Source organism: Pelobates fuscus, chromosome 12, assembly GCF_036172605.1.
Source record: "Pelobates fuscus isolate aPelFus1 chromosome 12, aPelFus1.pri, whole genome shotgun sequence".
Classification (NCBI taxonomy): domain Eukaryota; kingdom Metazoa; phylum Chordata; class Amphibia; order Anura; family Pelobatidae; genus Pelobates; species Pelobates fuscus.
In genome coordinates this window covers 5,094,446-5,155,393 of record NC_086328.1, presented here as the reverse complement: position 1 = coordinate 5,155,393, position 60,948 = coordinate 5,094,446, and the positions used below count along the sequence as shown (strand labels likewise).

At 46.0% G+C, this 60,948-nt stretch overlaps 4 protein-coding genes across 8 annotated transcripts in view; 3 read left to right on the top strand and 1 right to left on the bottom strand.

Moving 5' to 3' along the window:
• Positions 1–2,162: 2,162 nt before the first annotated feature.
• Positions 2,163–5,435, top strand: LOC134578755 (cadherin-1-like). Of its 2 annotated transcripts, none has more exons than XM_063437788.1 (4): positions 2,163–2,365; positions 2,943–3,054; positions 4,721–4,923; positions 5,344–5,435. In XM_063437788.1, exons 1-4 carry the CDS (start codon positions 2,321–2,323, stop codon positions 5,353–5,355), a joined length of 372 nt encoding a protein of 123 aa, XP_063293858.1. In that variant the 5' UTR covers positions 2,163–2,320; the 3' UTR covers positions 5,356–5,435. The 2 variants fall into 2 exon arrangements, with proteins under 2 accessions (XP_063293858.1, XP_063293857.1); XM_063437787.1 differs by having other exon boundaries at positions 2,164–2,365; positions 5,341–5,435.
• A 5,721-nt stretch (positions 5,436–11,156) lies between these two features.
• Positions 11,157–19,508, top strand: LOC134579247 (5-hydroxyisourate hydrolase-like). Of its 3 annotated transcripts, none has more exons than XM_063438465.1 (4): positions 11,157–11,451; positions 16,896–17,020; positions 18,939–19,074; positions 19,223–19,508. In XM_063438465.1, exons 1-4 carry the CDS (start codon positions 11,401–11,403, stop codon positions 19,310–19,312), a joined length of 402 nt encoding a protein of 133 aa, XP_063294535.1. In that variant the 5' UTR covers positions 11,157–11,400; the 3' UTR covers positions 19,313–19,508. The 3 variants fall into 3 exon arrangements, with proteins under 3 accessions (XP_063294535.1, XP_063294536.1, XP_063294537.1); XM_063438466.1 differs by lacking the exon at positions 11,157–11,451 and adding an exon at positions 11,490–11,692; XM_063438467.1 differs by lacking the exon at positions 11,157–11,451 and adding an exon at positions 15,169–15,229.
• A 764-nt stretch (positions 19,509–20,272) lies between these two features.
• GAS8 (growth arrest specific 8) lies at positions 20,273–34,607 on the bottom strand. The gene is made up of 11 exons (XM_063438360.1): positions 34,527–34,607; positions 33,106–33,210; positions 32,399–32,596; positions 27,619–27,825; positions 26,731–26,785; positions 26,302–26,507; positions 26,003–26,170; positions 24,833–24,919; positions 23,848–24,057; positions 21,943–22,008; positions 20,273–20,646 (listed from the first exon to the last, which is right to left on the bottom strand). Exons 1-11 carry the CDS (start codon positions 34,527–34,529, stop codon positions 20,497–20,499), a joined length of 1,455 nt encoding a protein of 484 aa, XP_063294430.1. The 5' UTR covers positions 34,530–34,607; the 3' UTR covers positions 20,273–20,496.
• Positions 34,608–60,160: 25,553 nt separating this feature from the next.
• Positions 60,161–60,948, top strand: part of DBNDD1 (dysbindin domain containing 1) — a 6,893-nt gene continuing 6,105 nt past the window's right edge. For both annotated transcript variants that reach the window (XM_063438362.1, XM_063438361.1), the window contains exon 1: positions 60,161–60,344. In XM_063438362.1, the coding sequence (XP_063294432.1) occupies positions 60,290–60,344 (55 nt within the window). In that variant the 5' untranslated portion in view covers positions 60,161–60,289. The remainder of the gene's footprint in view (positions 60,345–60,948) is intronic.

The window sequence follows — 60,948 nt, the reverse complement described above, 5'->3', positions numbered from 1 at the left end:
AATAGAAAAGTTGAGTTATTGGATGAGGGCTTTACCTGTAAACCGCTCCACCTTATGCCTCCTGTACCCAGTGGCCATGGCCCCCCTACATCATGCTGTGCCCTCCCAAACGCCGGCTACTTGCTGGACATGTGCTTAAATTATATTCCCTCAGACTGTGTGTGACAGCTCGGGGGAGGGAATGCAGGGCAGAGGGGCTCAGCTGGAACGGTGCTGGGGGCTGTCCGTGGCCGGAGGGAGCACTGACCGGCTCCCCGGTGCAGGACCCGCCCCCAAACCAAGCACCGCCTCCAGCACATAAGCCCCACCCCCGCCGTTAAGCAGTGGACCTTGCTGCTGCTGGAAGGGCCCAGCAGCAGCAAGTGTGTGTGTGTGTGTATGGACTCAGCAGTGTGTGTGTGTGTGTGTATGGACTGAGCAGTGTGAGTGTGTGTGTGTGTATGGATACAGTGCCAACTATGGCACTGTATCAATAGAATTTTTTTTTTTTTTAATAATCCCTGGTGGAAAATAATGAATCCTTCACCAGGGATTATAAAAAAAAGAAACAAAACACATTGTGTCGGGGGTGGGGCTTAACATGCGGCAGGGGTGGGGTCAAACTGCGGGGAGGGCGTGATTAAATGTGCCCCCGTACTTTTGTCCCTGGCCCACCATGTACCCCACCTAAAAATGAATCCTAGAGACACCACTGCCTGTACCTGGTAATATGTGGATAGCAGTTGTGAATCAATAGCTCTGCACGCTGAGTGCGTGACGCGCTGTATAGCTCTGCACGCTGAGTGCGTGACGCGCTGTATAGCTCTGCACGCTGAGTGCGTGACGCGCTGTATAGCTCTGCACGCTGAGTGCGTGACGCGCTGTATAGCTCTGCACGCTGGGTGGGTGACGCGCTGTATAGCTCTGCACGCTGAGTGCGTGACGCGCTGTATAGCTCTGCACGCTGAGTGCGTGACGCGTTGTATAGCTCTGCACGCTGGGTGGGTGACGCGCTGTATAGCTCTGCACGCTGGGTGCGTGACGCGCTGTATAGCTCTGCTAAGCTCCTCTCTCTTATTTCATAGTATGATCGCTGCATTTGAGGGGTGAGACCATCCCAGTCAGGTCACGATCAATGCTGCCAGTGAATTGCGCAGGTAGAAGGTAGGTAGTCTTCTTCCAGCCGGCTATATGTTAACCGTTCATTATTAGGGATGCGATAACGTTTACCGACCGCTGAATACAACAATAATCAAATTATATATATATATATACACATAATTAGGTGACCGCTAGATACACTGCTATAGTGCTCGCTTTGTAATCATGAGATGTTGTGATGGTGCTTAGTGACCCTCTAAGAGGAGTCATTTTATAATATTGTATCACGATAGAAGAGTAAAACTCTATGGAAATAGTGAACACATGAAAAACTAATACCAGGTTTCTTGGAGATAATATAAAATCAATTCCATGTGAATACCGTGACACCGTTAACTTGATAATTAATAGATCAAATGAATAAAGATTGTCTGAATAGGTCCAGTATAAATAATAATTGTTGTAATAAAGACATCATTTCAGATGGTGAGTCGACTTCATGTGATTGCAATATGCTGCTGTCTCTGTGTATTGTGACTGGGCCATGCTTTCCGGGTGGTCCGATCTGTGTTGGTGTGTAGAGTGTCCCTTTAACCCAATCAGAATCCCGCAAACAAGGTATTTATTTACTAAACAGCGAATGGTATAATTGAGGCCAGGCTGGGGCTGGAGCAGTGTTGGAAGTATTTAAAATCCGCCGTTGTTGCCCCTTCATGTCACTCATCCAGGACATTCTTTAGTTTCAATGAAAACAATCTTTATTTGGCTCTGTTTCCAGCTCGGCCAAATGTTTCTACAATTTGTGATTCTTTCACCACAGTTTCCAGTTTAGTGAAAAACCATAATTTTTTTTATTTTTTTTTTACATTTATTGTAACTTTTCTTCATAAACGTGATCCTTTTATTCACTTTCTGTTATGTCCACGATTTTGCCCCTGTCCCCCTATGTGACATGTCATGATTCCCTTTTATTCCAGAAGTTTGGTCCCTAAGGGGTTAATGTTGGATTGTGAGACTTGGCTGCAATGTATAGAGTAAGCCGTTTCGGAGACCCTCCCTCTGCTGCAATGTACATTCTCCAAACCTTGCTAACACAGCTCGGATAGGCTGTGCTGCACATCTGCCCCTGTCCCAACAGCTGGAACTAATATCTCCCACTTCCTGTCCCTGGACCATCAGAAGGGGGGGATCGTCAGAACCTCACTCCGCACCCAGAAAGTGTTTGGGATCTCTGCAAAACATGATGTTCTCCTGTCACCTGGCTCTCTTTCTGTTTGTCATAAAGGTAACGTACACGAGTGGGGTCTGTTTTAATAAGTTAAACAATATTTATTGGTAGCTTTTCCATGCAAAGTATTTATAAAAAATAAATAAAATAATGGATGGTGTCTATTTTCAATCCCCTCATATCCCTGTAGCCACAGAGCTGACACTTCACAGAGCGGGTTCGTTAACTCTCTCAGACTGTTTGTACACTGAGTGAGAATTCTTTGGATACATTTTATTATGTTCGTTAATCTATTCCATGCTTCCAAGACTCCTCTGCGGCCCTGGCCTCTGGGAAATCTGTTTTTATAGGGGGCCATATAGTGTACACACTGCATATTGCCAGCGTGGTATTCTGCGTCGTATGAAGCTTATACGTGGCTTTGTGGAAATTTACATGATTTATTTCTGTATTGAGATAAACTATTGTGTAAAGTTATGACTTGCCATTTATAAAGCCACCCGCGATACAGACTCCTTATACAGGGCATCCTCTCCTATTGAAACAGATAGCAAAGTAAGACCTGCTACAGCAGAGCCTCCAGACTCCTGGGAATATTGTAATATGTAACCTGGTGCTCTGTCTGTGTTTACAGGTAGCCAATGGACTCCCTGAGGACGCACCCTGCGAGCCGGGATTCAAGGAGGAGCGCTATGCTTTCTCTGTGACTCGTAAGGTCCTGGAGAGAGGGAGAGTTCTGGGGAAAGGTGAGTGATGGAAGTTACCACTCTGCAATGCATGGTACAGTCTGTAATCAACCAGAAAATGGTGTTATAACCATCAATCTCCAAGCACATTAATGCTATATACACCTTACACAGAGCCTGTAATCCCTACTGACTCCAAACAGTTGCAACTTATTATTTTTTAAATGAAAAGGCTCCATTAAAGTCTCAAGATTAAAAGGGACACTATAGTCACCAGAACAACTACAACTTAATGTATTTGTTCTGGTGATTATAATCATTACTTCAGGCTTTTTGCAGTAAACACTGTTTTCAGAGAAAATGCAGTGTTTACATTGCAGCCTAGGGATACCTCCACTGGCCACTCCTCCTAGAGGTGCTTCTTGGGGCAGTGCTGCGCAGTGTGACTGACATTCAGTGTCTCCACGCTCTGCAGGCAGACACTGAACTTTCCTCATAGAGATGCATTGACTCAATGACTCTCTATGAGGAGATGCTGATTGGAGCAGCACTTTGCTGCACCTGCTCAATAGCCTCACATTGGGTTGGTTGCGATCGTCAAATCGGATTATCTCAGCCATGGAGGTGGGGCCAGCTGTGGAGAGACTGGTGCGGTGAATAGGGGCCGGTGATCTAAGCAGTCATTTTAGCACTATTGTCAGTAATATGTTCCTGTTCCTGACACTATAGTGTTCCTTTAAGGCCAATATAAAAACAAAACTGACTTGAAAAACTTTTCCAGCTCGGCTACTTTGGCCTTAAATTTTAAATTCCTGACAGTTCTCACGTTGGTAAATAACTCTGACAAACTTTGCCTCCAGCCTGTAATGTGTGCGAGTCGGACTCCCAGCCTGAGGGCCCCATCCGTTCCCAGCCACACGTTCCAAAACAATCTCACAGGAATTCACGGATTGCAGACCGCTGCAGCGGTGTTACTGGTAACATGGCGTAATAAAGGCAGGACTCTCTATCACTATGCCCCCATTTCATGTTTGGCTCTTATGTTGTACAATGCTACAGACTGTGTTTGCGCTTCACATACTAAAATAAACCAATAAAGAATAGTGAGAAGGATTGAGGGTGGTGTCTGTACCGTGTCCTAAAAATGGCAATATTCACACGGTATCTACACCAATCCGGTGTGATGGCCATCGCTTTCTTCTGTCCTTTCTGTCCTCCCTTCTCCTCCCTCTTTCTTTCCGTTCACCAGAAATCCATGGGACACTTCTTCTACCCAGAGAGTTGATTCTTCATCTTGTGAAGTCCGCTCGAGGCGTTCTGTCCCAGCTCGCTATGGGCCGGCCTTTTCACATTTTTCTTTTTTCCACATCATGCGCTGTGCCTCAAGCTGTCACAACAGACTCTGGATCATTCACTAAACTGAGAATTCAAAGTGAACTACAAATTTAAGGCCAGTGTAGCTAGACTGAAAGCATGGATGAAGAGTTGTTTTTCAGTTTGGCTGCTCTGGCCTTAATCTTGATGTTCACTTTGAATCCAGGCTGCAAGCTGTCCTTAAAATAGTTTTTTGTTTTTAAAGCCTGTCTTTTGGTCACAAAGCCTTTTGTTTGCCAATACTGACTGTTCATATGATTGCTGAATAAATAAAACACAGACCGTCACCAGCAGCATTTTGTTTGTTTTTTGCTTTTTATTTAATTTTTGTTTTCCTCTTCTCTCATTTTAGTGAGTTTCGAACCCTGCGCCAGTCGTTCCCGCGCCCTCTATTCCCCACAAGACCGCCGTTTCCAGGTGTCATCCGACGGGACAATGACGGTGAAAAGACAAGTCACCTTGCATGATTCCTCCGTCCAGTTTGGGCTGAGTGCGTGGGATGGAGCGGGCAAAAAACACTCCGTGCCCGTGTTTATATGGAATGAGCAAGAACAGGTAAAAGCAAGCCTCACCAATTTCTATTGTAGGTTTTTTTTTTGTTTTTACAACTGTAAATGTGCAGCAATTTATTTTTAATTTTACACATTTCCATAAAATTATCAGTGGTTATGGTGCTTGGATTGTTCCTTTTAAACAGAATGTCGAAAACCTGCATCGAAAATCTACATGAATACATTGAAAGCCAATAAAAAAAGACACACAATGAAAACAGCCAGCACAGTACACTGTGATTAGCAGATTAAAAAAAAAAAAAAAAATCCATTTTCTTTATGTATTTATTGCTGTTGTCTACTTAGTCCAGGATCCATTAAAGACGGATATCACCCAGTCTCTCTTAATTCTAAATCTGTGATTATTCAGGGATGTAATATTTGTTGATTAATTGATTTTTAATATTCTGTTTTAATTCAGCAGATAGCCGGCTGACCGTTTCCCAAGGAGGACGCAAACTGTTCCTGAATTGTCTTTCCATCTAGAACAATCAAAATAAATACATTGTATTCATATTACTGTCTCCAGCAAAACTATTTGTTTCATGAAATATAAACACTTTATAATAGTTTGGGAAGCACTAGTCTTCCCTAAGTAGGTTAAAGAAAAGTTAAAGGGACACTCCACTGCCCAAATACAAAATAAAATCACGTTTAGTCGATATAACTCCAATGACAACATATCTAAAAACCGCTTGTAAAAGCTACAGTTCTCTTGTCTGCAGCCTTTGTAAGCCCTCCCCCTCCAACCCCACCCAGCCTTTCTGTAGTTGTCCAATCAGCTCAATGAGAAGTCTTTGCAAGGCAGGTGCTCTGGGCAATTGCTGCCTCTTAAGTTTATCTCCACTGAGCTAACCAAACCAGCACGGACAGGGGACAATCTCTGACATCACAAAACAACACTCTGCAAATAATGCCATGCACCGAGCCAAGTCCCGCCGTACAGCGGGCATTAAGTCCACCGTCCTTACCCTCCCTAGGTCATTACGCTCCGCATGGATTACAGTGATAGCCGACCCAGACACAAACCTGCTGAGAGAAACGCACTCCGGGTAGATTTGGCACCATGACAGACCCCGGATACCCCTCCAACGAACCCTTGCTAACTTGGCTGGGATCCCCAAATTTCGACCATAAGAACGTGACTCTGCCCGTCGAGCTGCCCAATAGATGAGAGTGTCAATCCAAACATACCGGGAAGAACACCCTAAAACAGAGGACAAGTTACAGTAAATGAGGCCGCACGTACAGCTGATACCCACGAGATTACCATCTACCCAAGCGCTGCACCTGTGACCCCGAATATCCCAAAACACTAGCCTGAGTGGCTGCTCCGATCCTAAATGAATGAGGAGAGAAACCGGTTGGATCCCGACCACAATACTACAACTCCTTACCCAGCATCGATGCAAACTGAAAACACGTCACCGGAGACCCATCCGCATGAACCAGCAAAGCCACAGACGAATAGCGAATAGACAGATACTGACCAAACAGCCGAACCGGGCACAACACCCCACCAGTACACCCCACCCGCAACCACATGCCGCTCGCTGACTGATCCGTTTTAGACCTACAAATATGCAAGTCCACAAACATATCAGACAGCAGTAAAGGGGGAATTGCCCGCCGGGAAGGGGCCACCAGTTCCACTCCATACCATTAAGTCCGCCCGCAACTTTGCCGTGACTCTGATGTAATAGTGCGGCTCCCTGATTCCAACCGTCGCCAACGACCAGCGTTGACAGAAAGCCCGACCCATAGGTAGTACACGACAAGCGAACGCTAGATGACCAAGCAACACCTGTAACGTTCTGAGAGGACCTTCCTAGCCCCTTTTACCAGGTCTACCATCCTCAACAAAACTACGAATTTTTCGTCGGGCAGGCGAAAAATCATGCGAATCAAGTTGATTTCTATACCAAGAAACAACAATCTGGTAAGCGGCCCTTCTGTCTTCTGCTCCGCCACCGGCACTCCAAACATGTGCGCCACTGTACGGAACGCCGACAATAACTGGGAACACTCAACCCCCTCCCGAGGACCCACAAACAGAAAATCATTGAGATAATGTGTAACTGAAGCAATACCTGAGAACTGCACAACTACCCATTCCAAAAACGAAACATTTCAAAATAGGAACAGGAAATGGCACAACCCATGGGAAGGCACATGTCGTAAAAATATGACTGTAACGGATCACCTGGCACCCCGACTGGGTACCACCGTTGAAGGATGCTCCTAGCGCTTCCTGAGGACTCCAAGCACTGCAGCAGACACCACAACCACCGAACCGGAGAAGCATATGAATGCTCTCAAGCATATAAATGCTGCAAACAGCTGAACAGGAAAAGCATACAATCAGCTTACACTCCTGGCAATCAGCATACAATCCAATTCCCCCAATAACGAGACGACACTTCGTTTTGAGGTTAAGCAGAACTAACTGTACTGGCACAGCCTCTTTTATTCACAATCTACACACATAGTACTGCCCACAGGGTTTTACAGAGCAACCAATAACACACGCACATTACAGAAAACACTCCCAGCAATTTCACACAAAATCCTCCCCTCTGCCTGTGATCTAATTATGGTACTCAATGGGTTAACATAATTATCACAAGCAGGAAAAATACAGTTTTTATATATGTACTATAACTTTAAAAACATACATCCAATCTTCATAAAATTACATATTATTAATCAGCGTACTTAATATATATAAACATACTCAAAAATCATACAAATCCTTCCATTAGTTCAAAAGTTAGCTGGAAGTCCTTTGTGACCGACTGCAGGCACATTTTCCTGCCCAAAACAGTTCCATAGATTTGGGCCGTGCGGTCGGTCAATTTCACACTGAAAAAATGACTACGTCCCATACGAATGCACGAACGGGGCCGTTCGTGCATTTATCTTAGTACAGCAGTGAGTTCAAACTGCTGAACGGGACTTAGTCTCTGCAGCTGAAAACTGAGTGTAGGAGAAGGTAAGGGTCAGTGGTGTTCGTTGAAATGTGTAGCCGATTTCAGATCCATGGATTGGCTACACATACCGCTGACCTTGTTTGAATGAACAAAGATGGCCGCCGCCACGTGTTCCTTTGTCGAATGGCGGCCACTTCGACTACTTCGGCTGCATCCGAAGTGCCAATTTAAAGCTGCAGAACTGCTCCAATACAATTTTTAAAGGGGCAGCAAGTCTTTTAAAATCCAATCTGCTAAAATATTCTTTAACAGGCAATATCTTCCAGGGGCCATAGTCTTAAAGGGGCATTGATCCCAAAAGCCACAGTATGTCCCCAGATGGTTCTTAAAGGGTCAGCAGCAGCATAATAAAATACAATATGCCCAAATACTGTATTTAAAGGGTCAAAGCTCCACAGTAATAATACTCCCAGTAATGTGTCTGAGTGTATAACAGAGCCCCACAGCAACAATACTCCCAGTAATGTGTCTGCGTGTATAACAGAGCCCCACAGTAATAATACTCCCAGTAATGTGTCTGTGTGTATAACAGAGCTCCACAGCAATAATTCTCCCAGTAATGTCTGTGTATAACAGAGCTCCACAGCGATAATACTCCCAGTAATGTGTCTGAGTGTATAACAGAGCTCCACAGCAATAATATTCCCAGTAATGTGTCTAAGTGTATAACAGAGATCCACAGCAATAATACTCCCAGTAATGTGTCTAAATGTATAACAGAGCTCCACAGCAATAATACTCCCAGTAATGTGTCTGTGTATAACAGAGCCCCACAGCAATAATACTCCCAGTAATGTGTCTGAGTGTATAACAGAGCTCCACAGCAATAATACTCCCAGTAATGTGTCTAAATGTATAACAGAGCTCCACAACAATAATACTCCCAGTAATGTGTCTGAGTGTATAACAGAGCTCCACAGCAATAATACTCCCAGTAATGTGTCTAAATGTATAACAGAGCTCCACAGCAATAATACTCCCAGTAATGTGTCTGAGTGTATAACAGAGCCCCACAGCAATAATACTCCCAGTAATGTGTCTAAATGTATAACAGAGCTCCACAGCAATAATACTCCCAGTAATGTGTCTGAGTGTATAACAGAGCCCCACAGCAATAATACTCCCAGTAATGTGTCTAAATGTATAACAGAGCTCCACAGCAATAATACTCCCAGTAATGTGTCTCAGTGTATAACAGAGCTCCACAGCAATAATACTCCCAGTAATGTGTCTGAGTGTATAACAGAGCCCCACAGCAATAATACTCCCAGTAATGTGTCTAAATGTATAACAGAGCCCCACAGCAATAATACTCCCAGTAATGTGTCTGAGTGTATAACAGAGCCCCACAGCAATAATACTCCCAGTAATGTGTCTAAATGTATAACAGAGCCCCACAGCAATAATACTCCCAGTAATGTGTCTCAGTGTATAACAGAGCTCCACAGCAATAATACTCCCAGTAATGTGTCTGAGTGTATAACAGAGCTCCACAGCAATAATACTCCCAGTAATGTGTCTGAGTGTATAACAGAGCTCCACAGCAATAATACTCCCATTAATGTGTCTGAGTGTATAACAGAGCTCCACAGCAATAATACTCCCAGTAATGTGTCTGAGTGTATAACAGAGCTCCACAGCAATAATACTCCCAGTAATGTGTCTGAGTGTATAACAGAGCTCCACATCAATAATACTCCCAGTAATGTGTCTGAGTGTATAACAGAGCTCCACAGCAATAATACTCCCAGTAATGTGTCTGAGTGTATAACAGAGCTCCACAGTAATAATACTCCCAGTAATGTGTCTAAGTGTATAACAGAGCTCCACAGCAAAAAACTCCCAGTAATGTGTCTGAGTGTATAACAGAGCTCCACAGCAATAATACTCCCAGTAATGTGTCTGAGTGTATAACAGAGCTCCACAGTAATAATACTCCCAGTAATGTGTCTGAGTGTATAACAGAGCCCCACAGCAATAATACTCCCAGTAATGTGTCTGAGTGTATAACAGCGCTCCGCAGTAATAATACTCCAAGTAATGTGTCTTTAACCTACAATAAATGTGTTTAGTAATCAGTGTGTGGAAATAAGATACATTGTTCTTTTAAACTACATTTTAGCTGTATTTCTCAGAACAGCCCCGCCTCTGACCACATCCCCACTCACACCCTTAAAATGAAAGTGTCCTCTTTCTCTATTTTAAAATGTGGGGAGGTGTGATAGCAGTGTGATAAAAGCGTGATGGGGGCATTATACAGGTATTGTACAGGTGGGATAAAGGTATAATGTGTGATACAGGTATATTACAGGTATTATACAGGTGTGATCCAGGTATTATAAGGGTATATTACAGGTATTATAAGGGTGTGATACAGGTATATACAGGTGTGATCCATGTATTATACAGGTATTATACAGGTGTGATCCAGGTATTATACAGGTATTATACAGGTGTGATCCAGGTATTATACAGGTATTATACAGGTGTGATCCAGGTATTATACAGGTATATACAGGTGTGATCCATGTATTATACAGGTATATACAGGTGTGATCCAGGTATTATACAGGTATTATACAGGTGTGATCCAGGTATTATACAGGTATTATACAGGTGTGATCCAGGTATTATACAGGTATTATAAAGGTGTGATCCAGGTATTATACAGGTATGTTACAGGTGTGATCCAGGTATTATAAGGGTATATTACAGGTATTATAAGGGTGTGATACAGGTATATACAGGTGTGATACAGGTATATACAGGTGTGATCCATGTATTATACAGGTATTATAAAGGTGTGATCCAGGTATTATACAAGTATGTTACAGGTGTGATACAGGTATTATAAGGGTGTGATACAGGTATATACAGGTGTGATCCAGGTATTATAAGGGTGTGATACAGGTATTATAAGGGTGTGATACAGGTATATACAGGTGTGATCCAGGTATTATAAGGGTATATTACAGGTATTATAAGGGTGTGATACAGGTATTATACAGGTATTATAAAGGTGTGATCCAGGTATTATACAAGTATGTTACAGGTATGATACAGGTATTATAAGGGTGTGATACAGGTATATACAGGTGTGATCCAGGTATTATAAGGGTATATTACAAGTATTATAAGGGTGTGATCCAGGTATTATAAGGGTATATTACAGGTATTATAAGGGTGTGATACAGATATTATACAGGTGTGATACAGGTATTATGTGGGTATATTACAGGTATTATAAGGGTGTGATACAGCTCTCCTGTACCTGCCTGTGGCCCCCAGACTGGGTGTTACATTATAGCTGAGGCAGATTTGCAGTTTGTGTCACAGTTGCTGGGTTTTTGCCCTTTGTGTCAATGTCCTGACAGAGGGGGGGAGGACAGTCAGCCTACAGTCACAGAGCACTAAGGGTTAATCCAGCCCCCAGGGGCCACGTGAGCTGCAGAGAGTTAAAGTCCAGCCGGGGGATCTGCTCAGTTCCTGCAATGCTGGTCGGTCGGCTTCAGATTTTACAGCAGCATCTGCAGGGGCCACAGGTAAGGGCCACAGCATGTTAAAGGGCCAGTCCTGTTAATTAAACCTGCATGGTTTATTACAGCCCTGCAATGTGTGTTTATTATCAGTGTTCCATGATACATGCTGGATTTCATAGCACTGTTACAGCAGCAGCCCTGCTCTGGCTGAGATTGATGGGTGCCTGTGTATTCCTGCCCCCACAGTGACCCCTGCTGGTAGCGCTGTGTATAACAGGAAGTAATGCTGGACTCCTGGATGTTGGTGGGTGCTGTCAGGCCTGCAATAGGAACCATCGAGACAGAGCAGGAACAGCAGAGCTAACACAGAGCAGGAACAGCAGAGCTAACACAGAGCAGGAACAGCAGAGCTAACACAGAGCAGGAACAGCAGAGAAAACACAGAGCAGTAACAGCAGAGCAAGCACAGAGCAGGAACAGGAGAGCAAACACAGAGCTAACACAGAGCAAGCACAGAGCAGGAACAGGAGAGCAAACACAGAGCTAACACAGAGCAGGAACAGCAGAGCAAACACAGAGCAGGAACAGCAGAGCAAACACAGAGCAGGAAAAGCAGAGCTAACACAGAGCAGGAACAGCAGAGCAAACACAGAGCAGGAACAGCAGAGCTAACACAGAGCAGGAACAGCAGAGCAAACACAGAGCAGTAACAGCAGAGCAAGCACAGAGCAGGAACAGGAGAGCAAACACAGAGCTAACACAGAGCGGGAACAGCAGAGCAAGCACAGAGCAGGAACAGCAGAGCAAGCACAGAGCAGGAACAGCAGAGCAAGCACAGAGCAAGAACAGCAGAGCAAGCACAGAGCAGAAACAGCAGAGCAAGCACAGAGCAGGAACAGCAGAGCAAGCACAGAGCAGGAACAGCAGAGCAAGCACAGAGCAAGAACAGCAGAGCAAGCACAGAGCAGAAACAGCAGAGCAAGCACAGAGCAGGAACAGCAGAGCAAGCACAGAGCAGGGACAGCAGAGCAAACACAGAGCAGGAACAGGAGAGCAAACACAGAGCTAACACAGAGCAGGAACAGCAGAGCAAACACAGAGCAGGAACAGCAGAGCTAACACAGAGCAGGAACAGCAGAGCAAACACAGAGCAGTAACAGCAGAGCAAGCACAGAGCAGGAACAGGAGAGCAAACACAGAGCTAACACAGAGCGGGAACAGCAGAGCAAGCACAGAGCAGGAACAGCAGAGCAAGCACAGAGCAGGAACAGCAGAGCAAGCACAGAGCAAGAACAGCAGAGCAAGCACAGAGCAGAAACAGCAGAGCAAGCACAGAGCAGGAACAGCAGAGCAAGCACAGAGCAGGAACAGCAGAGCAAGCACAGAGCAAGAACAGCAGAGCAAGCACAGAGCAGAAACAGCAGAGCAAGCACAGAGCAGGAACAGCAGAGCAAGCACAGAGCAGGGACAGCAGAGCAAGCACAGAGCAGAAACAGCAGAGCAAGCACAGAGCAGAAACAGCAGAGCAAGCACAGAGCAGGAACAGCAGAGCAAGCACAGAGCAGGAACAGCAGAGCAAGCACAGAGCAAGAACAGCAGAGCAAACACAGAGCAGGAACAGCAGAGCAAACACAGAGCAGGAACAGCAGAGCAAGCACAGAGCAGGAACAGCAGAGCAAACACAGAGCAGGAACAGCAGAGCTAGCACAGAGCAGGAACAGCAGAGCAAGCACAGAGCAGGAACAGCAGAGCAAACACGGAGCAGGAACAGCAGAGCAAACACGGAGCAGGAACAGCAGAGCAAACACAAAGCAGGAACAGCAGAGCAAACACAGAGCAGGAACAGCAGAGCAAGCACAGAGCAGGAACAGCAGAGCTAACACAGAGCAGGAACAGCAGAGCAAGCACAGAGCAGGAACAGCAGAGCAAGCACAGAGCAGGAACAGCAGAGAAAGCACAGATCAGGAACAGCAGAGCAAACACAGAGCAGGAACAGCAGAGCACGCACAGAGCAGGAACAGCAGAGCAAGCACAGAGCAAGCACAGAGCAAGAACAGCAGAGCAAGCACAGAGCACGAACAGCAGAGCAAACACAGAGCAGGAAAAGCAGAGCAAACACAGAGCAGGAACAGGAGAGCAAACACAGAGCAGGAACAGCAGAGCAAACACAGAGCAGGAACAGCAGAGCAAACACAGAGCAGGAACAGCAGAGCAAGCACAGAGCAGGAACAGCAGAGCAAACACAGAGCAGGAACAGCAGAGCAAACACAAAGCAGGAACAGCAGAGCAAACAGAGCAGGAACAGCAGAGCAAACACAAAGCAGGAACAGCAGAGCAAACACAGAGCAGGAACAGCAGAGCAAGCACAGAGCAGGGACAGCAGAGCAAGCACAGAGCAGAAACAGCAGAGCAAGCACAGAGCAGGAACAGCAGAGCAAGCACAGAACAGGAACAGCAGAGCAAGCACAGAGAAGGAACAGCAGAGCAAGCACAGAGCAGGAACAGCAGAGCAAGCACAGAGCAGGAACAGCAGAGCAAACACAGAGCAGGAACAGCAGAGCAAGCACAGAGCAGGAACAGCAGAGCAAGCACAGAGCAAGAACAGCAGAGCAAACACAGAGCAGGAACAGCAGAGCAAACACAGAGCAGGAACAGCAGAGCAGGAACAGCAGAGCAAACACAGAGCAGGAACAGCAGAGCTAGCACAGAGCAGGAACAGCAGAGCAAACACAGAGCAGGAACAGCAGAGCAAACACAGAGCAGGAACAGCAGAGCAAACACAAAGCAGGAACAGCAGAGCAAACAGAGCAGGAACAGCAGAGCAAACACAAAGCAGGAACAGCAGAGCAAACACAGAGCAGGAACAGCAGAGCAAGCACAGAGCAGAAACAACAGAGCAAGCACAGAGCAGGAACAGCAGAGCAAACACAGAGCAGGAACAGCAGAGCAAGCACAGAGCAGAAACAGCAGAGCAAGCACAGAGCAGGAACAGCAGAGCAAGCAAAACAGGAACAGCAGTGCAAGCACAGAGCAGGAACAGCAGAGCAAACACAGAGCAGGAACAGCAGAGCAAGCACAGAGCAGGAACAGCAGAGCAAACACAGAGCAGGAACAGCAGAGCAAGCACAGAGCAGGAACAGCAGAGCAAACACAGAGCAGGAACAGCAGAGCAAGCACAGAGCAGGAACAGCAGAGCAAGCACAGAGCAGGAACAGCAGAGCAAGCACAGAGCAGGAACAGCAGAGAAAGCACAGAGCAGGAACAGCAGAGCAAACACACAGCAGAGCAAGCATGGAGCAGGAACAGCAGAGCAAACACAGAGCAGGAACAGCAGAGTAAGCACAGAGCAGGAACAGCAGAAAAAATACCGAGCAGGAACAGCAGAGCAAACGCAGAACAGAAACAGAGCAGGAACAGCAGAGCAAGCATAGAGCAGGAACAGCAGATCAAACACAGAACAGAAACAGAGCAGGAACAGCAGAGCAAGCATAGAGCAGGAACAGCAGAGCAAGCATAGAGCAGGAACAGCAGAGCAAGCACAGAGGAGGAACAGCAGAGCAAGCACAGAGCAGGAACAGCAGATCAAACACAGAACAGAAACAGAGCAGGAACAGCAGAGCAAGCATAGAGCAGGAACAGCAGAGCAAGCACAGAGCAGGAACAGCAGAGCAAGCACAGAGCAGGAACAGCAGAGCAAGCACAGAGCAGGAACAGCAGAGCAAGCACAGAGCAGGAACAGCAGAGCAAACACAGAGCAGGAACAGCAGAGCAAGCACAGTGCAGGAACAGCAGACAGTGTACAAACATGGTGTAGACGTACAGAGCAATGTGGATGCATAGTGTAAGGAGTTTAGTGCTAACAGAGCAGGAACAGCAGAGCAATCTATAAGCATATGTATAGTGTGCAGAGCAATTTGGAAGCATGGTGTAGAGAGGGTGGTGCAAAACTATGTGCAAACATAGAGCAGGAACAGCAGAGCGGTGGGCAAGCATGGTACAGGGACTGCAGAGCAATTTGGAAAGATGGTGCAGGGAATGCAGTGCAGAGCAATTTGGAAAGATGGTGCAGGGAATGCAGTGCAGAGCGGTTTGGAAACCTGATGCAGGGAATGCAGTGTAGAGCGGTTTGGAAGCATGGTGCGGGGAATGCAGTGCAGAGCGGTTTGGAAGCATGGTGCGGGGAATGCAGTGCAGAGCGGTTTGGAAGCATGGTGCAGGGAATGCAGTGCAGAGCGGTTTGGAAGCATGGTGTAAGGTGTGCAGAGCGATGTTCTCTCACAGCACTGCCACAGTAGTGTGTTTGACGCTGACAGACTGAAGGCACACTGTCAGAGCAGCGCAGTTACTGGAATAGCTGGTTTAGGGTTGGCAGACCCACCTCTCCTGTATAATGTACTTGATATTGAGGGACAGGGCATGAAAAGTGCTGTCCTGTAGGTTATACAGTACATTGCTGCTGGGACTGCCTCCATTTACTGATCTGCTTCCTGTAGCATAGGATTACTACTTTCTAGAAGGCACCACTTTTCATGCCCTGCCCAGCAGCATGATGTGACTGTATCTCTGGTTGAGCTGCATTGTGTATTCCATGTTTGCACATCATGTTCAAACTGGTAGAGGATTAAAGTGATGGATTCAGGCTTGGTGAAGGGGCAATAGATGGATGGAGGCTTGGTGAAGGGGCAATAGATGGACGCAGGCTTGGCGAAGGGGCAATATATGGACGCAGGCTTGGCGAAGGGGCAACAGATGGAAACAGGCTTGGCGAAGGGGCAATAGATGGACACAGGCTTGGTGAAGGGGCAATAGATGGACACAGGCTTGGCGAAGGGGCAATAGATGGACACAGGCTTGGCGAAGGGGCAATAGATGGACGCAGGTTTGGCGAAGGGGCAATAGATGGACGCAGGTTTGGCGAAGGGGCAATAGATGGACACAGGCTTGGCGAAGGGGCAATAGATGGACGCAGGCTTGGTGAAGGGGCAATAGATGGACGCAGGTTTGGTGAAGGGGCAATAGATGGACGCAGGCTTGGCGAAGGGGCAATAGATGGATGCAGGCTTGGTGAAGGGGCAATAGATGGACGCAGACTTGGTGAAGGGGCAATAGATGGACACAGGCTTGGTGAAGGGGCAATAGATGGACACAGGCTTGGTGAAGGGGCAATAGATGGACGCAGGCTTGGCGAAGGGGCAATAGATGGACACAGGCTTGGTGAAGGGGCAATAGATGGACGCAGGTATGGCGAAGGGGCAATAGATGGACACAGGCTTGGTGAAGGGGCAATAGATGGACACAGGCTTGGTGAAGGGGCAATAGATGGACGCAGGTTTGGCGAAGGGGCAATAGATGGACGCACGCTTGGCGAAGGGGCAATAGATGGACGCAGGCTTGGTGAAGGGACAGAGTGACTCGGGCCTGGCTCAGGGACAGACTGGGCACAGTGCTGGGCTACAGTTATAGGTTATCAGACTGGTTATCCTAATGTCCCCCCTCTCTTCATTTAGGAAATGTCTGGTTCACTCACAACGCATGTCCTGAACACAGCCGGTGGAATTCCTGCCCGAGGCCTAACCCTCACCTTGTCCAAGCTTGATACCCCCCAGGGGAAATGGGTGCAACTGAGTAGAAGGTGAGCACTCAGCATTTATAGTCAGTATGTCCCCTGCCCTAGTGTGTATGTTCTCCCTGACACACTCCCATCCCTCACTGTGTATAGCTATTCTACCCATAAACCTCCTGTACCGCCACTAGTTATTCTACCCATAACCCCACCCCTATACCGCCACTGCAGAGTTATTCTACCCATAAACCCCCCTGTATTGCGACTACAGGGTTATTCTACCCATAAATTCCCCTGTACCGCCACTACTGAGTTATTCTACCCATAAACCCCTCTGTACTGCCACTACAGAATTATTCTACCCATAAACCCACCTGTACCGCCCCCAGAGTTATTCTACCCAAAAATCCCTCTGTACTGCCACTACATAGTTATTCTACCCATAAACCCCCCCTATACCGCCACTACAGAGTTATTCTACCCATAAACCCCCCTATACCGCCACTACAGAGTTATTCTACCCATAAACCCCCCCTATACCGCCACTACAGAGGTATTATACCCATAAACCCCCCGCTATACCACCACTACAGAGTTATTCTACCCATAAACCCCTCTGTACTGCCACTACAGAGTTATTCTACCCATAAACCCCTCTGTACTGCCACTACAGAGTTATTCTACCCATAAACCCCCCCCTATACCGCCACTACAGAGTTATTCTACCCATAAACCCCCCTGTATCACGACTACAGGGTTATTCTACCCATAAATCCCCCTGTACCGCCCCCAGAGTTATTCTACCCATAAATCCCTATGTACTGCCACTACATAGTTATACTACCCATTAACCCCCCCTGTACCGCCACTACAGTTATTCTACCCATAAATCCCCCTGTACCGCCCCCAGAGTTATTCTACCCATAAATCCCTCTGTACTGCCACTACATAGTTATTCTACCCATAAACCCCCCTGTACCGCCACTAGTTATTCTAACCATAAACCCCTCCCCCCTGTACCACCACTACAGAGTTATTCTACCCATAAATCCCCCTGTACCGCCCCCAGAGTTATTCTACCCATAAATCCCTCTGTACTGCCACTACATAGTTATTCTACCCATAAACCCCCCTGTACCGCCACTACAGAGCTATTTTCCCCTTACCCCCCCCCCCCGTACCACCACTACAGAGTTATTCTACCCATAAACCCCTCTGTACTGCCACTACAGAGTTATTCTACCCATAAACCCCCCTCTGTACCGCCACTACAGATTTATTCTACCCATATCCCCCCCTGTACCACCACTACAGAGTTATTCTACCCATAAACCCACCTGTACCGCCACTACAGTTATTCTACCCATAAACCCACCTGTACCGCCACTACAGAGTTATTCTACCCATAAACCCCTCTGTACTGCCACTACAGAGTTATTCTACCCATAAACCCCCTTCTGTACCGCCACTACAGTTATTCTACCCATAAACCCACCTGTACCGCCACTACAGAGTTATTCTACCCATAAACCCACCTGTACCGCCACTACAGAGTTATTCTACCCATAAACACACCTGTACCATACATCAAACACACCACCCTACCCTGCACGTATGACTTGAGAATTGAAACATTTAAAATTTTAGGCCAAAATTGCAGAAATTCTCAGTTGACCATATTTACAGTTCCTGATTTTTGTCACTTTGATGAATAACCCCTCCAGTATGCCCGCTATTAGTCTTTGCATGGTCTTTGTACGGTCTTTGCACAGTCCCTGTACAGCTTTTGTATTGTCCCTGTATGGCCTTTGTACGGTCTTTGCACAGTCCCTGTACAGCTTTTGTATTGTCCCTGTATGGCCTTTGTACGGTCTTTGTACGGTCCCTGTACAGCTTTTGTATTGTCCCTGTATGGCCTTTGTATGGTCTTTGCATGGTCGCTTTGCCCCCATCACGGTTATCTCCTTCCATATGATCTTTCTTACAGTGTGACTGATGAGGATGGCCGCTGTCCATCGTTGCTACGCGGTGTGCCACTCACAGCAGGAACCTATCAGTTACGATTTGACACTGGTGAATACTGGAAGCAGCTCCAACAAGAGAGTTTCTACCCTTACGTAGAGGTAAATCTTATGCTGCTCCCAACACAGTGTAGGAACTGCTGGGGGATGTCTCAAGGCAAGGGAGGGGTGCCCATAGGACCTGGGACATGAGAGATCTTCTATAATGGGAGTATCAGATACCTTACTTTATTCTGTATCTTCCTTACAGATTGTGTTTACCATCACAGATCCGAAACAGAAATACCACGTGCCTCTGTTGCTCAGTCCATATTCCTACACCACCTACAGGGGGAGCTAGAGAAACTGGCAGGGATGCAGTGTGTTTTCATGATTTCTTATTCTGTCCAATCAGCAGGGACCATTCTGTGTCTACAATCACCTCTTTATTTTCTTAAATTGGGTAATGGTAACACCCTGTAGAATATTGCTTACACACCCCCAGGACGTACTTGGAAACCTGGTTTAATTCCTTATTATTATTATTAATAAATCGTAATAAACCATCTGCACCGTGGTGCGCTGTCTGTGTGTGTCTGTAAGTACGGAGCATTGAGGAGAATGACAAGCTAATGTGATGCTAATATTTCTCACCCCCATAGCTCGACTCTGTAAACCAAACCTGAAGGTGCTGATGGTTGACCTTGGCTCCCCAGATGTTTGAATCACATTTCCCATGATGCTCATTCAGCGATAGGTAGCCAAAACCAGGTATAATGATTGCTGTTTGGGCAATTCACTAATGTGTCCGTAGTGGGGAATTCACCAATTTTATGCCAAAACAGCAAAACTAAAAACATTGTTAACTTTGAAAAAAACTTCCAGTTTCCTTTTTTGGCAGAAAATTTGTCATTTGGATTTCAGGTTAACACAATTTAAAGTATATTTATTTATATTTATTATTTAAATGGTTTGGGCAAGAAGTAGCTGGATTATATAGTTTATACAAAAAAATGACAATTTGTGAGTCGCTGTTTTTGATTTTTACTTCCATCTATATCTTACTCTTCTCGTTACTGGCATTACTGCGCGCGGCGTTGTAAGAACGTGTTGGCTGGTACACATGCTGCACAGGGCGCATCAAATCTCAATGCTTCCTACACCTGGTACCAAAAAAGACCACCACTACTCTCTGTTGTTACACTACACTTCTAGATTGATAGGGGATGTACTACAGCAATAAGTGGCCTTACAATAAAATTGACAAAAAGACCACAAGTGAGCTTACACTTTTTTATATATATATTTCAAAGTAATATGGAAACGGTCTGGGTTATAGAAAAATATAGATTTGTTTTGCAAAGAGTTTGAGTTAACCTTCCTATGATGCTGTGGGGGGTAACAGCTGCCCATCCTTTGTTTGAATGGAAAGATCGCTATTTCTGTCTGTCTATCGCATTCCTGAGATCCAGGTTACTATTAAGACACAGAGGCATATTACACAGGATTTGCTTTGATTTTTCAAGACAGTTTTTTACTGCAACTTTATGTTGTGGCTGCTACCAATCCAGCAGGACCCTGCCCGAATGTCTGCCCAGGGACTAGGCTTTCCAGGGGTTTGAATCCTAATTCATCTGCAGGAATGCCAAAAGCACGCATCTTTGCCTCGTACGTCCGCAGCAGGTCATTGTGAGACTTGAAAGAAAAAGCGTATGAATAGGTATGTTACATGGGAACTGCATGCATGTTTAACACTCGGAGCGACACACACACAAACCTCTGTCAAACCTGCTGCTCCCACAGCTGGACTACATTTCCCGTAAAACGGCAGTTTATGGAACATTCACAAAGCTCACATTTACTATTACAGTTTGCACCAGCCTCAGACACAATTTCATTCCTTCATAAAATGATGGGGATTGCAACCTTGAGAAACTATAATTTTTTTTTTTTTAAAGTAGCAGTATTAGCCGGTTATGTTATTGGCTGCTTATAGGAACACTATAGGGTCAGGAAAACAAACATGTATTCCTGACCCTATAGTGTTAAAACCACCATCTAACCCTGCTTACACCCAAATACACACAAAATATAGGAAACTTTAACGTATATTTCAGTCTGCTGCTGCTGGCTCTGCCCTGATCTGCCTGCTTGGCTGACATAATCAGAAGTGTTAATCTGAGCCAATCATGTTTTCTTATAAGAAAGCATTGGATTGGCTGAGATTGTCAAGGAGGCAGATTGGGGCAGAGCCAGCACAAGCCAAACGCAGCCCTGGACAATCAGCATCTCCTCACAGAAATACATTGAATCAATGCATCTCTATGAGGAAAGTTCAGTGTCTGCATGCAGAGGGTGGAGACAGTGAATGTCAGTCACACTGTGCAGCACTGCCCCAGGAAGCACCTCTAGTAGCCATCTGAGGAGTGAAGAGTGGAGGTAGCCCTAGGCTGTAATGTAAACAGTGCGTTTTTTCTTAAAAGACAGTGCTTACAGCAAAAAGCCTGAAGGGAATGATTCTACTCACCAGAACAAATACAAAAAGCTGTAGTTGTTCTGGTGACTATAGTGTCCCTTTAAATACATAGTATTATCCTTTAAGTGAGAGGGATTGCCAGTCCTCGCCACTTATGAGCAATATTCAGTTTCTCCAATGATCACTCGACAAACCCCCCCTTCCCCCGTGTAATTCTATGAGCTGCTGGGAACACGGTTTCTTCCAGTTCTGGCTCTCAGTGAGCTGGTGGGCTTACAGCCACATCTCTGCAAAATCGTCAATTACAACTCGTTCAGAGTTAGTCACTATAGTATGAATTGCTGGGAATCTAAAATAGCTGATAATATTCCCACTTTCAGACATTGCGGTGTATAATACGAGATTCATACTGCAGTTAATAACCGTGCTTGTGCTGAGATGTTAAAACATTTCCACATTACTGGAAGCGATTTGAATTCCATGATAAGAGCAGGACACTAGCTGTAATCTCTCACCTTGCATACTCTGGCCAGTTCATACTGGAGATCCTTAATAGCGCTGTTCTTCGAATCCAGGACATCCTACGGGAGAGGGAAAAAAAACAAATAAATTCTGTGTATACTGTGGGATTCTAAATAAATTAAAATCAGCATTTTAAAGAGAACTCTTCGCACCATAACTACTACATATTATTAGTTTTTGCTACTTTGTAAATTTTTAATGACCAACATTTTTAGTTGAAAAGATTTCCGATGAACAACTAAAAACACCAGAATCTTTTTACAATAAATATCTATGGCCATTATATCGAATATAGTAAGATGTGCTATTTGTGAATGAACACTACAAAGAAGTGTCCTATATTCAGGGACGCACACACTAACAAAACGGCATTACAGGAACACAATAGTATGCAATACAAACTACATAGATATCTGCCTCCCCCCTCCCTCCTTAAAGGACCACTATAGTGCCAGGAAAACAAACTATTTTTCCTGGCACTATAGTGCCCTGAGGGTGCCCCCACCCTCAGGGTCCCACTCCCGCCGGGCTGAAGGGGGAGGAAGGGGGTTAAACACTCGCCTTTCTCCAGCGCCGGGCTTCTTCGGCACTGGGGACTCTCCTCCCTCTTCTGATGTCATCGTCTGAATGCGCATTCAGCCAGTCCACAGGAAAGCATTCTCAATGCTTTCCTATGGACGCTGGCGTCTTCTCAGTGAGAAGCGCGGAAGCGCCTCTAGCGGCTGTCAATGAGACAGCCACTAGAGGCTGGATTAACCCTAAAGTAAACACAGCAGTTTCTCTGAAACTGCTATGTTTACAGCAGGCGGGGTTAACCCTAGATGAACCGGGCACCCAGACCACTTCATTGAGCTGAAGTGGTCTGGGGGCCTACAGTAGTCCCTTAGTTAAAGGGACACTCAAAGCACCAATACAAGTTTAGTTCAATGAATCAATTTTACAGGAAGTCTGTAGAGAGACTGTGTGAGTCCCAGTCAGGGGAGGTGTGGCTAGGGCTGCATAAAAACTGACTGCAGGGGCATAATCTATACACCAAAACTGCTTCATTAAGAGTGGTTTGGTGCTTAGAGTGCCCTTTTAATATAAATAAAGCTTTTTAAAAATTATCTTTAGTCCACCAGTGAGCCATTTGCGCTCCTGCCACCACTTCTCAACTGGAGAGCAATACTGATTATCTCAGCCAATCCAATGCTTTCCCATAGGGAAGCATTGGGGGGCTAGTGCGCATGCATGGCAATCACCACACTGCACCAATCAGCATCTCCTTATAGACTTCATTTAGGAAAGCAATAACTAGATGTACATAAGCGATGAGGATAATTTGACCCCTTGCAGTAGACCCCCATGTTCCTTTTTAAAAGGTTAGTTTAACTCATGGCACCATGGAGGAGGTCCCCCCCGCTCAGATTACTCTAAAAGTTAGGGGGAGGGGAAAGATTTATAGATTTTTTACTCGCCTGGAATTCAGCGCCGGGTGAAGCTCCTAGCACTGAATTCCGCTAGCTTCGTCTTGCAGACGCACTGCCTGCAAGGGAAAGACCCTCACGTCTGTCCGCAGCGTGTAGTACATACTGACAGATGTACAAAGAACTGACATTAGGCAGACATATGATTACCACCATAACAACTTCAAAGTGGCCATGGTGGTTGGAGTAATCCTTAACCCGCTGCAGCTCATATCCTCCCACAATCCTCCATTCAGCTTCTAGCTTCTTCAGCAGCAGAGTAATTAGAAGTGTCCATACCTGACCTCCGAGCCTCCGTTTATATTCACTCACTATCGTTTATTCTTGAGTACATTCTGTGTTATTGACTGTCATGCATCTATTATGAAAACTCAATAAAAAAAACTATATATATATATATATATATATATATATAAAAAAAAGTGTCCATACCTCCAGCTTGCGGGTGACGGCTGTGAGTGCTGTGGGGTCGAGATTCGAGGCTGCTAGAACCTCATTAAGCTGTGCCTCTTTCTTCTCCAGCATGTCTCCGAGTGCTGACAATTTTCGTTCCAGTAGCAGGTTCTTGAAGCCATTCTTTTGCTGAACTTCATGTATTGCGGTGGTGAATTTTCGGTACAGTTCGTCCCGCTCAACTTGTAACTATGCAAAGGACAAATCAAGTTATTCGTGTCCACCTGGATCTAGGAAGCTAATGAAACCAGCTTAAATGTCCTGGATCTCTATGTATAATGCTTGGACACGGACAGGCCAAGTTTGAAAAATCACCAATAAGCTCAGGTTACACTGCTGCTTCAGAATGGCTGGCTGAGCATGGTAAGAGTAGGATTTGAGTGTTTAAAATACAATTATCTATTGTAACATGTAAGAAAAAAAAATACAGATTAGGGTAAAATAACTAGACATAATAAATGATCGTGTAACATCCGCAACCCTGGAGAGACACTTCTAATTCTACACCTAGATCACAGAGTCTTACACCAGTCCCCGGTGGTGACATAGCAAGCAGTATATGGGAAAGCCAAAAAATTCATTACACCCTTATTTGTAATTCTCCTACTTCTAAACCAATTTAAATAATTTCATTCAGTAACTGCCTTAAATCAGTAAATTTACATGCAAAGCCTGTAAAAATATAGGAGTGACAGATTTATTAAAGATTAGAATTACCATGTTCTCCATTGGATTTAAACAGAACAAATCTGATAGAGGGTGGATTTGCAAAATTAATTAAACTGTTTTTTACAAGTAAACCGCAGAAATCCTCAATATTCGTCCACTGGCAGAGCAGGCAGCCAGCAAATGGTTAAAGTAATAAAAATGAACGGAATGTAATAACTAAATAATATAAAGCAACCCAAATAAATGGGTTTTATTTATTAGGCGGTTACCTGTCTGATACGGTATAGTCACCCACCTTCTCAAACCGCTGTTCTAACACCTCGTGCTCCCATTTAAGGTCTGCCAGTTCTTTCTCAGTCTGTTTTAGCCGTGCTTTGGTACTCTGTAGAAAGAAACGGCATGTGATAAAGGGGTACCAGCGATCTGCACCCCATAATCTGGGACTGTCAAATGATATCTCAGATAATTAATCATAGCATTGATACAGAATTATACAGCAAATACAGTGACAGCAAGTGCTTCCCCTACCAAACACAGATTGTTTTTATGGAACAGTTCACCTTCTAGCCTTATCATTCAGGGGGCACAGTGTAGATTAGGTTACAGTTATACTGGGTGGGTTTATATTATTAAAGGGACACTCCAGGCTCCCACACACATTAGGTGCATTATGTAGATTAGGTTACAGTTATACTGGGTGGGTTTATATTATTAAACGGACACTCCTGGCTACCACACACGTTAGGTGCACTGTGTAGGTTAGGTTACAGTTAGTTATACTGGGAGGGTTTATATTATTAAAGGGACACTCCAGGCTCCCACACACGTTAGGTGCACTGTGTAGGTTAGGTTACAGTTATACTGGGTGGGTTTATATTATTAAATGGACACTCCAGGCTCCCACACACGTTAGGTGCACTGTGTAGGTTAGGTTACAGTTATACTGGGTGGGTTTATATTATTAAAGGGACACTCCAGGCTCCCACACACGTTAGGTGCACTGTGTAGGTTAGGTTACAGTTATACTGGGTGGGTTTATATTATTAAATGGACACTCCAGGCTCCCACACACGTTAGGTGCACTGTGTAGGTTAGGTTACAGTTATACTGGGTGGGTTTATATTATTAAATGGACACTCCAGGCTCCCACACACGTTAAGTGCACTGTGTAGGTTAGGTTACAGTTAGTTATACTGGGAGGGTTTATATTATTAAAGGGACACTCCAGGCTCCCACACACGTTAGGTGCACTGTGTAGGTTAGGTTACAGTTAGTTATACTGGGTGGGTTTATATTATTAAATGGACACTCCAGGCTCCCACACACGTTAGGTGCACTGTGTAGGTTAGGTTACAGTTAGTTATACTGGGTGGGTTTATATTATTAAAGGGACACTCCAGGCTCCCACACACGTTAGGTGCACTGTAGCCTAGACTCTAGTAGAACAATGAGACGGGCTACTCACAGCTAAAGTTGTCTTGTCTTTTTCATAACTGGTGAGTTTTTTGTGGAGCTCGGCCACCTCTTCGCGAGCTTTCTGCAGTGGTTCAGTAAGGCGACGGTTCTGCAGTTGCAGATCAGCCATTTCCTTCTCTAGACGATCTTCCTTCTTTTTCATATCTTCCATTTGTTCCTGTCAGAGGAAGAGATCATGCCAACACACACAATTAGACGTTATCACCAATTTCACAACAAAGCATGCATTGTAGGAGCCAGCAGGTAGCCTAGTACTGCACCTGGAAGCTTATTCCCATGGCTTGTTACCTTCAGAGAGTTAATGAGTGCGAGATTATTGAGGGTGATGTCATTGTAGTAGTTTTTGATGTCACTGAATGCCTTTTCATGGTTTTTCATTAAGGTGTTGATTTGTCCGTTTTTCCGTTCTTCAATCTCGTGGATCTCCGTCTTTCTGCGCAGCTCAAGTTCCTCTCGTAAAACGTGCATTTTCTTTTCGTACTTGGTCTCAATTTCTGGGTTACAGGAATAAAGAAATAAATAAAAACGAAAACAAAACAAGCAAACAGTTACACCCAGAAAACAGTATTAGGTTTCAAAAAGAGAGTTCTAATAAACAAGCCGCACAATACTTGTCAGATTCCATGTTGTATTGTAAGATTTTGTTGCCTCATTATTATTATTATTTTACCTCGTTAGTTTCTGCATAATCTTCTTGGGAGAAAATTCTAAATTTACCTCGAACTTGTCTCTCAAAGTCACTTCTCAAACGTGTGATTCCTTCATCTTGTTTCTGTTTAATGGGAAATAAATTAACTGATGAAGAAAAGCATGCTGGGAGCAGAGGGATAAAACCAGCTTAGAGGGCAAGGAGCGTGACTAGATAGTGAATGGGCAACCGAACGGTTAATATGTGGTCCAAGCAGCAATGGTGAAACTATTTTTTGTTGTCAGGCCATGGAGTAGATCTGCAAGATTTAAGAAAGCCCAGGGTTGCCGGTTTGAAAAGTATTTAGGTGTAGAGGGGGCGTGTAGAGTTACAGAACGTCTAAACGTGAATCCACAAAATGATTGGGCTTGTATTCAGATTATTATTTATCAGTCTGGCCTTGTGAATTTCTGAGATACCGTGTGGGTTATTCACTACAGTATGAAGTGTTGGGAATTCATAACGAATTTTACATTTTAGAACAGAAAAAAAGCCACTTTAGAAACATTTAAGGCTGTCATACGTTCACTGAAAAAGTCAGAAATTTGAGAATAATTTTTTGTTCACCTTAAATTCCTGACAATTCCATGCAAACAGGGTTATTTATTAAATTGTGAAATGTCACCCCCCACCCAATATGGCAAGAGTACAGACCTCTCCCCCGTTCCAACATACTTAATGCATCTTACTCCCCCGATCATACGGCATGTACTACTTACTGTCCCCCCAAATGTTTGTGTGTAATTTCTCTCCCACCAACGTTCTTAGAGTGCCACTATCCTGCTTGCTGAGCCTGCAGAGTTACCCTGAAATTCTGCATGGCAGATGTATGCCTGAATCAAACCACACGAAAAACCACACAGCCGGTCTCCAGTAAGGGAGAAACGGGACAGGAAGAACTCTGCATCTTTACTCACCAGCTTGAGGTTCTTGACCATCATCTCATTGGCCAGCTCCTGCTCTTTGATTTCCACCCACATCCCTCGCATGTCCTTCCGCAGGACGCTCTCCTGTGTGCGGTGCTCCATCTGGGAGAGTTTAATAGCCACACTGCCCTCAGTCTTCAACTCAGAGATGTTATTCTGGTGCTCATACAAGAGGTGCTTCACTTTCTGCTTGTAAACCTAGATCAGCCCAGAAACAATTGAGAATACCAACCAAAGCATCCAGTTAATAAACTCTCTCGAGTACAGGATGTGAACATTGATCAAAGTCACCAGAACATCCCGGGTACAGGACATGAACACTGATCAAAGCCCCCAGTTAATAAACCATCCCGGGTACAGGATGGGAGTACTGATCAAAGCCCCCAGTTAATAAGCCATCCTGGGAACAGGGTAGGAGCACTGATCAAAGCCCCCAGTTAATAAACCATCCTGGGAACAGGGTAGGAGCACTGATCAAAGCCCCCAGTTAATAAACCATCTCGGGTACAGGATGGGAGCACTGATCAAAGCCCCCAGTTAATAAACCATCTCGGGTACAGGATGGGAGCACTGATCAAAGCCCCCAGTTAATAAACCATCTCGGGTACAGGATGGGAGCACTGATCAAAGCCCCAGTTAATAAACCATCTCGGGTACAGGATGGGAGCACTGATCAAAGCCCCCAGTTAATAAACCATCCCGGGTACAGGATGGGAGCACTGATCAAAGCCCCCAGTTAATAAACCATCCCGGGTACAGGATGGGAGCACTGATCAAAGCCCCCAGTTAATAAACCATCCCGGGTACAGGATGGGAGCACTGATCAAAGCCCCCAGTTAATAAACCATCTCGGGTACAGGATGGGAGCACTGATCAAAGCCCCCAGTTAATAAACCATCTCGGGTACAGGATGGGAGCACTGCTCAAAGCCCACAGTTAGTAAACCATCCCGGGTACAGGATGGGAGCACTGCTCAAAGCCCACAGTTAGTAAACCATCTCGGGTACAGGATGGGAGCACTGCTCAAAGCCCACAGTTAGTAAACCATCCCGGGTACAGGATGGGAGCACTGCTCAAAGCCCACAGTTAGTAAACCATCCCGGGTACAGGATGGGAGTACTGATCAAAGCCCCCAGTTAATAAACCATCCCGGGTACAGGATGGGAGCACTGATCAAAGCCCCCAGTTAGTAAACCATCTCGGGTACAGGATGGGAGCACTGATCAAAGCCCCCAGTTAATAAACCATCTCGGGTACAGGATGGGAGCACTGCTCAAAGCCCACAGTTAGTAAACCATCCCGGGTACAGGATGGGAGCACTGCTCAAAGCCCACAGTTAGTAAACCATCCCGGGTACAGGATGGGAACACTGATCAAAGCCCCCAGTTAGTAAACCATCCCGGGTACAGGATGGGAGCACTGATCAAAGCCCCCAGTTAATAAACCATCTCAGGTACAGGATGGGAGCACTGATCAAAGCCCCCAGTTAGTAAACCATCTCGGGTACAGGATGGGAGCACTGATCAAAGCCCCCAGTTAATAAACCATCTCGGGTACAGGATGGGAGCACTGATCAAAGCCCCCAGTTAGTAAACCATCCCGGGTACAGGATGGGAGCACTGATCAAAGCCCCCAGTTAATAAACCATCTCGGGTACAGGATGGGAGCACTGCTCAAAGCCCACAGTTAGTAAACCATCCCGGGTACAGGATGGGAGCACTGATCAAAGCCCCCAGTTAATAAACCATCCCGGGTACAGGATGGGAGCACTGATCAAAGCCCCCAGTTAATAAACCATCCCGGGTACAGGATGGGAGCACTGATCAAAGCCCCCAGTTAATAAACCATCCCGGGTACAGGATGGGAGCACTGATCAAAGCCCCCAGTTAATAAACCATCTCGGGTACAGGATGGGAACTCTGATCAAAGCCCCCAGTTAGTAAACCATCCCGGGTACAGGATGGGAGCACTGATCAAAGCCCACAGTTAGTAAACCATCCCGGGTACAGGATGGGAGCACTGATCAAAGCCCCCAGTTAATAAACCATCCCGGGTACAGGATGGGAGCACTGATCAAAGCCCCCAGTTAATAAACCATCTCGGGTACAGGATGGGAGCACTGATCAAAGCCCCCAGTTAATAAACCATCCCGGGTACAGGATGGGAGCACTGATCAAAGCCCCCAGTTAATAAACCATCTCGGGTACAGGATGGGAACACTGATCAAAGCCCCCAGTTAGTAAACCATCCCGGGTACAGGATGGGAGCACTGATCAAAGCCCCCAGTTAATAAACCATCCCGGGTACAGGATGGGAGCACTGATCAAAGCCCCCAGTTAGTAAACCATCCCGGGTACAGGATGGGAGCACTGATCAAAGCCCCCAGTTAATAAACCATCCCGGGTACAGGATGGGAGCACTGATCAAAGCCCCCAGTTAGTAAACCATCCCGGGTACAGGATGGGAGCACTGATCAAAGCCCCCAGTTAATAAACCATCCCGGGTACAGGATGGGAGTACTGATCAAAGCCCCCAGTTAATAAACCATCTCGGGTACAGGATGGGAGCACTGCTCAAAGCCCCCAGTTATTAAACCATCTCGGGTACAGGATGGGAGCACTGATCAAAGCCCCCAGTTAATAAACCATCCCGGGTACAGGATGGGAGCACTGATCAAAGCCCACAGTTAGTAAACCATCCCGGGTACAGGATGGGAGCACTGATCAAAGCCCCCAGTTAATAAACCATCCCGGGTACAGGATGGGAGCACTGATCAAAGCCCCCAGTTATTAAACCATCCCGGGTACAGGATGGGAGCACTGATCAAAGCCCCCAGTTATTAAACCATCCCGGGTACAGGATGGGAGCACTGATCAAAGCCCCCCAGTTAATAAACCATCTCGGGTACAGGATGGGAGCACTGATCAAAGCCCCCAGTTAATAAACCATCTCGGGTACAGGATGGGAGCACTGATCAAAGCCCCCAGTTAATAAACCATCTCGGGTACAGGATGGGAGCACTGATCAAAGCCCCCAGTTAATAAACCATCTCGGGTACAGGATGGGAGCACTGCTCAAAGCCCCCAGTTAATAAACCATCCCGGGTACAGGATGGGAGCACTGATCACAGCCCCCAGTTAGTAAACCATCTCGGGTACAGGATGGGAGCACTGATCAAAGCCCCCAGTTAATAAACCATCCCGGGTACAGGATGGGAGCACTGATCAAAGCCCCCAGTTAATAAACCATCTCGGGTACAGGATGGGAGCACTGATCAAAGCCCCCAGTTAATAAACCATCCCGGGTACAGGATGGGAGCACTGATCAAAGCCCCCAGTTAATAAACCATCCCGGGTACAGGATGGGAGCACTGATCAAAGCCCCCAATTAATAAACCATCCCGGGTACAGGATGGGAGCACTGATCAAAGCCCACAGTTAATAAACCATCCCGGGTACAGGATGGGAGCACTGATCAAAGCCCCCAATTAATAAACCATCCCGGGTACAGGATGGGAGCACTGATCAAAGCCCCCAGTTAGTAAACCATCCCGGGTACAGGATGGGAGCACTGATCAAAGCCCCCAGTTAATAAACCATCCCGGGTACAGGATGGGAGCACTGATCAAAGCCCCCAGTTAGTAAATCATCTCGGGTACAGGATGGGAGTACTGATCAAAGCCCCCAGTTAATAAACCATCCCGGGTACAGGATGGGAGCACTGATCAAAGCCCCCAGTTAATAAACCATCCCGGGTACAGGATGGGAACACTGATCAAAGCCCCCAGTTAATAAACCATCTCGGGTACAGGATGGGAGCACTGATTAAGGCCCCCAGTTAATAAACCATCCCTGGTACAGGATTGGAGCACTGATCACAGCCCCCAGTTAATAAACCATCCCGGGTACAGGATGGGAGCACTGATCAAAGCCCCCAGTTAGTAAATCATCTCGGGTACAGGATGGGAGTACTGATCAAAGCCCCCAGTTAATAAACCATCCCGGGTACAGGATGGGAGCACTGATCAAAGCCCCCAGTTAGTAAATCATCTCGGGTACAGGATGGGAGTACTGATCAAAGCCCCCAGTTAATAAACCATCCCGGGTACAGGATGGGAGCACTGATCAAAGCCCCCAGTTAATAAACCATCCCGGGTACAGGATGGGAACACTGATCAAAGCCCCCAGTTAATAAACCATCTCGGGTACAGGATGGGAGCACTGATCACAGCCCCCAGTTAATAAACCGGTCGAGTACAGGATGGGAACACTGATCAAAGTCACCAGAACATGCGGGGTACAACGATCAAAGCCCTAAGTTAATAAACCATCCCGGCTACAGGACAGGAACACCGATTAAAGCCCCAGTTAATAAATTATGAACTACTTCACCAATACATCCAATCTGTGTAACCTTCTGATTACTACAGGAGAGCCAACAGCTGACAGTCCTGAGAGCGTATCCCTGCCAGACACAGGACAGTGTTCGTAGCCTTCAATATGGGAGAGCTAACAGTTGATTGGAGAGATGAGAGCAGATTATAAACCTTTAATTGTTTAGCAGTTTATTCATTTTGTCTCCATATTTTTATTATACCAGCAGCGGGGTTTGGGACAAAAAATAAATAAAAGCACAATCTCTGTCTACGTTAATCTTTATGGGTTGGTTTAAAGAATATCTTTTGTCCAGAAAAGAATACAAGAGAAGCTCTGTCAGAGTGTTTTCACTTCAGATAGAAGGTTTATTTTTTACTGTGTGTTGGGTTACCCACCTTTATCTCCACCTGATGCCTCTCCTCTGCTTGCTCCATTTCGCGGTCCTTGTTGCGGAGTTCTGACTTCTTCTCATCCAACTGGCGCCTGGTAATCTCCCAGAACGTGTGGATCTTGTCTCGCTCCAGCTGAAAGTAGTTTCGTTCCTCCCTTTCCCGGTCAAGCTCTTCCCGCAGACGGACAATGTGCTCCTCGAGCTGGTAAGTGGAGCAGAAACAGCAGATTACTGCGCTGGAATTATGGAGAGAAACCATTTTGCAAGTTCCCTAAATGCAAAGCTATTGAGCTGGGAAACAAGTAACACATGAAATACCTTATAGAAAGCATTATAACCACACCATGGGAAACAATACAATACAAACACTGAGGTTGATGGTAACTGAAATCAGAATTGCTGCAATAAATCATTTTAAAAAAATGTGTTCAATTACTTTTACGGATATTAAAAGCAGAACCTAGTGAACCACCAGTCAGTGGAAAATTAACTACGAAACTGCAAACTTTGGCCAAAAAAGTCATACTGTAAAATGAATTAAACTCAGCTAGTTACCCATGTCAGAATTTTTGGCTAGAGTTTGCAATTTCCTTGTGAGTACAGAGATATACATATTTTTTTTTTACATATTACTCTCTCCACATTTAAAGGGCAACTCCATTAATAACGTAAAACACAGCAACGGTGATCATCTACGAAGCAGCCACTTACCTGCTCTTTGCTCATTTCCTGGGTAGCCACTCCATCTACCAACCCGGGGCTCTTCTTTCCCTTTGCAGATTTCTTTTTCTTCCCCCCTTTTGCCTTTTTGGGTGGCTAAGGGAGAGAATGCAAAAACAACACCAGGTGTTATACACATATATAATACAATGGAGAGTCTGCATTTTGGGTGATGATGACAACAGGGATTTAGTTTTGATAATTCAGCGCCCGGTGACTTGTAGAGAAATGATAAAATATTTGAGATAGGCATTGTTTGCCTCGCCTTCAATCAGCCACAGGTTGCCAATGGCTAACTCACAATCTGGTGGTCTCGTCAAATTGTCCAATGGGTTATGGAAACATGACGACACATAAACCATCACTTTCAATTCTCAAACATGTACACATAAGTAACCTTGATTGTTTCCTATTATTTGTAAATCCAGAGAATTATCTTATTTTTTTGGACAGGTGAGAAAAATAGAAAGTGCGACTACTTTAGTCAGATCCCAGGGGTGGACTGATAAGAGGGTTGTCAGGAAATTACCGCTTATGCTTTTTTAATGTGATCAATTTGATCTCTGGACCTGGACCAGCCCAAACACAAGACACAACACAGCAGGGACACTATTGTATTTATTTTAAATTGGGCACTTCAAATGACGGGAATAGAAGGAGATTGTAAACTGAATTAAAAAGACAGACCAGGCTGATACAGAGACAGAATTGGGGCATTTAGCAGACAGAAAATGTACTTACCCCAATAATACTGCCCCAGCCATTACCCCAGTCTTACTGCCCCCAAGCCATTACCCCAGTCTTACTGCCCCCTGCCATTACCCCAGTCTTACTTAATGCCCCCCGCCATTACCCCAGTCTTACTGCCCCCGCCATTACCCCAGTCTTACTGCCCCCTGCCATTACCCCAGTCTTACTGCCCCCTGCCATTACCCCAGTCTTACTGCCCCCTGCCATTACCCCAGTCTTACTGCCCCCTGCCATTACCCCAGCCATTACCCCAGTCTTACTGCCCCCTGCCATTACCCCAGCCATTACCCCAGTCTTACTGCCCCCCGCCATTACCCCAGTCATACTGCCCCAGCCATTACCCCAGTCTTACTGCCCCCTGCCATTACCCCAGTCTTACTGCCCCCTGCCATTACCCCAGTCTTACTGCCCCCGCCATTACCCCAGTCTTACTGCCCCCTGCCATTACCCCAGTCTTACTGCCCCCTCCCATTACCCCAGTCTTACTGCCCCCTCCCATTACCCCAGTCTTACTGCCCCCGCCATTACCCCAGTCTTACTGCCCCCTCCCATTACCCCAGTCTTACTGCCCCCGCCATTACCCCAGTCTTACTGCCCCCTGCCATTACCCCAGTCTTACTGCCCCTCCGTACTATTACCCAGAGTTAATACCCCGGACTCACCATGTTTGCCCCTGGTGGTTATTGCCCCGTTCCCTCTGATACAATGTAACTGTCTCCTGGCAACAATCTATACGAGTCTCGCGAGATTCCAGGCTGCACTTCCGGGTTCGGCCTGGTCGGTTGCCCATAGCAACGGATACACAATTTACATCCCATGGCAACCAGAACTCACATAGCGGGCACAGCCTGGCATCACCTGGGGACATTACTGACTGTATAACCAGAGCCTGGCATCACATGGGGCATTACTGACTGTATAACCAGAGCCTGGCATTACATGGGGCATTACTGACTGTATAACCAGAGCCTGGCATCACCTGGGGGCATTACTGACTGTATAACCAGATCCTGGCATCACATGGGGCATTACTGACTGTATAACCAGAGTCTGGCATCACATGGGGGGCATTACTGACTGTATAACCAGAGCCTGGCATCACATGGGGGGCATTACTGACTGTATAACCAGAGCCTGGCATTACATGGGGGCATTACTGACTGTATAACCAGAGTCTAGCATCACATGGGGCATTACTGACTGTATAGCCAGAGTCTAGCATCACATGGGGGGCATTGCTGACTGTATAACCAGAGTCTGGCATCACATGGGGCATTACTGACTGTATAACCAGAGCCTGGCATCACCTGGGGGCATTACTGACTGTATAACCAGAGCCAGGCATCACATGGGGGGCATTACTGACTGTATAACCAGAGCCTGGCATCACATGGGGGGCATTACTGACTGTATAACCAGAGCCTGGCATTACATGGGGGCATTACTGACTGTATAGCCAGAGTCTAGCATCACATGGGGGGCATTACTGACTGTATAACCAGAGTCTGGCATCACATGGGGCATTACTGACTGTATAACCAGAGCCTGGCATCACCTGGGGGCATTACTGACTGTATAACCAGAGCCAGGCATCACATGGGGGGCATTACTGATTGTATAACCAGAGCCTGGCATTATATGGGGGGCATTACTGACTGTATAACCAGAGTCTGGCATTACATGGGGGGCATTGCTGACTGTATAACCAGAGCCTAGCATCACATGGGGCATTACTGACTGTATAACCAGAGCCTGGCATTACTGACTGTATAACCAGAGCCTGGCATCACATGGAGCATTACTGATTGTATAACCAGAGTCTGGCATTACATGGGGCATTACTGACTATATAACCAGAGTCTGGCATCACATGGGGCATTACTGACTGTATAACCAGAGCCTGGCATTACATGGGGCATTACTGATTGTATAACCAGAGCCTGGCATTACATGGGGACATTACTGACTGTATAACCAGAGCCTGGCATTACATGGGGACATTACTGACTGTATAACCAGAGCCTGGCATTACATGGGGGGCATTACTGACTGTATAACCAGAGTCTGGCATCACATGGGGCATTACTGACTGTATAACCAGAGCCTGGCATTACATGGGTCATTACTGACTGTATAACCAGAGTCTGGCATCACATGGGGCATTACTGACTGTATAACCAGAGCCTGGCATCACATGGGGCATTACTGACTGTTTAACCAGATCCTGGTATTACATGGGGCATTACTGACTGTATAACCAGAGCCTGGCATTACATGGGGGCATTACTGACTGTATAACCAGAGCCCGGCATCACATGGGGGCATTACTGACTGTATAACCAGAGCCTGGCATCACATGGGGGCCGTTACTGACTGTATAACCAGAGCCTGGCATCACACGGGGGCATTACTGACTGTATAACCAGAGTCTGGCATCACATGGGGCATTACTGACTGTATAACCAGAGTCTGGCATTACATGGGGGCATTACTGATTGTATAACCAGAGCCTGGCATTACATGGGGGCATTACTGATTGTATAACCAGAGCCTGGCATTACATGGGGGCATTACTGACTGTATAACCAGAGCCTGACATCACATGGGGCATTACTGACTGTATAACCAGAGTCTGGCATCACATGGGGCATTACTGACTGTATAACCAGAGTCTGGCATCACATGGGGCATTACTGACTGTATAACCAGAGCCTGGCATTACATGGGGGCATTACTGACTGTATAACCAGAGCCTGACATCACATGGGGCATTACTGACTGTATAACCAGAGTCTGGCATCACATGGGGCATTACTGACTGTATAACCTGAGCCTGGCATCACATGGGGGGCATTACTGACTGTATAACTAGAGTATGGCATCACATGGGGCATTACTGACTGTATAACCAGAGCCTGACATCACATGGGGCATTACTGACTGTATAACCAGAGTCTGGCATCACATGGGGCATTACTGACTGTATACCCAGAGCCTGGCATCACATGGGGGGCATTACTGACTGTATAACTAGAGTATGGCATCACATGGGGCATTACTGACTGTATAACCAGAGCCTGACATCACATGGGGCATTACTGACTGTATAACCAGAGTATGGCATCACATGGGGCATTACTGATTGTATAACCAGAGTCTGGCATCACATGGGGCATTACTGACTGTATAACCAGAGCCTGGCATCACATGGGGGCATTACTGACTGTATAACCAGAGCCTGGCATCACCTGTGGCATTACTGACTTTATAACCAGAGCCTGGCATCACATGGGGCATTACTGACTGTATAATCAGTGTCTGGCATCACATGGGGGGCATTACTGACTGTATAACCAGAGCCTGGCATCACATGGGGGGCATTACTGACTGTATAACCAGAGTCTGGCATCACATGGGGGGCATTACTGACTGTATAACCAGAGCCTGGCATCACATGGGGGGCATTACTGACTGTATAACCAGAGTCTGGCATCACATGGGACATTACTGACTGTATACCCAGAGCCTGGCATCACATGGGGGGCATTACTGACTGTATAACCAGAGTATGGCATCACATGGGGCATTACTGATTGTATAACCAGAGCCTGGCATCACATGGGGGCATTACTGACTGTATAACCAGAGCCTGGCATCACATGGGGGGCATTACTGACTGTATAACCAGAGTCTGGCATCACATGGGGCATTACTGACTGTATACCCAGAGCCTGGCATCACATGGGGGGCATTACTGACTGTATAACCAGAGTATGGCATCACATGGGGCATTACTGATTGAATAACCAGAGCCTGGCATCACATGGGGGGCATTACTGACTGTATAACCAGAGTCTGGCATCACATGGGGCATTACTGACTGTATACCCAGAGCCTGGCATCACATGGGGGCATTACTGACTGTATAACCAGAGTATGGCATCACATGGGGCATTACTGATTGAATAACCAGAGCCTGGCATCACATGGGGGCATTACTGACTTTATAACCAGAGTCTGGCATCACATGGGGCATTACTGACTGTATAACCAGAGCCTGGCATCGCCTGGGGCATTACTGGCAGTATAACCAGAGTCTGGCATCACATGGGGCATTACTGACTGTATACCCAGAGCCTGGCATCACATGGGGGGCATTACTTACTGTATAACCAGAGTATGGCATCACATGGGGCATTACTGATTGTATAACCAGAGCCTGGCATCACATGGGGGCATTACTGACTTTATAACCAGAGTCTGGCATCACATGGGGGGCATTACTGACTGTATAACCAGAGCCTGGCATCACATGGGGGGCATTACTGACTGTATAACCAGAGCCTGGCATCACATGGGGGGCATTACTGACTGTATAACCAGAGCCTGGCATCACCTGTGCATTACTGACTTTATAACCAGAGCCTGGCATCACATGGGGCATTACTGACTGTATAACCAGAGCCTGGCATCACATGGGGGGCATTGCTGACTGTATAACCAGAGCCTGGCATCACATGGGGGGCATTACTGACTGTATAGCCAGAGTCTGGCATCACATGGGGGCATTACTGACTGTATAACCAGAGCCTATTGTGAAGGATTTTTCATGTATTTGCCTGTGGGCCCTCAGTTAAACCTTCTCCCTGCTGTTTAAATGCCTGTATCTGTTCAGTTCAATATGTATGTACCACTTTAAGAACATTTTTCAAAAGTTGACAGTTGGCAGTTAACTCCTTGAGCCATTATTAAATTGGCAGTTGTCTCCCTGAATGGTGTTTCTTCTGGTTACTGGGGGATTTGGGATATTACCACCTTCTATACCAGCGGAGATCTGGGGATTTAATATTGCAGTCCCGTTACAACTGGTTGGCAGCGGCGGGATTTTCCCTTCTACTTCTGTTACAACAAGCTTTCCAAGCAGACACTGGGAACAGTGAATGGAAGGCTGGTACACCCTGCTTAAAAGAGATACACTGAAAGAGCTACTGGAAGCTCGTGGAAGGATTGCTAGCAACAAAACCAAGCAGGTCATTATAGCAGAGTTAATGGAGCTAGACCGAGAGAACTTGGTTGCAGCAATGCCAGCTGTACAAGAGATGGAGACACCAGTGATTCAGGAGGAGGAATCACCAGCCAACAAAGAAATGAAGGAAGAATGGGTTTCAATATTGTCAGGAAAGCTGTCAGGCAAAGCCTCTGATGCTTTCCGGGCTGTACCAGAACAGGAGATCCATAGCTACGCCAGGGTTAAAGAAGCACTCCTGGCCCGTTATGCAGTAACCCCAGAGTCCTACCGACAGAAGTTCAGGGACTCACGCAAAACCGCTAAAGATTCCTACGTGGAATGGGCATGCCAGTTATCCCTGTCGGCCTCGAACTGGGTTAACAGTAGCCAGGCCGCCACCGCGGAGGAGATTTTGCAACTGATACTCCTGGAACAGTTTTACAACCATATCCAGGCGGATGTCAAAGACTGGGTGAGAGACCGCAGGCCCCTGTCTCTACCAGAGGCCGCCAAGTTGGCGGATGAGTATGCGGATACTCGCAAAACTAACCAAGTCGCACCACGGGTACAACCTCCAAAACCTTCAGTGCCATCACACCCACCAGCAGCCCGATACCAACCCCCTAACCGACCGGTGACTTCTAACTCTCGCTACCCACGACAGGATGTCAGCGAGCTACGTTGCTTCCGGTGCCGACAGCTGGGTCACATCCGACAGAATTGCCCCATGGTCAACCACACCAGGTCAAATTGGTCTCGACCTGGGTACCAGCAACCACCAGCAGCAGCCCATTGTGTAGATTCGACTTGGGGTCCCAAGGAGCTGGGTCAGGAAGAACCATTGGGCACCCTTTACGAAGCCCTCATGGTGCAATCCACCGTCACAGACAATCGGAAACACCATTGCCAACTGGTCATGGTTAACGGCAAGACAGCACGGGGATTAAGAGACAGTGGTGCGACCATCACGCTAGTACAACGACATCTCATTAACGCATCGGAGAAGCCGGGGAAATCAATTGCTGTGAGAGTGGCAGGGGGGGGAGTGTATCGCATTCCTACCGCACAAGTACACCTGGACTGGGGTGCGGGAGCTGGCAAAGTTCAAGTGGGCGTAATGAAAGACTTACCCTCTGAAGTCGTGTTGGGCAATGACATTGGGCCCCTGACTTCGGCATTCGCCTCAACCACCGCTCAAGAGGCCCACGCAGTAACCACCAGAGCACAAAGTCGCGCTGCCGAGAGCCACCCGCTTCCTACTGAAACCCAGGTAAGCCAACCCGACCTACCCCTGACTATAGAACCCCTTCCCTGGGACACCCCAGAAGACTTTGGGCGGGAAGTGACCGGAGACCCTTCCCTCAGAAAGTATCGAGAGAAGGCCAGGCGGGGAATGGGGGGGTTAGAGAAGGAACAGTTTATCTGGGAAAAAGGCCGCTTGTACAGGCTCACTGAGACACGGGTTAACACACCTGGGCCTAGGCAAAAACGCCAGCTGGTAGTTCCACGGAAATACCGGCGGGAGTTATTGAGAATTGGGCACGACGTTCCTCTGGCAGGACACTTGGGAATACGCAGGACGGGATATCGGGTAACCCAGAACTTTTTCTGGCCTGGGGTATCCGATGACGTCCGGGCGTATTGCCAGACGTGCGAGATATGTCAACGCATAGGTAAGAAGGGAGACCACCCAAAGGCTAAACTGGTCTCCATGCCCATAATTGAAGAACCGTTCACGAGGGTAGCCGTGGACATCATAGGACCCTTGGCCCAACCTAGCCGCTCCGGCAAACGTTATATCCTCACAGTGGTAGATTACGCCACCCGTTACCCCGAAGCGGTGGCCCTTTCTAACATACAGGCTGAGACGGTGGCAGATGCGCTAGTCCGGATATTCTCCCGAGTGGGCTTTCCCAAGGAGGTACTGTCCGACCAAGGTACACAGTTCACGGCCGAGGTAACCCAGCAGATATGGAAAGTCTGTGGAGTTAAATCCCTGACTAGTTCCCCATACCACCCCCAGACTAATGGCCTGTGTGAACGCTTCAACGGGACGCTAAAGCAAATGTTGAAGTCGTTCACGGGGGCGTACAAGGATTGGGAGCGGTTCCTTCCACACCTTCTCTTTGCCTACCGAGAGGTGCCGCAGGAATCAACCGGATTCTCACCCTTCGAACTCCTATATGGGAGGCGGGTGAGGGGGCCTTTAGATCTTATCAAGGACCACTGGGAGGGTCAGACGGAGATTGAGGGGACCCCGGTTGTACCTTATGTGCTGGAACTGCGGGACCGCATGGAGGAACTCGCCCAGGCGGTGCAGGGAAACCTCCGGGCGGCCCAGCAGCGTCAGAGGGTATGGTATGACCGACGGGCTAGGCACCGGAGCTTTCAGATCGGCCAAAAAGTCATGGTGCTAAGACCGGTCCGAACAGACAAGCTCCAGGCCGCCTGGCAGGGCCCCTACAAAGTTATAGGGCAGATATGCGACACCACCTACACCATAGCTAGCTGCGAGGATGAGGATGTGAAGCAAACCTTTCACATCAACATGCTTAAGGCCTATCAGGAACGGGCAGAGGAAGTGACCGCTATCTGTGCACCAGCAGGGGAAGACACAGAGACACTACCTCTTCCCGACCTATTGGGCAGCAACGAAGGGAGGACCCAGATAGAGAAAGTCCAACTAGGCGAACAGCTGGGACCACAAGAGAGGGCTCAAGCTGTCCGCTTGCTAGAAACCAAACAGGCCACATTCTCTCAGGAGCCTGGGTACACACTCCTAGCCGTCCACAAGGTGGAGACTCCAGGGCAAGCACCCCTGAGTGTCAAGGTACCTGTGGTCTCTACCTCCGAAAGAGGTAGAGACTTAGCTGTTCCTCCATCCAGACGGTCTGATGGCTCCCTTCCCCGCGGTCTATCCGGTCATGCTAGGCCGGCCGCGAGGGAGTGACTGCCTTTTACAGCATCTAGGCAGGAAGTAGTCATCAGGACACTCCTCCGGAACAACCTGTCAGTCAATGGCTGCAGGACCAATCAGGACGCCTTGGAGGCGTGGTTACTGCTCTGAACAGGGTATTTAACAGAGCTTCTTTCATTAGCTCATTGCCCTGTCGTGGTTCTAGCTTGTTCTAGTCACTCAGTGCTTGTGTATTCTATTATCCCTTTTGGTTTTGACCCGGCTTGTTTACCTTACTCTGCTTATCTCTGTTACCCTTGATTCGGCTTGTCTCTCGCTTACCTGTCTTCTGTTACCCTCGACCTCGGCTTGTCTTTGACCATTCTATACTGTACTACTTACGTTAGTCCGGCCATTCTAAGGTCCGGTATACGTATCTGGATACTGTTTGTACTCTGCGTGTTGGATCCCTGTCCCGATCCTGACATTACGACAGGGCCAATGGATCCTGCAAGTACAAACGGTCAGCTGGCTGCTCCTGATCCTAGGTTTGAAGCCATGGATCACAGAATGGATCAAATGGCGCTTGCGCTACAGGCTCTATTAGCTTGTGCCAATAACCCACCAGAGGAGATACGTAATACCCCTGTTTCTCCTGTCGGTTCAGGTCTAGAGGTAGCCACAGTGGGTGCTTATTCTCACATTACCCCCCCAGTACGCTATGGTGGGGCTCCTGAGAAGTGTCGTGGTTTTTTAAACCAAATTAGTATCCACTTTGAATTGCAACCTCGCTCTTATCCTACAGATAGGGCAAAAGTAGGATTTATTATCACCCTACTCATTGAGAAAGCTCTGAGATGGGCCAACCCACTATGGGAGAACGATAATCCATTAGTTTATAACAATAACGCATTTGTAGCTGCTTTTAGAAGAACATTTGACCCTCCAGGTAGAAAGGTTAATGCAGCCAGATTACTGTTGCGCCTAAGACAGGAGAACCAAACACTGGTGGATTATGCACTAGAGTTCAGGTCTCTGGCGGCAGAAATCAAGTGGAATGAGCAGGCGTATATGGATGTATTTTTGAATGGCCTATCTGATGTAATCCTTGATGAGGTTGCTACCAGAGAACTCCCTGAGAATTTAGAGGATTTAATTTCGTTCATCTCTCGTATAGATGAACGTCTAAGAGAGAGACAGAACACTCGAGAGAGGAACCAGAGACCTTCTTTTAGGTTAGCTCCCGCTGTTCCAAGTCCTGACTCCACGATATCTTTGCTTACTGAACCTATGCAGATAGGGTATACCCGCCTCTCTGAGGAGGAAAGACAGCACAGGAGAAGAGAGGGTTTGTGTATGTATTGTGGAGCCAAGGGTCATTTACTCTCGAACTGTTCTAACCGCCCGGGAAACGCTCACACCTAAGTCTCTCTAGAGGACAGGCCTTGGGTGTTTCTATTTTGTCCTCTACTCCTGATTATAAAGATCACAGGCTTCTGCTACCAGTTTCCTTAACTTGGGGGAAGGAAGTAGTAAGGGCTATGGCATTGATAGATTCCGGTGCTGCTGAGAATTTTATCGACCAAGCCTTTGCTAGTAAGAACAATTTCCCATCCCAGCTAAGGGAGACACCTTTGGCTGTTGAGGCCATAGATGGTAGACCACTACTAGACCCTGTTATCTTTCGTGAGACCATACCCATTAATTTAAATGTGGGTATCCTACACGTGGAGAATTTATCTCTTCTGCTCATTTCGTCTCCTTCCGTTCCCATAGTTCTGGGGTACCCATGGTTGAAAAAACATAACCCTATTATCGATTGGGAGTTAGGAGAGATACTCTCGTGGGGCCAGGGCTGCCAGGATCGGTGTTTGTGCAAGGTTTCTCCATTAGCTAATATTAACATACCGGAGAATCCTACTCAGTCCACAGAAAGACAAATACCAGACCTTTACCTAGACTTAAGGGCAGTGTTTGACAAGAAGAATGCCGATTCTTTGCCTCCACACAGGTCATTTGACTGTAAGATTAAGCTTCTACCCGGCACTATGCCTCCGAGGGGCCATGTATATCCTTTGTCTGTTCAGGAAAACTCGGTTCTAGAGGAGTATATTCGGGAGAATTTAGAAAAGGGATTCATCAGGAGGTCTTCTTCTCCGGCCGGGGCTGGGTTCTTTTTCATTAAGAAGAAGGATGGCACGCTGAGACCTTGTATCGATTACCGAGGCTTGAATAAAATAACTGTCAGAAATGCCTATCCTATCCCACTGATTACCGAGTTATTTGATCGTCTTAAGGGCTCCAAAATCTTCACCAAGTTAGATCTCAGAGGGGCTTACAATTTGGTGAGAATCCAGCAAGGTCACGAGTGGATGACGGCATTCAATACCCGGTATGGCCATTACGAATACACTGTTATGCCATTTGGACTATGCAATGCTCCTGCAGTATTTCAAGATTTGATTAATGAGGTACTTAGGGAGTTTCAGCATGATTGTGTTATTGTTTACCTGGACGACATACTAATACACTCTAAGGAGATTGAGACTCACCATAGACAGGTCAGAAAGGTATTACACAAGCTGCTGCAACATGGTCTATATTGCAAATTGGAGAAGTGCAGTTTTGATCAGTCTCAGGTAGACTTTCTTGGATACGTGATTTCTGGGGAGGGTTTTAAAATGGATCCTGTAAAACTTCAATCTATTTTAGACTGGCCCTTGCCCAAAGGACTCAAGGCTATCCAAAGGTTTATTGGTTTTTCCAACTACTATAGGCGCTTCATTAAAGGATACTCCTCTATCATTGCGCCTATTACCAATATGACCAAACAAGGGGCTGATACTAAGTTCTGGTCTAAGGAAGCTCTGGGTGCTTTCAAGACTCTCAAGGAACTTTTTGCCTCGGCTCCCATTCTAGTCCATCCTGATACGACTCTGCCTTTCTTGCTCGAGGTCGATGCCTCTGAGACAGCAGTTGGGGCTGTTCTGTCTCAAAGGTTAGGGGTGGATAAACCGTTACACCCTTGTGGTTTCTTCTCTAAGAAATTTTCTGGGCCTGAGAGCAGATATGACATCGGGGAAAGGGAACTGTTAGCAGTCATTAAAGCCTTAAAGGAGTGGAGACATTTGTTGGAGGGGACCCTACACCCTATTACGATTTTGACGGACCACAAAAACTTGTCCTATATTGGGGAGGCTAAGCGCTTATCCTCTAGACAAGCTCGTTGGTCCTTATTCCTGACTCACTTCAATTATGTACTGACTTACAGACCTGGTTCTAAAAACTCTAAAGCCGATGCATTATCTCGCCAATATGAACCTTCTACTGTACCTGAACCAGTTCTTTCTTCTATAGTTCCGAAATGCAATATCATTGCTAATACGAATCTCAGGATTCATTCTCCATTACTGGCCGAGATCATTAAGTTGCAACATCTAGCACCTAAACAGACTCCTGCGGGCCGTCATTTCGTTCCTCCTGCTCTTCAACTGGAACTTTTACAGTGTTTACATAATAGCAAGATGGCGGGACATCCTGGTATTCGCAAAACTTACGCGTTGATCTCTAAGGACTTCTGGTGGCCTGCTTTACGGAGGGATATTGAGGAGTTCATCGCTGCATGTGAAGTTTGTACTAAAACTAAACAACCCCATACGCTTCCATGTGGATTCCTGCAACCCTTGGAGGTTCCAGAAAAACCATGGTCCTGTTTGGCCATGGACTTTATTGTCGATCTACCTATCTCTAAAAGACAGACTGTTATCCTCACCGTGGTTGACAGGTTTACTAAGATGGCACACTTCATTCCCCTGCCTAAACTCCCGTCTTCTCCCGAATTGGCAGAGATATTCGCTAAGGAGATTTTTCGCCTACATGGGATACCCTCTCAAATTGTATCGGACAGAGGCTCCCAATTTGTTTCCCGCTTTTGGAGGTCCTTCTGCTCTCAACTTGGTATTAAATTAAACTTTTCTTCTGCCTATCATCCTCAGTCTAACGGAGCTGCTGAACGTACCAACCAGAAAATTGAACAATATTTACGATGCTTTGTTTCTGAACACCAGGATGATTGGGTCGGTTTGATTCCTTGGGCGGAGTTTGCACACAACAATCTCGTTTGCGATTCTACTCATTCAAGCCCCTTCTTCATGAATTATGGTTTTCATCCGTCTATTCTTCCTTCGGATTCCCCTTCCCAGGGGGTGCCGTCGGTTGATGTTCATGTTGCCAATTTGAGGAAGTTGTGGGATCAAACTCGACAAATCCTTGTGCACAACTCTATGTTGGTCAAGAAACACGCTGATAAACGTAGAAGGGCGGCTCCGGTCTTTGTTCCAGGTGATAGGGTATGGCTGAGCACGAGGAACATCCGTTTAAGAGTGCCCTCCATGAAGTTCGCTCCTCGTTATATTGGACCCTACAGGGTGCTGACCCGTATCAATCCAGTTGCGTATCGTTTAGCTCTTCCTAATACCTTACGCATCCCGAACTCGTTTCACGTTTCATTGCTGAAACCACTCATATGTAACAGATTTTCCTCCACAATAGCCCCTCCTTGCCCCGTTCAGGTGGAGGGTCAGGAGGAGTATGAGGTTAACTCTATTATTGATTCTCGAATCTCCCGGGGGAGAGTACAATATCTGGTTGATTGGAAGGGATATGGTCCTGAGGAGAGGAGTTGGGTACCTCAGGAGGATGTTCATGCTCCCCGTCTCCGCAGGGCGTATCACTCTCGCTTCCCATCTCGTCCCGGTTCATTCCGCCCGGTGGGCGTATCTGAGAGGGGGGGTACTGTCAGGGTACCTGTGGTCTCTACCTCCGAAAGAGGTAGAGACTTAGCTGTTCCTCCATCCAGACGGTCTGATGGCTCCCTTCCCCGCGGTCTATCCGGTCATGCTAGGCCGGCCGCGAGGGAGTGACTGCCTTTTACAGCATCTAGGCAGGAAGTAGTCATCAGGACACTCCTCCGGAACAACCTGTCAGTCAATGGCTGCAGGACCAATCAGGACGCCTTGGAGGCGTGGTTACTGCTCTGAACAGGGTATTTAACAGAGCTTCTTTCATTAGCTCATTGCCCTGTCGTGGTTCTAGCTTGTTCTAGTCACTCAGTGCTTGTGTATTCTATTATCCCTTTTGGTTTTGACCCGGCTTGTTTACCTTACTCTGCTTATCTCTGTTACCCTTGATTCGGCTTGTCTCTCGCTTACCTGTCTTCTGTTACCCTCGACCTCGGCTTGTCTTTGACCATTCTATACTGTACTACTTACGTTAGTCCGGCCATTCTAAGGTCCGGTATACGTATCTGGATACTGTTTGTACTCTGCGTGTTGGATCCCTGTCCCGATCCTGACACTGAGGCAGCCCCCTTACCGTATTCCGGAAGCAGTCCGAGAAGGGATGCGGAAGGAAATCGATGAGATGCTTCGGCTAGGGGTAATAGAACACTCGGAAAGTCCTTGGGCCTCGCCGGTAGTCCTAGTACCAAAGAAGGACGGGACAACCCGCTTCTGTGTGGATTACCGGCGACTCAACGACAAAACAGTTTCTGACGCCTATCCAATGCCGCGGATGGACGAACTGCTTGACCGTATCTCTGCAGGGAAGTATCTGACCACAATTGACCTATGTAAGGGATATTGGCAGATTCCCCTAGCAGAAGATGCCATACCCAAGTCTGCCTTCATCACCCCGTTCGGCCTATACCAATTCCGGGTTATGCCATTCGGGATGAAGAACGCCCCGGCCACCTTCCAACGGATGGTGGACCAATTACTGGGAGGTCTCCAGGACTACGCATGCGCCTACCTGGATGACATCGCCATCCATAGCGATACCTGGGAAGCGCACCTAGAACATGTAGGGGTAGTATTAGATAGGATAAAGGGGGCCGGGCTGACCTTGAAACCAGACAAATGTCATTTGGGTATGGCGGAGGTACTATATTTGGGCCACCGAGTAGGATGTGGTAAGCAACGGCCGGAGCCGGCTAAGATCGAGGCCGTTGCCAATTGGCCCACTCCCCAAACCAAGACACAAGTCATGGCTTTCTTGGGCACAGCCGGCTATTACAGACGCTTTGTACCAGACTATAGCGCCCTAGCCAAACCCCTGACCGACCTGACCAAAAAGAAGTTACCCCGACAAGTCCTGTGGTCCCCGGAATGCGAGGTGTTTTTCCAAGCACTAAAGAATGCTCTTGTTAATGCTCCAGTGTTGGTTACCCCAGATCCTAACAAAAGGTTTATTGTCCACACAGACGCTTCAATGTTTGGACTGGGGGCAGTACTAAGCCAGATCGGAGAGGATGGGGGAGAGCACCCGGTGGCATACCTGAGTCGGAAGTTGTTGCCAAGGGAGGTCAGTTATGCCACCATTGAGAAGGAGTGTTTAGCCTTGGTATGGGCACTCAAAAAACTCACACCCTATCTCTATGGCCGGGCCTTCACCCTCATCACGGATCACAATCCCCTAGTTTGGCTCAACCGGGTCTCAGGGGATAACGCCCGTTTGCTGCGCTGGAGCCTGGCGTTACAGCCCTATGACTTTACTATTCATTATCGCCCAGGCAAGCAAAACGAGAATGCTGATGGACTGTCGCGCCAAACGAACTTGGCCTCAGATTAAAAACTTTGGAAAGACCCGTCAACCCTATTGGACCAGGAAAGGTCCAACCGAGTTGCCGGAGCAGGGAGAAAAAGGGGGGCCATTGTGAAGGATTTTTCATGTATTTGCCTGTGGGCCCTCAGTTAAACCTTCTCCCTGCTGTTTAAATGCCTGTATCTGTTCAGTTCAATATGTATGTACCACTTTAAGAACATTTTTCAAAAGTTGACAGTTGGCAGTTAACTCCTTGAGCCATTATTAAATTGGCAGTTGTCTCCCTGAATGGTGTTTCTTCTGGTTACTGGGGGATTTGGGATATTACCTTCTATACCAGCGGAGATCTGGGGATTTAATATTGCAGTCCCGTTACACCTGGCAGTGTAAACATTGTTGTATCTAGAAAATGACAATGTATTACATTGAAGGTTAAAACCCACAGGTCCACCGTACCCGCCATTAACGTACTGAGATTATGTGGTCTGGGTGCCTTTAGTGATACTTTAATCTCTGGATTAAAAATGGTAAATTTAAAGCCATCTACCCCCACTTTGAGGGGGATCGTTGTCCTAAATATCTATTCCCCCACTATAGTGTTCCTTTAAATCACTTTTATTTCAGTTTTTCAGCCCTAGCCATACCTCCACTGGCTGTGACAGACACAAACCTCGTAATAATTTATTTTTTTAAATGATTTAATTTTAATGCCGGTAACTTACTTTGAAAGATTTTATCTCGTGCTCTGTAAATTGAATGTTAATCATACACAGGATTCTCCTGCAAGGTTTAGGAGCCTATTAACAAAGAGCCTGCGCAATAAAGGAAGTTTAAACATTAAATGACTCTTTACAGGAAGTGTTTAGAAAGGCTGTGTAAGTCACATGCAGGGAGGTGTCACTAGAGCAGCATAAACAAACTGATTTAACTCCTAAATGGCAGAGGATTGATCAGTGAGACTGCAAGAGGCATGCTATATACACCAAAACTGCTTAATTGAGCTAAAGTTGTTTCAGTCCTGAGGAAAAAAAAAAAAAGTCTGCGTAATTTTTGGTAAAAAGTTATCTGTTGAATCTGGTACAAAAACCCACAGATAATTCCACATTTCTAGTGTTCAATCTGTAAGGAACTCTTTAATTAATATACACATTTATTGTCACCTTCATATAAGCTACCATTTAATATCAATTTAAAAAACGCACACATTCGTAGTGTGCAGACATTAGGCACTCACACATGTATATATAAATGTAACCTGACGTTGGTCTCAGTGTGAGCTTTGCAATTATTCTTTATAGTACGAGCAGCGAAACACTAACGAGTTTTCACAGTAATTAACACGTGAAACATCTGCTGTCTTCTGAATCCTTTCAAAGTCACAGTATTTTTACCCGCTGGTAATCTAGCTGCCCTGCGTCTCCAACGCACAGGATTTAGACATTAAATATGAGACGTGGAGCAGGCTGCATATTATGGGGATTTTTTTTTAGATGTAGAAATAAAAAACAGAGAATGTTCTGTGTAACAGCTGATCATCGAGTCTTAACGCTTCCTTGTAAATGACACCGAACAGACACCAGCACAAAAAGGGGATTTTGCTATTTTTAAACGGTCGCTGATCTTATGAATAAGTCACAGGCTTTATATGAGCAGACGTCCCCTTTAATTAGCTCAAACACAAAAGGTGTCTAGCGCATTCTTTCAGCCTCCCAGGACCAAGGCGAAGTTAGATTCTGTGTAAAATCAGGAGATTAAGCTTCCTTTTCTCGGTCATATGGTTAGAGCTCGTTATTCTATGATATTAACCCTTTAGTCACAAAATAAGGCAGCATAACTTTTCACCCTCTTGCTTTCAATGTGGGACAGCCTGACCGATCAGTTAAGGGACCAGAGTCTGTACCCGGTGTTAAAATGGCCAGTACATGTGTAGATCAAACAATGTATTCTGTACAGAGGAACTACAGAACCCATAGACGTAGAACCCATAGAATACATTCTGTATCCTGACACCGGACGGACCTTCAGAACCCATAGACGTAGAACCCATAGAATACATTCTGTATCGTGACACCGGACCTTCAGAATCCATAGACGTAGAACCCATAGAATACATTCTGTATCCTGACACCGGACCTTCAGAACCCATAGACGTAGAACCCATAGAATACATTCTGTATCCTGACACCGGACCTTCAGAACCCATAGACATAGAACCCATAGAATACATTCTGTATCCTGACACCGGACCTTCAGAACCCATAGACGTAGAACCCATAGAATACATTCTGTATCCTGACACCGGACCTTCAGAACCCATAGACGTAGAACCCATAGAATACATTCTGTATCCTGACACCGGACCTTCAGAACCCATAGACATAGAACCCATAGAATACATTCTGTATCCTGACACCGGACCTTCAGAACCCATAGACGTAGAACCCATAGAATACATTCTGTATCCTGACACCGGACCTTCAGAACCCATAGACATAGAACCCATAGAATACATTCTGTATCCTGACACCGGACCTTCAGAACCCATAGACGTAGAACCCATAGAATACATTCTGTATCCTGACACCGGACGGACCTTCAGAACCCATAGACGTAGAACCAATAGAATACGTTCTGTATCCTGACACCGGACCTTCAGAACCCGTAGACGTAGAACCCATAGACGTAGAACCAATAGAATACGTTCTGTATCCTGACACAGGACCTTCAGAACCCGTAGACGTAGGACCAATAGAATACGTTCTGTATCTTGACACCGGACCTTCAGAACCCATAGACGTAGAACCCATAGACGTAGAACCAATAGAATACGTTCTGTATCCTGACACCGGACCTTCAGAACCCGTAGACGTAGAACGAATAGAATACGTTCTGTATCCTGACACCGGACCTTCAGAACCCGTAGACGTAGAACCCATAGAATACATTCTGTATCCTGACACCGGACCTTCAGAACCCGTAGACGTAGAACCCATAGAATACATTCTGTATCCTGACACCGGACCTTCAGAACCCATAGACGTAGAACCCATAGAATACATTCTGTATCCTGACACCAGACCTTCAGAACCCATAGACGTAGAACCAATAGAATACGTTCTGTATCCTGACACCGGACCTTCAGAACCCATAGACGTAGAACCAATAGAATACGTTCTGTATCCTGACACCGGACCTTCAGAACACATAGACATAGAACCCATAGAATACATTCTGTATCCTGACACCAGACCTTCAGAACCCATAGACGTAGAACCAATAGAATACGTTCTGTATCCTGACACCGGACCTTCAGAACCCATAGACGTAGAACCAATAGAATACGTTCTGTATCCTGACACCGGACCTTCAGAACCCATAGACGTAGAACCAATAGAATACGTTCTGTATCCTGACACCGGACCTTCAGAACACATAGACATAGAACCCATAGAATGCATTCTGTATTCTGACACCGGCCTTCAGAACCCATAGACGTAGAACCCATAGAATACATTCTGTATTCTGACACCGGACCTTCAGAACCCATAGACGTAGAACCCATAGACGTAGAACCCATAGAATACATTCTGTATTCTGACACAGGACCTTTAGAACCCATAGATGTAGAACCAATAGAATACATTCTGTATCCTGACACCAGACCTTCAGAACCCATAGACGTAGAACCCATAGCATACATTCTGTATCCTCACACCGGACCTTCAGAACCCATAGACATAGAACCCATAGCATACAGTCTGTATCCTCACACCGGACCTTCAGAACCCATAGACGTAGAACCCATAGCATACATTCTGTATCCTCACACCGGACCTTCAGAACCCATAGACGTAGAACCCATAGCATACATTCTGTATCCTTTTAGTCATGATGTCCGATTGACAGATTCTCGTTCCATGCGCCCCATATTACCCAGTGTTAACACGGAGATGCTCCGTAAGAAGCCTAGTCTGGGTCTTACACGTGATTACCGCCAGAAACATCGAGCTTGCCATTTTTCTCTCTTTAGTTTTTTTTTTTTCTCCCGCTGAGATTTATATTTTTTTTGTTACACTTATAGTGAACTTGGTGCTTTAGCGATGGAGGAGGAGCGGCGGCTGGGGAGTGTGAATTCCAGGCTCAGCAACTATCACAACTTCCTGAAAATATTTCAGGAGTAGCGACAATTAACTGGGTAATTATCTAAACTGGGAAACAAATGACCATAGCCTTTCAAACCGAAGCGCAAAAAAGAGCTCAACTGGAATAGAAACAGAATAGGTGAATTTTTAAGCACCTGGGCAGGTCTTCCCAAATCGCTGTCTCGGTACCATCAGTGTCTGGAAAAATTCTCCTTGTCAGCAACGCTTCCAGATATTATAGCCTAAAATGTGAAATTCATGTTGAATTCCTGATATCTTAATACAAGCTAATAGTTAACGGTAATGTGAGCTGCATCCTGTGTTATGGAAGAGAAGCAATGTTTACAAAAGGTCTGATGAGGCCACGCTGTAATATAGGACAGCCAAACCATGTTTCAATGAAGATAAAGTATCAGACTTATCTCACTGCAATAGGATCTGTTATTGATGCCAATAATGATGGCAATATGTCACGGTGCTTGGGATAAACTGAATGGAGAGTTTATTTTAACAGCAGACTCTGCTCTGTAGTACAAGCTCCAAGTGATCCCTCGGTAGGCCAGGCAGTCCCGCCATGCTTCGCTGGGCGCTTACCACGTATTCGCACTGTTGGGTGTCACATGAAAAAAAGGCTACCCTGCGGGATGTAGGCAATAAATAGACTAATTAGCCAATTAGCCACAGAGATTCTCTCCGAGATTCCTTATACGTGGAATTAAGGGGATTCACGTTTGGCAGCAAATAATACACTGCGCACTTTCATAACTCCTAACGTTTCACATGGGCAAAGAGGGACACTTTCATTTTAGGGGTGTGAGTGAGGGTGTGGCCAGGGGCGGGGCTGATCAAAGTCATAGTGGGGGTATTAATGGGGGTGTGGCCAGGGGCGGGCTGAACTGAGTTTTAGTGGTGGTATGGCCAGGGGCGGGGCTGCTCTGAGTGTTAGTGGGGTTGTGACTAGGGGCAGGGCTGTTCCAAGTGTTAGTGGTGGTATGGCCAGGGGCAGGGCTGCTCTGAGTGTTAGTGGTGGTATGGCCAGGGGCGGGGCTGTTCTGAGTTTTAGTGGTGGTATGGCCAGGGGCGGGGCTGCTCTGAGTGTTAGTGGTGGTATGGCCAGGGGCGGAGCTGTTCTGAGAAATGCCCACAGCGGCAGTCCAGTTCTGCAATGCAAGCAAGTTCCCTCTGCCCGAGAGATTTAGCAACCATGGACAAATTAGGGTGGTTTACTTAGAATTACACTGTTGAAGGAACGCTAAGCACCAAAACCACTTAATCATAATAACATTGTCCTTTCTATGACAACAGAAAACATTAAGGTGTCTGAGAAACAGCAATATTTACATTTTGCAAAAAACATGCCTCAAACTTCTGCCAGACAGCCGCTTATTCATTAAAAATGTTGGATATTCACATTCAATGTCATCATGCACAGCATGAGGACACCAAACAAGGCGAATGTTTCAGTCGAGATGTACTGGATTCAATGTCATCATGCACAGCATGAGGACACCAAACAAGGCGAATGTTTCAGTCGAGATGCACTGGATTCAATGTCATCATGCACAGCATGAGGACACCAAACAAGGCGAATGTTTCCGTCGAGATGCACTGGATTCAATGCTTCTCTATAACAAACCTTGGAGTGGTTTAGCACAGTGATTGCCGTGCATGCACCATTGGACATGACTCCGTGTTTTTGAGAAGAATTGAATTGTCAGTGTTGATGGTCTCAGGAGAGGCAGAGCGCCTGCTGCGAGGATACTGCTCTGGCACTGGATAACAGGAGAGCTTAAAGTAGACTTGTGCAAAAATTCATGTTGGGTGTTTCGCCCGAATGAAAGTCCTTTTAATCCTCGCCCAAATGAATCCGTCTGTCTGTAATTTACCTGCAGAGTCTTAATTATTAATTGAATAAGACTACACAGTGAAATCCAGGACGGATCAATTCGTTCGAGGGTATGGATTCTGAAAAAAAAAAACCAAAATAACTTTTTGTCTAGTTTAAAAGGTTCTGTTTTTTTTTTACATATTTATACATTTCACAACATTTGTGAAAGGAGCTAATGAACACAATCTAACTTTATAACGTAATATATGTACACACTTGGACGTTCGTGCTCCTTTCATACCGCAGTCAAATGTTTTTATTCGAATTTAGAGGATTTAAAAACTTAAGCCGACCTAAACTAAATTAGCAATTTTGGGGACAAGCGACAAATTTGAATTTTGAAAATGTATATTTCCCATTACAGTGTAGTTGGGTCTTTTTATTTATTTTATTATTATTATTATTTATTTATTTGTTCATTTAGCTCGGCTGCATGCTACGTGATTACTAAGCGATGCCACTTATTCACTAAAATCGCTATTCATTAAATGAACTGCAAAATATGGGCTAAAATATCCGTGTCGTCATTATAAACAGAGCTGGAGATTTTTTTGCCAAACTAGTTTTTCATTTTTTTTATAATTTAGGTTTGAATTTACTGCATTTGTGTGTTTATTGAATAGCCCTTTAGGGGTGCAGAGGCCTGTATGCGGAGTGGAGTGTTGGCGCTCCCCGCATGGTGATTAATTGCTAGCTCACACCTCTCTGTGTGCAGTCGGAGCATGTGATACTGTGTGATTAGACTTCTAATTCAGCCCTGCAAGGCCTGGGCGGCCGTTCGGTCAGGGGAAAGGACTAGAATGGATTTCGCCTTTCATGGGACAAACATCTGCCCTAGCTGTCAGTGTGCTCCCAGCCTCCAGGGACAGGCTCTGCATATTGTAGAGCAAGGGAAGAGGAGCATTGAGACTGACACACTGTACAGGCTGCAGTCGCTGGCTCGTGGTGGGAATGAATGTGCACAAATCTCATAAATCATTGCTGTTTTATTCTTTAATAAACAAATTGTCAATACCTCGCAAAACAAAACACACAAACTGAATATATACAGACACTTAAACACATGCCAAACTCTGGTTCCACCTTACGGTCCGGCCACCATCTCTGGAGGTCCAATCCGTCCAATAACCAGAAGGACAGGCCGCACTCCAGGATACAAGTGGTAACTGTATTTATTAGAGGCTAAGTCACCTCAGCAGTGCAAAGTTTTGGCTCGTCCGAGCCCTAATCATGCCTTAAGGTTACCCTCTAATAAATACAGTTAATACTTGTATCCTGGAGTGTTGCACGTTCTTCTGGTACTTAAACTCATACTTCCTGCATACACAAAGTATATACAATCTGCACACACACACACACTATATACACTCAGCATTCACTCTGCACACATACACTATATATACACTCTGCACACACACACACACACACACACACACTATATATACACTCTGCACACACACACACACTATATACACTCAGCATACACTCTGCACACATACACTATATATACACTCTGCACACACACACTAGATATATACACTCTGCACACACACAGTAAATACACTCTGCACACACACAGTAAATACACTCTGCACACACACAGTAAATACACTCTGCACACACACAGTAAATACACTCTGCACACACACACACTATATATACACTCTGCACACACGCACACACACACTATATATACACTCTGCACACACGCACACACACACACACACACACTATATATACACTCTGCAAACACACACACACTATATAAACACTCTGCAAACACACACACACACACACACACTATATATATATATACTCTGCATACACACAGTAAATACACTCTGCACACACACACAGTATATCTACTCTGCACACACACTATATATACACTCACTCTGCACACACACACACAGTATATCTACTCTGCACACACACGCACTATATATACACACTCTACACACATACACTATATATACACTCTACACACATACACTATATATACACTCTACACACACACACACTATATATACACTCTACACACACACACACACTATATATACACTACACACACACACACTATATATACACTCTACACACACACACACACTATATATATACTCTGCACACACACACTATATATACACTCTACACACACACACACACACTATATATACACTCTGCACACACACACTATATATACACTCTGCACACACACACTATATATACACTCTGCACACACACACTATATATACACTCTGCACACACACACACACACACACACACACAATATATACACTCTGCACACACACACTATATATACACTCTGCACACACACACAATATATACACTGCACACACACACACACACACACACACAATATATACACTCTGCACACACACACACACACACAATATATACACTCTGCACACACACACACACACACAATATATACACTCTGCACACACACACACACAATATATACACTCTGCACACACACACACACACAATATATACACTCTGCACACACACACACAATATATACACTCTGCACACACACACACAATATATACACTCTGCACACACACACAATATATACACTCTGCACACACACACAATATATACACTCTGCACACACACACACACACACACACAATATATACACTCTGCACACACACACACACACACACAATATATACACTCACAATATATACACTCTGCACACACACAATATATACACTCTGCACACATACTCTGCACACACACAATATATACACTCTGCACACATACAATATATACACTCTGCACACACACTAAATACACTCTGCACACACACTATATACACTCTGCACACACACTATATACACTCTGCACACACACTATATACACTCTGCACACACACTATCTACACTCTGCACACACACAATATACACTCTGCACACACACAATATATACACTCTGCACACACACTATATACACTCTGCACACAAGGACACACCAAATGTGACAAAAGTTAGGAGTTTCGGTGCAAACCCACGTGCACCTTTGTCAGGTATACGTGGGTTTGCACCAAAACGCACGTCGGGTAGGCCACATGTTACTTAATGACAGATGTGGGTCACACTCCCTGAAATGGAAGAGAGGTGTCCTGGGATGGCAGGATGTGCTCAGGATTGTCCTGCTATGTAGAACAGAGGAAAGACATGATCACAAATAAGACGGATAAATAGTGTCGTGGGGACGGGTACAGGTTAGCAGGCCAACAGTAGGTTTGTTGTTGCACTGTGAAATAAATGCAGCAAAAGCTACTGAGATTGGCACAAAAGCAAAAAATGTATCGCCTGGAAGGCCAAATGAGAGAATTTCTGAAACCAAGTAAAAACAGACGGACTAGACATTAATACAAGCGGTTATTAATAACAGTCTGGGCTATGAATAAGAATTGTCGTTCACAGCGAGTGGCAGCAACGTGGTTAATGCTGTGGTTTGGAGAACTCTGCCAAGCGCCTGTAATTTGTCCTGTGTTCTGAAATCCATCAGTCTTAATTCCGGAGTAATGTTACAGCGAAAACACTCACTGTAGCTCCGTCCCCACGAACCCGCGAGAACAATAGGTTCAATAAGTAGAGTGCGTCCTGCCCTGCACAGGCTTATCCGCTATCCAGATATTGGGGGACCATTCTGTGCAGCGCGCCTTACAGGGTTACTAAAATGCAAATAGTAGGGAATTCAAAGGATTTCAATTTCACATATTAAACGAAAATAGCCAAACACTTAGCATATTTGGAGAATCTTTCAAATTTGGCTCTTTTTGACAAAAAATGTATCACTTTAAATTCTCGCCAATTCATAGATTAGTGAAAAATCCTGTTTATAATATATAATATATAGTGCTTTATTACGGTTACATTGGATCTAGAACTTAATAAAAAGATTCTCTATCGCTAGTATCTGAGTTCCTCCCAGCTCCGCCATGGCGCAACTAATGTACCCAATACGCAGTGCAGGCAATGTGGCAACTAACAGCCGGTGGACTCGCTGGTTGGATGCTTTGAAGCTATGGGACAGAGGTGGCTATTCTGGGCATGTAACCCACCTTCCAAACTCCTGGAATGTACGGAGACATGGCGTTTGCAACCAGCGAGGCCGGACCAGTGGATATGGAGAGGGTTCAGAACATCTCCCAGCTAATATTACCTTGCTTTGGTTTTGGCTATAGGCACCCGGCTCTAGGACCTCTAGGACCTGTAGGAATCAGTTCATCCAATTTTATTTTGTCTCCTGTCGCTGTATTTCCACAGCAATGTTTTGTAATTACTTTGTATCACTGAGCATTGTATCGGATAGCGTGTTACTTCCGTAAAGTGTGTTTGTTATAGGTTTCACCGAACTGAAATTATCTCCATTAAATTAAAGTTACCTGTGCTCTTCCCAAATGCCTATGTAACAAATGGAGGGTATTTAGTTCCTCTAATGGCCATGAGAGCTTAGCCCACCTGTCACGTCAAGGCAAACCTCTCAGGTGGGTCCTACACTAACCCTTCACCTTGCTTCCTTCAGCTTCTGGCAAAGATATCTCTGAGACAGAAAGGGGTATTTTTTTATATACACCCCTACATACTTATTAACCCCTAATAAGGACCACATGGGATGGGCGGCAGCATTGTAACATAGCTGTGTGATACAAAAGGGAATACAAATACAAAAAAACAAGTGCTGCGCTCAAACTCCCACTACTCTTGGACAGCAGCAATGACCATAGTACACTTCAGCCCCAATACATACAGTTTCTGTATGTACTGTGTGTAGAGTTACTGTATGTATTGTGTGTAGAGTTACTGTATGTACTGTGTGTATAGTAACTGTATGTATTGCGTGTAGAGTTACTGTATGTATTGCGTGTACAGTAACTGTATGCATTGTGTGGATAGTAACTGTATGTATTGTGTGTATAGTAACTGTATGTATTGTGTGTAGAGTTACTGTATGTATTGTGTGTAGAGTTACTGTATGTATTGTGTGTAGAGTTACTGTATGTACTGTGTGTAGAGTTACTGTATGTATTGTGTGTAGAGTTACTGTATGTACTGTGTGTAGAGTTACTGTATGTATTTTGTGTAGAGTTACTGTATGTACTGTGTGTAGAGTTACTGTATGTACTGTGTGTAGAGTTACTGTATGTACTGTGTGTAGAGTTACTATATGTATTGTGTGTACAGTAACTGTATGTATTGTGTGTATGGTAACTGTATGTATTGTGTGTAGAGTTACTGTATGTATTGTGTGTACAGTAACTGTATGTACTGTGGCCGATGTGTACTATGGTGGTTGCTGCCGCCCAAGAGTAGTGGGAGTTTGAGCGCAGGACATGTTTTTTTGTATTTATCTCCATTACCTGTTGTAACGAATTACTTATTAAAAACAATACTGCAAAAACATTTATAAATCTATAACTCCTACAATAGGTTTCCAAATCTTGACACAAGGTTTGAAAATTCTATGAAAACTTTTTTAAAAAAGTTTTGAGAGAAAGATTTGTAAATGTGAAACAAACAGTAACTCTGCATTCTATAACAATATGTAACGAGCAATCAGCAGGAAGATTCCATTGGTTTCCATGGCGATTGCTCCACTTTTAGAACTTTGAGCCAGGATTCCTGTTGGTACCTATGTAATGTGTGCAGAACCTTTAGCAATGAGCAGCATCCCTCCCTCCCTCCCTCCCTCCCTGCTTTAATCTGGGCTCTCAGCCAGCATCTCCCACTCTCAGAGATGTGACACTGAGCATCCCTCCCCTCTGTCTGCTCATTTCCATGCACAGCTCACATATCACAGAGCTCTGAGCTGGGGATGTCTGCTGGCTGCTGCCTGTGCCAGGGAGGAGGCTGTATCTGATGCTCTCTTGGTCCCCTGTCTGGATGGAGCTACAGCCAGGGCCTGCACGCCCAGGTAAGACATGCCATCTGTGGAGGGCTGATCTGTATGCAGGGCGCAGTGCATGTGGCAAGGTGTGGTGAAGTTGCAGAGACTGCTCACTTTGCAGCTGGCAGTGCCGCATTACACACAGATTAACCCTTTAACACTGGACTATGGGACAGCAGCATCTCTTACTGAGCAACACAGGCAAAGCATCATGGGAGTTGTAGTTCTACAATAATGGGGGTTCCCTTGTATGTTGGAGCAGGGGTTAAGTTGGACATGTTCCCCCTCCCCTCCATACGTTGAATTATCTGTAAGTCAGTCCAACCCTTATTATTCTGGCACGAATGTGAATCCCAGGAGCTTTATTGTAATTAAAACCTCCAGTTTATTAGGAAATTAGGATTAAGCTTTACTGGCTCCTAATGAGGACATGTCCCACTCATTAGATCTCCCATGGGGTGTCCGCACTCCATCAGAAATTGAGGGGGTCAGCGCAATGTGCACCGTCTGGCGGGGCCCCTGGGGTGGGTGTACATGTAAAGGCTTGTGAAGGGCTCCTCATACATCTGGGGCCCTTGCCAGTCATTTTAATAGGGCCCCCTAACCTGACAGGCCCCTCATGATGGTAACA

Excerpts from the sequence above, each read along its gene's own strand:
- GAS8 (XM_063438360.1), bottom strand. Across the intron at positions 26,786-27,618 it reads TGGTCAAGAACCTCAAGCTG|AAACAAGATGAAGGAATCAC; the intron begins GTGAGTAAAGAT and ends CCCATTAAACAG. Across the intron at positions 20,647-21,942 it reads AACTGGCCAGAGTATGCAAG|TCTCACAATGACCTGCTGCG; the intron begins GTGAGAGATTAC and ends TTTTCTTTCAAG.
- LOC134578755 (XM_063437787.1), top strand. The coding sequence starts at position 2,321 with ATGATGTTCTCCTGTCACCTGGCTCTCTTTCTGTTTGTCATAAAG. Across the intron at positions 2,366-2,942 it reads TCTTTCTGTTTGTCATAAAG|GTAGCCAATGGACTCCCTGA; the intron begins GTAACGTACACG and ends CTGTGTTTACAG. Across the intron at positions 3,055-4,720 it reads AGGGAGAGTTCTGGGGAAAG|TGAGTTTCGAACCCTGCGCC; the intron begins GTGAGTGATGGA and ends CTCTCATTTTAG.
- LOC134579247 (XM_063438465.1), top strand. The coding sequence starts at position 11,401 with ATGCTGGTCGGTCGGCTTCAGATTTTACAGCAGCATCTGCAGGGGCCA. Across the intron at positions 11,452-16,895 it reads AGCATCTGCAGGGGCCACAG|GAAATGTCTGGTTCACTCAC; the intron begins GTAAGGGCCACA and ends CTCTTCATTTAG. Across the intron at positions 17,021-18,938 it reads TGGGTGCAACTGAGTAGAAG|TGTGACTGATGAGGATGGCC; the intron begins GTGAGCACTCAG and ends TCTTTCTTACAG.